The following is a 72,089-nucleotide window of genomic DNA, read 5'->3' on the forward strand; positions in this document are numbered from 1 at the left end:
CAGCAACAAAAATGACCCCATTTATGGCACTTTATGGGTATCAACCACCATCCATCACATCATATTTAAGAGAAAATTCTAAGGTTCAGGCAGTGGAACATCACATCGAACATCAACAACAAGTCCTCCAACTCTTAAAGGATAACCTCGTGTTGGCACAGAATAGAATGAAACAACAGGCAGATCAACATCGCAGTGAAAGAAGTTTTGATGTAGGTGATTGGGTATTCCTACGGCTACAACCATATAAGCAAATGTCCCTCAAGCAAGCTAAGAAGGATAATAAATTATCACCAAAGTATTATGGTCCGTACAAGGTGTTGCAAAAGATTGGTACTATGGCATACAAATTGGAGCTTCCTGCAGCTTCTCGATTGCACCCAGTTTTCCATGTTTCATGTTTAAAGAAGGTTATAGGCGACAAGCTCCCAGTTCAAACAATATTGCCAGAACTTGACGAGGAAGGAAAAATTATATTGGAACCGGAAGCAGTTATAGAAACAAGAACTCGACAGCTACGAAATCGATCAATTTCAGAGTATCTTATCAAGTGGAAGAACTTATCCGCTGAAGATTCCACATGGGAGGATGAGAATTTTATGCAGAAGTATCCTGAACTACTCAAGCGTTGAGGACAACACTTTTTTGAAGGAGAGGGGCATGTTGGGTCCCTATAATACTAGTGATTACCCCATTACTATTGTAGTTATACCCCTTATTTATATTGATGTACCCATGTAGTGCCCATATTGTTACTATTGTGCCACATAGAAGCCCACTATTGTTATTGTTGTGCCCTACAATATTATTGTTATGTAGGCTTTGATTGTATTGGGACCACTTAGACTCCTATATATAGAAATGAGGTATTTTCATTTGTATAATCCAAGAATTGTTCATTTATGTAATGTAAAGGAGGTTGCCCCCTCGAAGAGGCTGAATTCTAAGGCGTGGATCTCTCTTTTCTATCTTTTTGTGAGCTGGTTTCATAACAAATTCAAAGATCAGGGCCCTAATTTTTAGATTCCAGGGCTTGAGAGCAAGGTATTTTAGAGAGCCTCTCACATTCTCCCAATCAATGATGGAGTCTCCAAATACATTGAGCTCCCGGAGTCCAAGCCAGGTAGCATAATGAAGGATCACCCAGAGAGCCAGTAACTCAGCACGGGTGTAGAGCCAAAGCCACAGTGCCAATGATATTTGTAGGAGTGCTTTGGCCCTAAGTGAATGGCCACACCACATCCATAGATACCAAAAGACAAGGCACCATCAAAAAAACCGACGAGAAAACTAACCAAATGTCATGAAAAGGAGGGGGGCATTTCGGATTAGAAGATAAGGATGAGAAAAATTCCAGATAATACGAAATTATTTTGTAGCTCGTCTGCCAAATGTTCAGTCTCACTTTTTCAAAAATAATGGCATTCCTTGACCTCCAAATTCCCCAAATGATGAGGAATACCAAATACCAGTGGGGTGTATGATCCGTTGTACATCTACCAATGCAAGAGACAATGCCAGAACCATCTAAATTTGTTGAAGAGACAAGCTGATGAAGCACCGAAGTCCAAACCAATGTGGCAAAAGGACAATGGATAAAAAGATGGTTGGCGTCCTCTGTAAAGCACAACCAAAGCAATGTGGCAAGAGGGCAATGGATGAAAAGATGGTTGACGTCCGCTCTGAAGCACAAATAATGACCACATATACCTGTTGTGGTCACCAACAACCCCCCTCTTTGTTGGATATTAGCAATAACACCAAGCAAAGGGGGACCCTTAACAAAAAAATCCAAAAATATTTTTATCAAAATTTTTGTATTTCTACTCCATAAAGCTAGATCGCATTGCGAAGAGAGAGTGAAGCGTTTCCTATGCGCATAAATGAGCTGAGAAGAAGCGACGCGAAATTCATCGCATCGCATATATTGAAAGCGCCCTTAAAAGAAAAACTTAAGGAATCGTCGACGGCCGATATGCGACGTCGCATATCGCAGCATCGCATAAATAGCACACAGTAAATGAAAACGCGATCTGCGGCCTTACAATCTGCGATCTGCGATCTTGCGATCTTGCGATCTGCGATGAATGAGACTATCAATTCCTGCGACGACTTTTCTTGACACCGCAATCCTCGATACTGCGATGCGAATCGCAGGAACCACTCATCGCAAGATTTCCTCGACATGGTCTATAAACCCAAAATTGAGCGCGCACCTTAATGGAAATTAATGATTGTACGCCAAAAAATCCAAGAATGATTGTGTTGCGTTTTTCGAAGAGTCAAGTCATTATGAGCGTCATGATTATGCATTCATTAGAACTTAAAGCTTTCATGTCAATCTTTTCGTCATTTCTCTTTTCCCTTACGTAAATTGTAAGGCAGCAACTAATATAAATCAATATGCAGGAAACATCTAAGGAAAAGGGGAAAGCGCCAATACTAGGAGAACAGAGAGGATATGCCTTCACAAATGGATGCCGCATGTAGCAGGACCGCGGATTCCAGAGTATCACTCAACAGACACTGATGAAAATAGACTATCCAAGACTCAGAGTCAAAGGCGCACAAAAGCAGCATGTTTGCAAAAGATCCTGAAGCTCAGACTGGGTAAAGCAAAAAGAAAAACGCTAAAGAGGGAGGACACTCCAGAAAAGCCTGGAACAAAGGACGGAAGCAATTTTCAGTACGGAAGATTGTTCAGGCAACGAAATCCCTAACTCATTGAGTCATTCGCACGGCCGGAAACCGAAATAGCAACAGCACAATCAGTTTGAAAGAAATCTGGGTTATACTAAGTATACACACAGCGAATACACCCAGCCAGAGGAAGATTTTCGAAAATATCTTCTAGTTTGTCAGAAAGAGGTGCCAGCTTTTTTTATTTCTACTTTTATTGCTCGAACGAAAGGAAAAGACAACCAGCCGACTCTTTCCAGCGAACGTTGCATCGCTTACAGCACTAAGGAGCAGATACAGAAACGGTTAGAAATTAGATTCAATTTTTAGAAATAAATTTGTTTTAGTAAAAGGGCGGTCATTTGAAGCCGTTTCCTAAATTTGTGTAATTAAGATTAATTAGTTAGTAGTATTTAACCCTTCTCATGGCATTTGGAGAAGGGTCCGGAAATTTTTCAAAAAACTTGTCCTCAGAACGTGCACTTTTGCACCCTCGGAGGGGGTTTTTGATGAATGGATGGATCGAAATTTATTTATGTTTGCATTTTAATGTCTTCTACTGATGTTGCACTTCTGTACTCTTAGTAGATATTAGAACAAGTAGAGATAAATCGTTATTGCTTGAAGTTTATGAGTGAAATTAGTCATAAATGGTACTTTTATCTCTTGACCAATTTCTGCTTATATTCTTAGAGTGATATGCAGCTGAGTTGTTTATATGTTAATGTATGAATGTGTGGGTTACCATTTGGCACTTCTGTACGATGGAGTCATTTATTTATGCTTGACATATGAATAACTTATTATGCGATATGTTGTTCACAACTGTTTTGCCTAACTTTTTATGCAGAATGGTTTATCTTAATTGATTTCTATTCTTATGATAGCTGAATGATCTTTATTACCAGTTATTGTTTGAAATCTTTTTAGATCGCATAATAGAAGAAATCTACCCCGGGTTAGCGTAGATTAGATGTGTTATTTTTGTTAGATTATAGTAGCATAGAGTCAGTTTAGAAGTTAGAATTAAATTAGCTTAAATTACTTCTAGATCAGCATCATCAAACTCTACACACACACACACCCTCTTACATTGGGAAATTGGTCCCATTATCCCCAGTCGGACCCACTATACCAAACGGACAAGGAGCTGCCAACCAAGTTTCGGACCGGGTGGGTATCCCCCTTGTTGTTGACCCGATTTCCGGGCCCTCAACATATTTGGCGCTAGAAGGAGGGCACGAACTATGAATGGCACCTAAATCAAAATCTAAATACCATTCTAAGAGTAAATCACCCTCATCAACTCCCCCGACTTCTCCAGTACGGTTAAACCCGGAGTTAGAAGTCGCTCGAGTATCCACCGCTGCTACCTACCCTAATATATCAGACCAACTTATCATTGAACCCCCTGAAATTCAAACTTTGATTCGTAAACTCCAGGGATTCTCTATTTTTACTCAGAGGTCTGATAAATCTCACAGCAGCGTGACTTCGCAGTACAATCCTGCTCATCCCCTGACCAGATTGAAGAGTGAAAAATTTGGCATTCAACCAAGTGAACTCCCTCTCCCTACTAGGAAAAGAGCAAGGAAAACACCACCAGAGTCTAACAGTGAGACTCTTTCATCTACTTCGTCCATTTCAACCCCCTCACCGCGAAGTCAACCACCCACATCCTCATCCCAAATCACTCATCCATCTTCCACAACCCTTCCTCTTCAATCATCAAAGATCATAATATCTTCATCTTCTCAGCATCAGGGACCATCCTCTGCACTTTCATTAACTAGCAGCTCAACGATGGCCCAGTCTCCATGGAACAATCCTGGGGCGGTTTTAATGCCTCCACCCCTGAGCCGAATACCGGCCCATCCTGAGAAATGGCTACCTAAATTCAATCCAGAAACAGGCATGCTCGCTGAAGAACATATCAATAATTTCATACTTTCTGTTAATCTCAATGGAGTTACCAACGAGGACGCTGTTGTCCGGCTTTTTCCCTATACAATGCAAGGAACAGCTGGGTCATGGTACTTTTCGTTACCTTCCGGGTCCATCACAAGTTGGGACATTTTTCAAAGTCAATTCCTTACCAAGTTCGGTGATGACAGATCAACAGCGACATTGATCAATGACCTATCCAATCTTAAAGCTGAGGCTAGAGAACCCATTAAAGATTTCAATTTACGGTTCAATAAGATCCTCAACAAAATTCCCACTGCTTCTCAACCCAGCGAGGAAGTAAGATGTGAATGGTATATCACGGCCTTACCATCAAACTTGGCTATCTTCGTAGACAGGGCAAACAAGACGACCTTAGTTGAAAACTTGACAGAGGCGTTAGCAGTAGAAAAACGCATAGTAGCCCTAGAAAAGAGATCTGCAATAGAGGAACGCAAATCTAAGAAAATCTCTTTCAAAGAAGACACCAAGAAGAAACAAACAAAAGATCCTTTCGATGTGGAAGGATTACAAAAAGTGTTAAAGGCCATGTCCAATGAGATGATTGACATAAGAAAACAAGTAGCATAAACTTCTTCAAAAAAGCCCTACAGAGCTTTTAAAATAAATCCTCCCATGGAGGTGAAACCACCCAATGCTGTCTCAAACGTCGAATCTGAAGAAGAAGAAGAAGAAGGGAATAACACTGAAGGGCAGACCGATGATGAAGAAGTTGTGGAACTACAAGGAATGTGAGATTTCATCCTCCCAAAAGAAGAAGATCAAGAAGCATTTCCGGTTAGCACACGAAGAAAAAATCAACTTGATCCTCCCCAAACTACCCCTAAACAGAAGGGCGCAAGCCCTGCAACAAAAGATAAGGTCGCAACAAAGAAAACAACCGCTAGAGCGACCCAATTTAGCCCAGTCCAATAAGATCAAGCACCTCCATCAAGAACACTGATAGTGTCGGATGAAATGGAGTATAACATTATCGATGACATGAAAAAGACTAGGGCTAATATCACTCTTTACGAATTGAGAAAATTGAAACATCAACAGAAAATAATGATGAAAGAATTACATGCCGTGCCTACTACATCTTTACCTACAGCTGTAGCTTCCCACAACATGGGAAGACCTCCAACAAACATGATCAACAAGATTGATCCAAATGACATTGCCTTGATTGGAGGAAGATCAAGATCTCATACTCCTCCTTTTCTTCTCACTTATGAAATTTTCAATAAAAACGTGCACAATTGTTTGGTTGATTCTGGTGCTTCAATGAATATTTTACCCAGATCAATATGTGCCAAATTGAATGTTCAACCACAAAAATCCACAGTGCGCATAGTTCAACTTGATCGATCTCAAGTCGAAGTGATTGGTGAACTTAATCAGGTGACCATAAGATTGTCGTCTAACCCGAAAGTATGCCAGGTTATCGACATTCTAGTAGCTGATATCCCTGAATTCTATGGTTTAATTCTTAGTAGGGATTGGTCCGAAAAACTCCACGGATATTTCTCAACCCACTGGTCGCACATGTGGTTACCCTACAACGGTAAACCGAATCAAATAAAGGTTGAACGAGAGTTGCACCAAAAGTACATAGTGACTGAATTGGAAGGAGAGAATGAAGCAATAGCATACAACAGCAGTATCATAGGCAATTACTAGGTAGATTCTTTCCTCGGAAATTTCAATGCTCATATTTCACCTTAGAAAATTCAGTTTTGTCCCAAGTTGAAATTTTTTCTCAAACTGATAATTCAAAATGTGTTAATTTTTTAGATAACCCTATAAATAGATCTTTGTTTTGGAAATTATATTTTGATGGCTCTAAATCTAACGAGGGAGTAGGAGCAGGATGCATTCTGATTAGCCCAGACGGAAATAAGACCATGCTTACGTGCAGACTTGAGTTCGATTGCACAAACAATACAGCGGAATACGAGGCCTTGGTGCAAGGCCTATACAAAGCAATCGGACTGAACGTTAAGTATCTTCAAGTTTTTGGAGATTCTGAGATTGTCGTCAAACAGGTACGTAACACCATACATTGCCTGTCAAGCCATTTGAATCACTATCAATCTTTAGTACAAGATCTGATTGCACATTTCATAGCATTCGATATTTTTTCAATCCCAAGACTCCAAAATGCGAGCGCAGACCTGTTAGCTAACGTAGCCTCTAGACTTATTCCCTCCGAAGATTTTAGTCCAGATAGATTCTCAATAGAATTAATCTTTAGACCATCCATCCCTGACAACATCACCAACTGGAGAGTATTCAACGACGATCCTGACATTGTAAATTTCCTCACTTCTGAAGGATCCTACTCAAATCAAATAATTGACGAAGACCATCATGATCACCAAATACAGCAAAATAGCATTGATAATGTTATACCTAAATCGGTGGTTAAGTTAGAAGATTCATATGATTTAAAAAGTCGGTTTAAAAGGTCTGCCAATTCTAAACTCTACAGTTCAACTCTGAATTATGAATTAGTGAACCTAGGAACCGATGAGAAGCCACAAAACGTTAATCTAGGCCACGGCCTAGCCCCTGAAGAAAAATCAGCATATATCTGTCTTCTGAGACAATACAAAAACGTTTTTGCATGGAATTACGATGAGCTGAAAACATATAACACTTCTATCATTCAACACACTATCCCTATGATTGACAATGAAAAACCTGTCCAGCAGAAGCTCAGAAAAATCCACCCTAACTTATAAAATCAGATAAAGGCTGAGCTAAATAAGTTGTTGAGAGCCAGAATAATTTTCCCCGTCAGACATTCCAAATGGGTATCCAATATGGTGCCCGTTAGAAAGAAAAACAGAGATATCAGGATCTGTATCGACTTCCGGAATCTCAAAAACCCTGTCAAAAAGACAATTTTCCCCTCCCACCTATGGAGCAAATATTACAGGCAGTAGCAGGCTCAGAATTAATGTCTTTTCTGGATGGATTTTCAGGATACAATCAAGTGCTCATACATCCCGATGATCAGTTAAAAACCACATTCCGAACTAAATGGGGCACATACGCATATCGGAAGATGCCATTTGGTCTAATCAATGCTGGCGCTACCTTTCAGAGAGCCATGGACATCGCGTTTAAAGGTTTAGTCAATAAATCGGTGGTGATTTACCTGGATGATATAACAGTGTACTCCAAGAAGCGAAGCGACCATCTCAAAGACTTGAAACAAATCTTTCAAAGATGTTTAAGGTATGGGATTTCACTTAACCCAAAGAAATCTTTTTTCGCATTAAGTAAAGGGAAATTGCTAGGATTCATAGTGTCAAAGTCTGGTATTCACATTGAACCTAACAGAATCAAAGAAATTTCCGAAATATCCATGCCCCATAACAAAAAGGCCATGCAATCTTTCTTTGGTCAAATCAATTTTGTAAAGAGGTTTGTCCCGGATTTTTCACGTATTATTTCTCCTCTACAAAATATGATAAAAAAGAATTCAAATTTTAAATGGGGTCAAGATGAGCATGAAGCATTCAACTTAATCAAGCAAGCTATCATCAACTCTCCATCTTTAGCAACCCCAAATTTTTCAGAATCTTTTATCTTATACACATTTGCCTCAGAGAAATCTTATGCCGCGATTTTAACTCAAGCAAATCAAGAGAAGGCGGAAGCTCCAATCGCATTTTTTAGCTCGAACTTACAAGGTGCTGAACTCAAGTATTCAGACGTGGAGAAACAGGCATATGCCATTTTCAAAGCAATCAAATATTTCAGACCTTTCTTACTTAAAGCCCATACCAAAGTCGTAGTACCGTTTCCAGCGATAAGAAACCTTCTGATACAGAAGGATGTGGGCGAAAAGAGAGCAAATTGGATTATCGCCTTACAAAAATACGATCTTGAGATCAAGCTAGCAAACATCGTAAGAGGTCAAGGCTTCTGCAAGATGTTAGCTGGAGCATCGCAAATTCCTGAGAACTCATCTGAAGAGGTACATACATATGAGGTAAGCCTAAACGACGCAGAATCATTATATGCGGACACCATTTATTATCTTAAGAACGGGTATGCTTCATCACACCTGGACCACACCAAGAAAAGAGCTCTGAGATTGAAAGCTAAACAATACCAGCTCATAAATGATGTTCTGTTTAAAAGGAATTACGATTCTGTACTTCTTAGGTGTCTTGACAAAACTGAAGCCAAAAAGGTTTTGCAGGAACTCCACGATGGACCAGCAGGTGGACACTATGCTGGAGAAGCTACTGCACATAAAATCTTACGTGCAGGATATTATTGGCCCACGCTGTTCAAAGACTCATACAATTACGTAAGGAAATGCCAAATCTTCCAGACTACTGCAGGGAAACAAAAGAAATCGTCCATGCCACTACAGCCAGTTAACATCGAGCAACCGTTTAGCGAATGGGGCTTGGACATAACAGGTGAGATCGTTCCTCACTCTTCTAAGCAGCATAGGTATATCCTCACGGAAACAAATTATTTTACTAAATGGGTAGAAGCAGTTCCTCTCAAGACAGCTAATTCTGAAAACATTATTGAATTCATAGATCAATTTATCATCACCAGGTTTGGATTGCCAATGGCCTTAATGTTTGATAATGCATCATACTTTTCTGGAAATACAATGACTGAGTTTTCACTTAAAAGAGGGTTCAAACTGAAGTATTCTGCCAACTACTATCCGCAAGGTAATGGGTTGGCTGAATCAACAAACAAAAACCTAATCAGGATTATTAAAAGAACAGTCGACCAAAACCAAAAGAATTGGCACAAAGCGCTGGTAAATGCTCTATGGGCAGATAGAATTACGAAGAAAGCTTCAATCGGCACTTCTCCATTTAATTTAGTTTATGGGAAAGAAGTGGTTCTTCCAACTCACTTAGTCATTCCCTCTTTGTCTTTAGTACAATACATCGATGAAGTATCTACTTCCTCCTTACAATTGAGACAATGGAAATAATCAAACTAGAAGAACGACGAGAACAAGCTAAGAAAACCCATGCTCACCACCAAGCGCTAATAAAATCCTCTTTTGACTCAAGCATAATGACCAGAAAAAGCTTTCAGATGGGAGATTTAGTTTTAAAATGGGATAAGGCTCATGAAGAAAAGGGCAAACATACGAAATTTCAGAAGCTGTGGCTTGGTCCTTTTCAGATTGTAGAAGTCATAGGCCCATCGACGTTTGTGTTGCAGGATTTGGCAGGTAGAAGAAATTCTTTGCCTGTGAATGGAGAGATTCTTAAAATGTATTTTCCATAGAAGATCATTCTTCTATTTTTGTAGGATAATTTTAGTTTTTATTTTTATTTGTTTATTTCTTTCTTATAAATAAAATCAGTTGTAAATGATCATCAAAAAGGACTCATGAAAGAGCACACCAATTCTCTATCAGATTTTGATTTCGCTTGTACAAGTAGCAAAACGTTTCGAAAAATCTGATTTTTATTATTGACAAATAGAGTTAACTTTAGCCTAAATATGATGTTAGTTTCAACCTCAAAAAACTTTGATGAAAGCAACCTTTGGTAAAAAATTGTTTTATGTCAGCACAATGAAAGGTATCATCAATAATAAAATAAATATTCTCTGTAAAGCTGCTATTTTCAAACTCTATTATTGTCGTCCAGAGCTTTCTTAAGGAAAAACAATGACTTCCTCCCTGCTAAAGGAAACCGCAGCACTCAGAGAAACAATCCGAGAAAACACTATATCTCAAAGAATAAGAGGTCTCATCACGAGCCGGCTTATCATGATCACAGATATTATAACTTGCTGACTTTGCCAATACTGTCTATCAAAACAGGGCAACGACTCAAGATTGTTGCAATCAAAAGACAAGGGGTCTCATCACGAGCGAGCTTGTTCAGCAAAAGTGTAAATCAAGTGAATGACTGTGTCATAATTTGGCCACCAAACCAAGACATTGTTCTTTAGAGAATAAAAAAGGAAAAAGTGTCAAAAAGGATTTTTCTCTGAAATGTTGTAAATAACCTCAAGCAGGATAAAGGATCATTGTTGGATAACAGGTAACCCTGTCGAGGCTATGGACGCTTGCGGGTAGAAGAGGCTCTACCTACGACAAATGAGCATATTTTAAAATCCAGTACGCAGAGAAGACCTTATTTTATCTTTAAAAAGACCGAGTAATGTCTGGTATGAATGCAAGAATTAAGCCTGAGGAAGCAGACAATTGGAATATGAAAGGGTTGTGATAAAGTATCATTGACGGGATAAGGAGTAATGTACTCTATCTGTCCATAACAAAATTTAGGCATATGAAAATTTTTCTATTTCGGAAGTGAAAATTCAATAGAAAAGCAGAGATAACTGGTTCTTCACAGTGAATCGCCATTGTTTTGGTCACCAACAACCCCCCTCTTTGTTGGATATTAGCAATAACATTAAGCAAAGGGGGACCCTTAACAAAAAAATCCAAAAATATTTTTATCAAAATTTTTGTATTTCTACTCCATAAAGGTAGATCGCATTGCGAAGAGAGAGTGAAGCGTTTCCTATGCGCATAAATGAGCTGAGAAGAAGCGACGTGAAATTCATCGCATCGCATATATTGAAAACGCCCTTAAAAGAAAAACTTAAGGAATCGCCGACGGCCGATATGCGACGTCGCATATCGCAGCATCGCATAAACAGCACATCGTAAATGAAAACGTGATCTGCGATCTTACAATATGCGATCTGCGATCTGCGATGAATGAGACTATCAATTCCTGCGACGACACTTCTTGACATCGCAATCCTCGATACTGCGATGCGAATCGCAGGAACCACTCATCGCAAGATTTCCTCGACATGGTCTGTAAACCCAAAATTGAGCGCGCACCTTAAGGGAAATTAATGATTGTACGCCAAAAAATCCAAGAATGATTGTGTTGCATTTTTCGAAGATTCAAGTCATTATGAGCGTCATGATTATGCATTCATTAGAACTTAAAGCTTTCATGTCAATCTTTTCGTCATTTCTCTTTTCCCTTGCGTAAACTGTAAGGCAGCAACTAATATAAATCAATATGCAGGAAACATCTAAGGAAAAGGGGAAAGCGCCAATACTAGGAGAACATAGAGGAGATGCCTTCGCAAATGGATGCCGCATGCAGCAGGACCGCGGATTCTAGAGTATCACTCAACAGACACTGATGAAAATAGACTATCCAAGACTCAGAGTCAAAGGCGCACAAAAACAACATGTTTGCAAAAGATCCTGAAGCTCAGACTGGGTAAAGCAAAAGGAAAAACGCTAAAGAGGGAGGACGCTCCAGAAAAGCTTGGAACAAAGAACGAAAGTAATTTTCAATACGGAAGATTGTTCAGGCAACGAAATCCCTAACTCATTGAGTCATTCGCATGGCCGGAAACCGAAATAGCAACAGCACAATCAGTTTGAAAGAAATATGGGTTATACTAAGTATACACACAACGAATACACCTAGCCAGAGGAAGATTTTCGAAAATATCTTCTAGTTTGTCAGAAAGAGGTGCCAGATTTTGTTATTTCTACTTTTATCGCTCGAATGAAAGGAAAAGACAACCAGCCGACTCTTTCCAAGCGAACGTTGCATCGCTTACAGCACTAAGGAGCAGATACAGAAACGGTTAGAAATTAGATTCAATTTTTAGAAATAAATTTGTTTTAGTAAAAGGGCGGTCATTTGAAGCCGTTTCCTAAATTTGTGTAATTAAGATTAATTAGTTAGTAGTATTTAACCCTTCTCATGGCATTTGGAGAAGGGTCCGGAAATTTGTCAAAAAACTTGTCCTCAGAACATGCACTTTTGCACCCTTGGAGGGGGTTTTTGATGAATGGATGGATCGAGATTTATTTATGTTTGCATTTTAATGTCTGCTACTGATGTTGCACTTCTGTACTCTTAGTAGATATTAGAACAAGTAGAGATAAAACGTTATTGCTTGAAGTTTGTGAGTGAAATTAGTCATAAATGGTACTTTTATCTCTTGACCAATTTCTGCTTATATTCTTAGAGTGATATGCAGCTGAGTTGTTTATATGTTAATGTATGAATGTGTGGGTTACCATTTGGCACTTCTGTACGGTGGAGTCATTTATTTATGCTTGACATATGAATAACTTATTATGCGATATGTTGTTCACAACTGTTTTGCCTAACTTTTTATGCATAATGATTTATCTTAATTGATTTCTATTCTTATGATAGCTGAATGATCTTTATTACCAGTTATTGTTCGAAATCTTTTTAGATCGCATAATCGAAGAAATCTACCCCGGGTTAGCATAGATTAGATGTGTTGTTTTTGTTAGATTACAGTAGCATAGAGTCAGTTTAGAAGTTAGAATTAAATTAGCTTAAATTACTTCTAGATCAGCATCATCAAACTCTACACACACACACACCCTCTTACATTGGGAAACTGGTCCCATTATCCCCAGTCGGACCCGCTATACCAAACGGACAAGGAGCTGCCAACCAAGTTTCGGACCGGGTGGGTATCCCCCTTGTTGTTGACCCGATTTCCGGGCCCTCAACAATACCCAAGCCCTGAGACTCCCTTTTTCACGGGATTTCCCAAGTGAGAATCCAATTATGTACCACCAACCAGGAAAAGCATTTAAGTTTAACAGGGAAATTCTATTTTCATGCGCGAGCCAGCCAAGAGAAAACTTGAACCTATCTAGAGGGATGCAAGATTAGCTGATATGCCTCCTTGACAATAACCTTTCCTTGCTGAGTGCCTCCAAACCATGTCATTTTGTCTTCTTTAGGAGAGAGGATTATCCCATAGTGTTTTAGGATAGATATATAAAATTTCCATTCTGAAATCAATAGATCAGGCATCTCAAGCTCATTTGTGTCTTTCCAATGACTATAGAAAGGAGAAGAGAGAGAAACATTTACAATATCTTTGATCACAAAAATGCCCTGATTATGTAGAAAGTCAATGAGAGCAGGAGATAGTAAATGAGGGCCATTCATACCTGAGAGCAATTACAAGCCAATACGAGGAATAGAGCCAGAGCCAACATCCCCTCTGAGGTTCCCAAAAAACCAATGCTTGGTCTTGAGAAGACTACATCAAGATTGTGAGATGTTTGGAGGATCCAAAGCACCATCATGCAACCAACAACCAACTAATAAGGTACCATTACTGCAAACAACCCTCCAAATTTTTTTAGGAGAAATTCCATATTGAAGGAAGCCAAATATTTTAGGCCCCAACCGCCAAGAGTGACCAGCAGATTGAGCATCTCTAGACTAGCAAGATGGATTTTGTGTTCCTTTTATGTACCTTCCCACAAAAAATGGGAAACCATGGAATTGATTTTGCAAACACCCATTGGAATTTTGTAAATATGCATCCAAAAAATTGGAATGTTGTGGAGAACTGATTTTATGAGGATTAAGAGACCATCCATCGTTATCCATTTGTGAGTCCATTGATTAAGTCACTTGTCAATTTTATTAAGTATTCATGCCCAATCCTTATTATTGTAGCCATTTGACTTTTAGAAAAACCCTAGATAGTTAAATCCCCCATCCAAATGTTTGATCTCTACATCAAAGATGTTCACTATCTCTAGAATCAGTGGCACCTCAAGCTCATTTTGAGATCAATATGGTCTTATTCTCATTTATGAAGAGGCCCAAAGGAAGTCCTAAGTCATGTAAGATATCAAATATTGCTTGCCATTATGAGGGTCTGGATGTTCCGATTACCAACTGTTACACAGTAATTTATCACTGCCTTCCTGTCAGTCACCCTACTGTGTCCAGAAGTCACAATCACTAAGTGTTTGATCCCTGAACTGGCTTAAAACCCATTTTTCCAAAGTTTTGTGCATCAGCGCGTCTGTTCCTAAAATAACCGCGATGACCAGCGCCCCACAGTCTATTTCGTGCGCTGCCATCGCGGAAGAACATCACTTTTCCGCGATGACGCACAGCGCGGCTTTCGCGTGTCCTTCCGCGCTGACATGACTTGTTCAGTTATTGTTATGTGCTGACAGCGCGGCAGTCTCCATATAATCCGCGCTGATCCAGTTTGGGCGAATTTGTTCAAACAACCAGCCTTCCAGATCTCTCCAGGCTTGGTTGTTAGCTTTGTGAATGTCGACTCCCTTCTATGGCATGTCTGTTCGACCCTTTGCAACTACTCCCCTTGAAGATAAGCTCATCCTTCCACCTTTTTAGGAGACTCCTTCTCCTATATAAACTTCCACCATTACCATGAGCAGCTAGTTAGAAACTAGCTAGACTTAGCTTGGATTGTACAGAGCTTGTAGTGCTCAGATTGCTGCTATAGGTGTGGTGTGTTAGGAGTGGAAGTGATTGATTGCTTTGGGAAGTTTGTTTGTGACATTTGTGTGAGAGAGAGAGAGTTGTTTGTCTTGGGAGAACCATCCTCAAAGGTGAATGCTTGAGATACATGCTGACTGATCCCTCCTGAGAAGTTTATCGACGTCAGAACATTTGGTTGTACTCTTCTCTATTCTGATTAATAATAGATGACTGCTATTATTGTTCCATTCTCGTTTGTTTATGCAATGGATAAATGTGAATTATGTCTTTTCTGACTGGCATATAGTTACTTTTACTAGATTTTACGCTTGCGTTTGCCTTCTCTTCGTGTGTGCAGGTGTCCGTTCGCGGGGATCGCGGAGGACTGTGACCAGCCGAAGCGAAGGGGCGAAGGAGACATCTCTTCGTCCAACGACAGCGCAGGAATCCAAGTAGGTGCTCTGTGTTTCTTGTTTAATTGTAACTAGGAACATGCGTGGCAGCATTGTGTGATTGTTGCTAGACCCCTATTGGGCTAGTAGGGATCGCCTCTATCCGTAGAGGGGATTTACCTTCTCAACAATTTGGCGACTCCGCTGGGGAATCAGCCTTTTTGTCTCGTGAGTCCATCTTTGTGTTTGTTTGATTACTCTCTTTTTGAAATTTTGGGGATTAATTATCAGTCTTTTGCGTTTCCTGGGTTGATCTGGGAAATGCCCCTGTTTGATTGAAAGATTGGCTGTTTTGATTTGGGAGTTTTGATTTGCCTGTCACTATTTTTGAGCTCCATCGCGGATTTAATTTTAACAGTCGCGTTGAAAATCGGATCAGCGCGGGAAAGACGTGTATATCCGCGATGACAGCGCCACTTTCTAGCTTAATTCCGCGATGACTGTGTTTTTCTGAGATCAGCTCGGTTTTTTGGGCAAAAGTCGCGCTGACAGCTCGGGTGGCCTGTGTAAAAGTTGCGCTGACCCTTGATCATCTCGGGTGCTCAGTGTAAAACTTGCGCTGACTCCTGAAAAGTTGTTTTTATAACTTTATCTCCTGAATTCATCAATCTTTCTTATCCCCTGTTGTTCTTGCCCCTCATTAGCTTGTTTTGATTGCTTTTGGTTAAGGGACGCTCTCTCTTTTATTTCATTCGAGTGAGTCTTGTGACCATGTGACCTAGCCCTTTAGAAGTTTCATCGAGAAACCATTTGCTTGGGTTACTTGTCTATTCAAGGTTCATCCACAACCCTCTTATTGATTTGCTTGAGGCTTTTCCACTGCTTGTTGCTGGTTGATTTTTAGTGTCGATTATTGAACCACTTTTTATGTTGATTCGATTTCTTCACTACCAAGCATAGATTACGATTGTTTGGATCGATCAGTTCACATTCGCTTCCTCCTTGCTTGCAATCCTTGCTTGTCTTGCCGAGCTTAGATCACATAGCTCGTGCGGAACTTAGTTTTCCTTTTGATTTGGAAGCCTTCATTGGATGTTTTGGGAACTTTGTGTGCTTTCATTAAGTGATTTGCTTGGTGTTCCGGTTCCTCCAAATTCATTTAGACGCTTTGTGCCATTGGAAGAAAATCAAACTACTAGCTTTGCTTTGAGAATTGAAAAGGAAAAGAACATTTCGTTGATTTGCATTTTCAAAAGAAAAAGTTTCCTTTCCTTGCTTTTAGCTGCATTAGGTTGCTTGTTTGCTTGTATTTGTTTTGTTTGATCAAAATTCTTTACCCTCTCATAGCTAGAATTCATCGAACAAAATGAAATTCTTTGGCATGTAGTTGGCATCTAGGTAATTGTGAGAGAACATACGATAGAGCCTGAAATCGAAACTTAATCTCAAGATCAACTATAAAATGAACCGAATGAATCTAAAAACGCATTGGAACTAAACGCAAATATCTAGAGGTCTAGGTTAGAGACGTGTTCCGGCGTCTTTAAACATAGTCACTGTTGTTTCACATTAGGTTGGGTGATTCCTCCTTCTGTGACTCGATAGTGGTCTAACACGGACTGCGCTCCCACGTACCGTCGCGTATATAGGGAGACCCCACTAGGCTTTTATCCTTTATCCATAGGAAGCCGAGTCTGCCGCCTTACGATTCGCAATGCAGTGAACACAGCATTCACGAAGATTGACCACCCGTACCCTAAAAAGTATTCTGTGGTTTTGCGAAAAGTTTGGCACACCCTTTACCTAGAGTTCCAGAGCAGTCGCTTTTGATCCTTTTCGGACTCCCTAAACGAAAAGGTGCCTGTGAGCGTCTTGTCACTTCGTGCTCATTAAACATTCGAAGGAGACTAGAGTCATCTTTTCGTCCTTTTCTCGACTCTTGAAACATGAAAAGGTCAAGTTTGGTTCCAGTGTCTTAACAATTTATTTGGCCACGATAACATCACCTGTTTTAGATCTTGTGTGCGTTAGCTTGAGTAGGTTTCGTTTTCGTTTGCTATGGCAACTTTTCCAGGATTCACTAACCCAGGTTCCCCCTCTGATGGGAACCCAGGACAATTCCCTCCTCTTGGGAATGTTGGTGCTCCGTATATGGCGACGTTGTCCCTACCAGGGTTAACTGTCGGGTTGCCTGTGTGGTTGTTTTCAACCTCTTTGGTCCCTACCGTATCGGCTGTTAGTCCGTCAGTCCCTCCACCTGAACAACGTCATGTTGATCCTAAGGTGGATCTCTCCCCTTCGACGCCTACTTCTATGTCTTCCTCTTGTACTTCGCCTGGTGAAACTCTCGATGTGGGTAACCAGGTGGCTAAGAAGAAGAAGAAGAAGACCAAGAGGAAGAAGTCTCATAAGGGAGAGCTTACACACACAGTCCCCCTCTCAAGTCCAGCTATCCACTCCAGTATACCTGAAGTCGGGTCACCTTCTGCTCCTCCGCGGAAGGTCAAGTTTCCTTGTCGATTATGCAAGGAGGACCATCTCCTTCGTGATTGCCCTGGCATTCCCAGGGTATTAGAAGTTTGGTCTCACGATTTGGCCCGCCCTCCATCGTCCACTGATGATCATGGCGATGCTACCTCATCAGCTAGGAATGGTAAGGAGAAAGGGAAGTTTCGAATCCCCTGTCGACTTTGTGAAGGCAAACATCCCCTTCACCTTTGTCCACTCATGGATAAAGCCTCTGCTGTGTTGGAAAGTCTTGCTGCTCCTCCGAATCCACTTCCCGCTGGTTATCAGCGTCTTTCTACAGCTGTAGATCGCGCCCTTGTTGACAAAGAGATTGTTTCAGATTCCTCTTTTGTCCAAGCCCCTCTTCCCGAACCTGGCTGTTCCCAGTCTGTTCCAGACCCGCCGTTGGTTGGAAAGAGTGTTGATTCGAGTTCACCTCCTCTCAAGCACTCTGTTTCGGAAGAGCAAAATTCTCATGTTCTTCTCGTCTCCTCGGATCCTCCTGAGCTTGATGAAGGTTCTCCTGAAACCTCTCCGGAGAATTTAGATTCGGTTCTTTCCGAGCAGGGGGGCAACCATATGGTTCCCCCACCACGTAGTTCGGTCATCTCCTTTGATTGGAGTCGTTTGACTGCCCCTCCCCTTCCGTCCCATGTGCCTTTCTGGGTCACCGCCTATGCTTGCAATAAGGCGCTGCCTGGCACTGTGTTAGACGAAGGAGCATCGGTTAGTCTTATGCCCGTTACTACTTGGCGAGCTTTGGGTTCCCCATCGCTTGTACCTGTCGCACCGCATCTCACCGCGTTTGATGGAGGAACGAGTCAGCCATTAGGGATCCTCCCGAAGTTTCCTATTACTTTGGGAGGCAAGACTGTCTATATAGACATCTCAGTTACCCAAGGTTCTTTAGACTTCAGTCTTCTCCTTGGTCGTGATTATGTGTATGCCATGGGAGCCCTTGTTTCTTCACTTTTCCGTGTGGTTTGTTTTCCACATGATGGAAGAATCGTGATGTTCGATCAATTATCGTTCGTTCGTCCTCAAGCCCCTCCGGCGCACTCGTCCTTCCCTCCTGGCTTTCATCCACAAGTTGCATTTTCCTCGCCGCAAATCAACTACGTGGCCACCCACCCCGTGCCCGTACCTAGTGATGACACCATCGTGCATAGTGTCTTGGGGGCATTAGGTCCTGATTTCCAAGATGTCGGCCTTCCCTCCGGAGCCACTTTCTTGGGGGCCTCCACTTCCCGTTCATTATGATGAAGTCTAGTCGGAGCATAGTTCCTTTCCGGTGTCAAGCTCCTTAAAAAATGAAATTGGGTCTGGTCGGAGCATAGTTCGCTTTCCTGTGTCAAGCTCCTTAAAAAATGCAACTAGGTGTTCGAGCATAGTTCCTGATCTTGTGTCAAGCTCGTTAAAACATGAAACAAGGGTTATGAGGATAGTTCTTTTACTGTGTCAACCTCATTAAAAAAATGAAACAACTCCCTTTTCAGATCGAGTCTTTGATTAAGATCTCGTAAAATCCCAGTCGAGTCTTTCCAAGATCTCGAAAGTGAACCTTCATTCCATCCACTTTGTTGAATGCAATGAAGCTTGGGGGGCATGTACCTCGATTTGTGTCATTATGCTGGGGGCATGTGAACTCATAACAAGCATAGTTTTTCGTTTCAAGCTTGTGTAAACATGAAACCGAATCCAAGCAAAGTTCTCCATGGTTCAAGCTTGTGTAAAAATGAACCCATACCCATTTTACATCTTGTGATTGCTATCTTTATCTGCTAAATTCTGCTAGATGAGCCTTGGTTGTTTCATTCCATTGCTACCATCTCTTTGGCCGATCATATGCTCTCACTTGGTTGTTTATCCTTTCCTGAGGAACCGCAGCGATGAGTGGTTTTATTAGCTTGCCTCTTGACCATTACATGTTTTGAGTAGTTCCACCATTGCCGGAACCAGTTGCTACCTTTTATACCACTCGTTCCTCTAGGACGAGTCACCTTTAAGCTCTTTTCTGACTCGTAAAATGTGAAAAGATTGCCGAGTATTTTTCCCTTTTGACTCGTTAAAGAGAATAAAAATGGAGGTCTGCTTTCAGCTCTTTTCTGACCGTTTAAAGATGAAAAGATTGCCGAGTCCCCCTCTCGACTCGTTAAAAAAAAAAAACTGAGAGGCGGTCGCTTTTAAATCTCTTTTTTCGACCGTATAACTTAAAAAGATTGCCGGGTGTTTGTCGTTTCGCACTCGTTATTGGCTCTAAAACGACGTGTTTTCGACCGCTTTTTTACTTTTTCGGGTCAAGAACACTATTTACGAAAAGTACTCCTCGATCGTAATGGTCGGGCGGTTCTTTCGAGCATTGTTTTATACTTTTTCGGGCTCGAGAGACACAACTGTACGAAAAAGGACCCCCCTGGAGTCTCCTTTTCCGCTGTCTTTTCAGACTCTCTAAACAAGAAAAGACGCCGAGTTTTTCCTTTGTCAGGCTCGTTAAACATTTGATGACATCGGATATTGTCGAAATGACGCTCCTCAAGCATATGCTATCCCCGTCAAGCTTGTCATCCAAAAATAATCGGGGTACCTGCCAGAAATGGTGGGGAAAATGGAACTGTAATCGTAGTCGTGTCGGCAGTATGTCGCTCTTGAACATGGCACTCTTTTGCTTCGTGTCTGGGTGGGATCATCTCATCTCGTTTTCACTAGCCTCCATGGGTTTGGGACATCCTATTTGACCTCTCATCTGTTCATTGCCATCATCATCTTATCCGCTGCCCATTTGATGTCAAGTACTGCCAAATCCGTTACAGTGCCGTTATATGTTCAAGAGAAGTTGTCCTCTGCCACAATGCAACCTCGTTCGCTATCTCATCACAAATTATTATACCTCTGTCTCGTGTCGATGATGTGGGAATCATCATGGCCCACCTTCGATCAAGGCCACTTCTCGTCGACTGCAACTCATTATCCGAGAAAGTGACTTAGAGACTCTTTCCAGGTGCCTTGGAGCCTGCATGCCTCAATGGCAGGTTCCTCGTGTTCGACGCAAGGTTTACATCATTGACCTACGATCGAATGATTCCGTGGGTGTTCGACACCAGCTCATTGATTCACACGCTACGGATTGTACCTATAGTACCTTGAGGGCCATTGTCATTATTGGTGGTACCTCTCGCGTCTGTTAACGGTTCTCATCATTGGCCGGTAATCAGACGATGTTCATGCATGTTCGACTCCAACCCCTGTATTCACATGTGTGGACTTGTACTCTGTTCGGGTCGAGATGGAGCGCAAGACCCTGGATCCTTGCTCATTGTGGTCCAGGTTGCGATTTTGTGGATAATCATTACATGACTTATTGATGGATGGCTGCGCCCATACCTGAGTCTTCATGGATGGCTGCGACCATACCTTGTCATTATTATGGTCTCTTTAGCTGGGTGGCTGCGTCCATACCATAGACCAGTCTCGCATGTCTTTTGGATGGCTGCGCCCATGCCTAGACTGCATGTATATGATTGTCAGAGATTTTTCGGTACTTCCTGGTGGTGTTCCAGTTCGGCGTGTGTTGTAAAGCATTTCACCCCTCCCACTCTCTCGGTCTTCATGCTTTAGGGGGCATCTGTTACACAGTAATTTATCACTGCCTTCCTGTCAGTCACCCTGCTGTGTCCAGAAGTCACAATCACTAAGTGTTTGATCCCTGAACTGGCTTAAAACCCATTTTTCCAAAGTTTTGTGCATCAGCGCGTCTGTTCCTAAAATAACCGCGATGACCAGCGCCCCACAGTCTATTTCGTGCGCTGCCATCGCGGAAGAACATCACTTTTCCGCGATGACGCACAGCGCGGCTTTCGCGTGTCCTTCTGCGCTGACATGACTTGTTCAGTTATTGTTATGTGCTGACAGCGCGGCAGTCTCCATATAATCCGCGCTGATCCAGTTTGGGCGAATTTGTTCAAACAACCAGCCTTCCAGATCTCTCCAGGCTTGGTTGTTAGCTTTGTGAATGTCGACTCCCTTCTATGGCATGTCTGTTCGACCCTTTGCAACTACTCCCCTTGAAGATAAGCTCATCCTTCCACCTTTTTAGGAGACTCCTTCTCCTATATAAACTTCCACCATTACCATGAGCAGCTGGTTAGAAACTAGCTAGACTTAGCTTGGATTGTACAGAGCTTGTAGTGCTCAGATTGCTGCTATAGGTGTGGTGTGTTAGGAGTGGAAGTGATTGATTGCTTTGGGAAGTTTGTTTGTGACATTTGTGTGAGAGAGAGAGAGTTGTTTGTCTTGGGAGAACCATCCTCAAAGGTGAATGCTTGAGATACATGCTGACTGATCCCTCCTGAGAAGTTTATCGACGTCAGAACATTTGGTTGTACTCTTCTCTATTCTGATTAATAATAGATGACTGCTATTATTGTTCCATTCTCGTTTGTTTATGCAATGGATAAATGTGAATTATGTCTTTTCTGACTGGCATATAGTTACTTTTACTAGATTTTACGCTTGCGTTTGCCTTCTCTTCGTGTGTGCAGGTGTCCGTTCGCGGGGATCGCGGAGGACTGTGACCAGCCGAAGCGAAGGGGCGAAGGAGACATCTCTTCGTCCAACGACAGCGCAGGAATCCAAGTAGGTGCTCTTTGTTTCTTGTTTAATTGTAACTAGGAACATGCGTGGCAGCATTGTGTGATTGTTGCTAGACCCCTATTGGGCTAGTAGGGATCGCCTCTATCCGTAGAGGGGATTTACCTTCTCAACACCAACAGATCATTGACAAAAATTAGGTGGGATACATTAGGGGAATTTTGAAGTCTAAAATGGGCCTCCTAAGAAAAATGTACAACCAAAATAAACATTATAAGAACCAATAAGATTCAAAATGATGATGTCAACTATGGGGGATGGTCCACCATTTTTGAAATAAAAAAGTAAAATATTAAAAAATAATAAAATAATAAAACTACTTTTTCACCTCGTATCTTCAACTTATCTCCCTAAGGTTTTACTCTAATTTCGACCATGGGGGATGGTTCACCATTTTTGAAATAAAAAAGTAAAATATTAAAAAATAATAAAATAATAAAACTACTTTTTCACCTCGTATCTTCAACTTATCTCCCTAAGGTTTTAATCTAATTTTGGACAGGAGTACTTGTTGGATGCAAAATTTAATTCCTCATTCAAAGAGTACTCATGTTTCATACTTTCGATGGACCCCGCTACATGGAAAATGAGAAAAACATGAAAAAAACGTGATTGCAATCACAATTTCCATGTATTCCTCATTTTTCGTGTAATAGGGTCCATCGAAAGTATATAACATGGGTACTCCTTGGATGAGGAATAAAATTATGCATCCAACGAGTGTTTACGCTCAAAATTTGAGTAAATCCATAGGGAGATAAGTTGAAATTACGAGTTGAAAAAATAGTTCTCTTTTTTCCCTCTAAAATTTGATGATGTCATCTAATCTTATTTTATTATTTCCACTATTATTTTATAATTTCCTTAGGAGGCCCATTTTAGACCTCAAAAATCCCCTAATGGGGGAACCTGATCTGCAATCCAACAACCTGATAAGATCCCATGAGATTGAGCATCTAAGAATTCTTTGTTGATATCGTCAATGATGATAAGAAACAAAAGCGGTGACATGATGCAACCCTGTCGAAGTCCTTAGGAGACCAAAAAGAAATATGTGGGGATGTTGTTGACCAGGATGGAAAAAGAGGCAGACTTATACAAGATTTGATCCATTTAATCATTAGGTTTCCAAGACCAATTTTCTGCATAATCATCCATAATAAATCTACGCAATCAAGAGCTTTAGTTAGATCAATATTCATGAGACAGGCATCCAAATGGCAAGTATTGATGGAGTGCAAACATTCTTAAGCGAAAGCTACTGCATCATGAATCTGTCGATGTTCTAAGAATTGAAATTTCTCAACAAATATATGTTTAGATAAGAAGGGTTTGAGGTGATTTTCTATGGTTTTCGATATCAATTTGTAAATGGTATTATACAAATATATTGGTCGGAAATCTAGAAAAGAAGTAGGTTTAGAAAACTTTAGAATGAGGGAGATAAAAGTAGCATTTGTTGCATCAGAGACCCATCCAAGGCATGTGGACTCTTCAACCATCTAGATGAGCTCATCAATCATTATGTCCCAGAAATGAACAAAAATTTCCATGGTCCATCCATCTAGGCCAAGACTTTTTCCTTTGGCCAATACTTTTAATACGAGGAGAACTTCGTCCTTGGTGACAAGGCGTTCCATTTGGAGGTTGTCCTCCACTCCAAATAAAGTGGGAAAGAGATCACATGTCCATTTGTTTGTTGAAAAGGATCTGTTCCCTGGAACAATAAAAATTGCTGAAGTATTGCATTGCCTCCCCTACGATGTCCTTTTGTGAAAATAGATTTTCCCCAAAAATTCGGATTTAATACTCCAAATAGAGTTTTTTACTGCCACGTATTAACTTGGTTGTGGAAAAATCTTCTATTTTTATTGTTGGGAAATCCAAGGAGTTGGCAGTTAAAACAATTTCCCTTATTATGACATTAACTTATGATGTTTTCATTATCAGTATTAGATTTCTTAATTATCTTTTCTTACCATCAAGATTAATACCAAACAACAAAATAAAAGAACACAAGATATAGGCACACTGCCAGGGAAAACCCCCCCTTGAGGGGAAAACCCAGTCACAAATTCTTTCTTCAGTTGATTCAAGATGAGATGACCAATACCATTACAATTTTGACTCGAGACTACCTCCACCCTCCATCAAGTCATCCTCCTTTTACTGAGTTTGCATATCAAGATTTACGTCAAACTGTAATATGACACTGAAACTTCATTTCTATGGTGGCACCTTAAAACTGCAAACCTTCTACCAGTTGAGATAGCAAATTCTTATCACAGAGGTTACACCGAGATAGAGTTTTCACTTGAGACTGTGCTATGTAGCAATACCGAGCACCTTACTATGATAGAATCTTTTTCATTATCTTACTATAACAGCCCAGAGAATTTCCTTAAACCCTGTCCGAGTTTCTCACTGTTTTAACAACAAGATCTATCCTAATTCTATGCGTGTACCAAGAGTATCCTGTGGCATCCAAACATCATTACTGAAAATTCTCTGAAATGTGAGTTCTTCTATGATAACCAAACCTTTTACAAATATAAAGTGCGAGCTTGTTATCTGAACTAAGGAGTGGTGCATCCTCCAATTTATACTTGTTTGTCCATAAATGAGCCGACATGATATTTGAGGAGCAGTGTCATTGTTTTGAGCCGACATGAGTTCCTTTGAGGGTAGCAAACTTGATGACGATTCTTTTGAAGCCAACAGCAAGGACACCTTGATGGAGGAGTCTTTAAACAAAAATTTGACTTTGACAATTTACCTAAGGCCTTCAATGGAGGCTTGACCTAAGACATTTGACACAAGCATGAAACCCATGCTTTAATAAGTCAATTTCAATAATAATAAAATTATTTTAAAAATATATTACATTTTTACTTCAAGTAAAATTATGAAAACTGGACCTAGTTACATTTTCCAACACTCCCTCTTAACTAGGGAGGTATTCATATTTACATATAAACAAAGAGGTACAAGGAAGATCTCAAACCACATCATCTATGAATAATTTTAGGCACCGCAATGTCATGGACTAGATTCTTGACCAGGGAAATCTATCCATTGGTCTCTCAACAATTTAGGCACCACAATGCCACAGGCTAGATTCCTGACCAAGGCAATCTATCTGGGTGGGAATAACATGGAATCAAGCTTTCAGCCTCTCTATTTATCATCAAGCTTACTTTCTAACCATCAACCCAGAAAACCAGGTGCATGTCAGAGATCAATGACCAACGCCACCCTTCCAACTTCAGCCCTTCCAACTTCGAGACCTAGACATCAACACAAAGTGCCTGCCAAATGTCAAAAATTCTTTTGACAAATATATTACATTTTGACTTCAAGTACAATTATGAAGACCAAACCTAGTTACATTTTCCAACACTCCCTCTTAACTAGGTAGGTATTCATATTCACATATAACCAAAGAGGTGCAAGGAAGATCTCAAACCACATCATCTATGAATAAGTTAAGGCACCACAATGCCATGGAATAGATTCCTGACCAGGGCAATTTATGGTCTCTCAACAATTTAGGCACTGCAATGCCACGGACTAGATTCTTGACCAAGGAAATCTATCTGGTAGGAATAAGATGGACTCAAGCTTCCAACCTCTCTAGGTATCATCAGGCTTACTTGCTAAGTATCAACCCAGAAATCCATGTGTGTGTCAGATCTCAATGACTAATGCCACCCTTCCAACTTCGAGACCTAGACATCAACACAAAGTGTCATCCATATGTCCTCCCAAACAATGCTTCACTCACAAAGCCTCAACACCCTTTGATCCAACAAATCAAGGATAACCAATCTCTCTCAATCACAGTGATTGGTAACCACCATGTTATAAAAAAATTCGAGAGAACCACTTGTACAAACAAAACCCCAATCAATAATACTTTCATATACATAATTAAGTACAAACCTCTGAGGTCTTCCAAATAACTTGATGTTCCTTCTCAACTTTCCATGGTAGGACTATCAACTAAATCTTTGATAGAATATTCCTCAATCATACATTTTTCTTTCCAACCTCATATGAAGCAACATATTCTTCAATCAATTCCTTTCCTTGTTTCAGTAGCACCTCAAAATACATTTTCCAATTTCCTTCTCTCACTCATGGCCTTCACTAAAACTTAACGACTATTGGTCCTGGTCTAATGCATCACACATGAAGTAGAAAATCATATGTCACTCCCTCTTAAACAAAGAAGATCTAATAATTCCTATTCAAGGAATATTCTCAATAATCCTCTTATCCTAGAGAGATTTCATCCAGGCTCCCTCTTAACCTAGGGAGTTCTACTTCTTTACGACATTGGAGAATCTTTCATGGCTTACATCCTTTTTATTAGAGTCATTCATATATCATACTTATCATCTTTACTTTACAATCATCTTCTCCAAGTTGAAGATGATGTACCTACAGAACTTAGATAGAAAGTACAACCAAAATAGAAGGATGAAGTTAGCCATATCAAAAACTTATAACAACGAAAGCATTTACAAACATAATCAGCAAGAGACTATACTTCAATACTTCAATTTCTTGCCCAAACCCTAACTCACATCCATAGCTCATCAAGATATTAATGCTCATTATATCTAGGGTTTCAATACTCTTTCAATGACAAGTTCCTTCATATATAAAACCCTAGAAGCAAATCAAATCAATGAATATAACAACTTTCAGAATTCATATGTTAGACTCTTCACTAAGACTTCATACATATCTTAGATTTCATACATGAGCTTCAACAATCAAAACTAATCACAGCTTAATCGACATAATGACTGGAGTTTGATGTAAACCCTAGATTTCTATTTACAAATTCTCAACAATCACTATATAAATTTATAGATTCTAGATTGTCATACATACCAGATAATTTAACTACTAATAGGGTTTAGCTGCAAAATCCTAGATTTACCAAATATGATCATCCTAGAACATCAAACCTTGACTAGGGCTTGTTTCCAAGCCATAGGACTCATGACCATTAGCACTTAAGTCAACACATATCTAGGAATTCATCAGCACATCATATGTCAGGAAATGTTAGACATATATCATCCTAGACCAAGCTAGGGTTTTAACAATGGATTCATTCTTAGGACTCTAAATACATAACAAAGGTTTTTCGTATAGACCTAAGCAAACCATAACGATAACGGGTTTCATAACAAAGCAAACCCTACTATTCCAAAATTTCGGGATCTCAGACAAACATCATTCAACCCTAACAAGTTAAGATTTTATGATCATACTGAAATCCCAAACATGACACCATCAACAAAAACTTCAAATAGCATTTCACAATAACCCTAAGAAGGCTAGGGTTTCACACATTGTCAGCATACCCTTAGGTTAGGGTTTTCCAAAGAACTAATCCAGGGTTCTTTAAAGTCAATTAATAATATGAGCGGGGGTAGATTTATCGAGAGATGAATCACCCTAAACAAGAATCTCTATGATTCAAGATAGCTAGAAATAACAAGAATCTCTATGATTCAAGATAGCTAGAAATAACAAGAATCTCTATGATTCAAGATAGCTAGAAATAACAATGTTAGTAATGTAATGCAAACTTCAAAAATAAGATTATCATACTTTTAAGAGAATCTAGTGAGGTGTATAGTTTGAGACATACCTAGAGATTCTTGCCAAACCCGATAAGGATTTCTTGAAGTGTTCTCTTTGTATTAAGCCATTATCTCTTATACCTATAGTACATACTTACAAGAATAACATGTGATACCAAGGACATGATCCAACTTCTCAAGTTAGATCTTCTACATAATCATGGAGGATGGAATCCTATGATAAGTTGTTCATATTTTCAATCATTAGTAGGATCTTTTACTTGACATCCTAGTTTATTTGTAAACTCTAGAGAACAAGTATTAAGGTTCTAATATGAGGTTTTTCATATGATATCTAGGGAGTACTATCCTTATTCAACCATTTAAGATAATAGAAATTTAACCACATATGCACCTTGAGAATTACATACCTCTGACTTTAAGTGTATCTTAGTACGTACTTGATTTTTTCTTGAGTTGGTACATTGCGCTTCAAACTTATCCAATCAAATCTTCAAGATTGTAGTTTCATCCCTATCTTCGTCATCATAGAGATGGTAACCCAATCCTTGTTGTAGATATAACCCAAGCAATGACTATCCATATTTAGTCTTGTGTTTTCTTCACTGTGATAACACCGATCTCTTAACTATGGTGAATCCTTCACACTATGGTAGCATTGAATACTTCATAAAAGTCCTCACTATAATTCCGAGTTTGAATTTCACTATAGTGACATTGAAACATCATTTCTAAGCTCTTGTACAAACAATGAGACCTTTTCTCTATATACCGAACTCCTCACTATGGTGCCATCGAAATTGTCCAAAGAAACAAGCCTTCACTGTTCTTGGGTGTGGAGCCTAATTATCTTCTTTATCCAAAGGTATCACCGCATTGGACCCCAGTTCGTAATGTGGTGGCAACGCCGCCCATAATATTTGCGTTGCAAGGGGGGTCCAGGGGGGGTGACAACAATCTTTAGGAGCCCCCCTGGCGAGGGATCAAGGGCAACGCCCCTGAAGCTAAAAATAGATGTAAAATTGTTTGTAAAATGTTGTAATTTCATAGTCAATTTGGGTCGTTCATTAGGCGAAATCTGACGATAGAAGTTATGTTTAATTTAGGGTTTTTTTCCCTAGAAAGCAACCTCTCGCTATATATGAGGGAATTGTATTGCGTCTATGTAGAACTGTATTCTAAGCGAGAGAGAGGATATTGTGTGAGAGCGAAGAGGGAATTACAGCGCGTTTGTTGTAGGTTGTATCTCTTCAGTTTGCTAGATAATATAAAAGCAAAGACTAGTTGTTTCTTTGTGGACGTAGCCCAAATTGGGTGAACCACGTATATCTGTGTCTCTCTTGTTTTATGTGTTTTCTGTGTTTATATTTCTGCGATATATTTTATGTGTTTCATTGCTCTGTAATCTATAATTTTCTAACAACTGTTGTGACAACGAATCCTTCTCATCTTGTAATATCCGAACTTTTGTTATATTGGTTACACAAATTTATCACTGGAGTTTATCCAAAACAGAGATTGCATCTAGACCTGTGATAGGTACCGAGACCTTCTTATACCCTGTCGAGCTCTTGTAATATCTTTTTCTGGTTTTTTTTTTCCGAACCTCGTTACAACAATAACATCAAAACTTCCTTTTGGAGTTGGCATCAAACCCTCATCACTGTAATTACACCAAGATAGTGGTTGCACCGTGATTGTGGTATGGTAACATTGAAAATGTGGTAGACTAACCCCAATCCACATTCCCTAGCTGTGAGAGTATGTCTTTTTGTTATATAAAGCAAAGTTGTATCTTCACCAAAAATATCAAGACTATGCCATTACCGAAAATGTCAAAAAGATCCAAACTTGTTATATCACCAAAATGTTTACAAGCTCATTCTTTGGAATGATCCAACTTCTTTCTCCTTCATTCTAGGTGTCTTTAATATGCTCACTGTAATCTTCAAACTTCCTTTGACCATAGCCATAGCTCTATTACCATGTTGGGAAATCCAAGGAGTTGGCAATTAAAACGATTTCCCATATTATGACATTAACTTGTGATGTTTTCATTACTAGTATTAGATTTCTTAATTATATTTTCTTATCATCAATATTAATGCCAAACAACAAAAGAAGAGAACACAAGATATAAGCATGATGCCAGAGAAAAACCCCCCTCGAGAGGAAAACCCAGTCACAAATTCTTCCTTCAATAGATTCAACATGAGACGACCAATACCATTACAATTTTGACTCAAAACTACCTCCATCCTCCATCAAGTCATCCTCCTTTTTCCAGAGTTTGCATATCAAGATTTATGTCACACTGTAATATGACACCGAAACTTCATTTCTATGGTGGGACCTTCTAACTGCAAACCTTCTCACTATTGAGATATTGAATTCTTATCACAGAGGTTACACTGAGATAGAGTTTGCACTTGACACTGTGTTATGTAGCAGCACCAAGCACCTTATTGTGATAACATCATTTTCATTATCTTATTGTAACAACCCCAAGAATTTTCTTGAACCCTATCCTAGTTTCTCACTGTAATAACAACGAGATCTATCCAACTTCTTTGTTTGTACCAAGAGTATCCTATGGCATCCGAACATCATTACCAAAACTTCTCTGAAATGTGAGTTCTTCTTCTGTGATAACTGAATCTTTTTCAAATATAAAGTGTGAGATTGTTAACCAAATTGAGGAGTGGTGCACCCTCCTATTTATATATGTTTGTCCATAAATGAGTCGACATGATATTTGAGGAGAAATGTCATTGTTTTGAGCCGACATTAATTTCTTCAAGGGTAACAGACTTGATGAGGATTCTTTTGAAGCCGACAACAAGTAGACCTTGATGGAGGAGGAGTCTTTAAACAAAAATTTGACTTTGACAATTTACCTAAGGCCTTCAATGGAGGCTTGACCTAAGGCATTTGACCCAAGCATGAAACCCATGCTTTAATAAGTCAATTTCAATAATAATAAAATTCTTTTGACAAATATATTACATTTTGACTTCAAGTACAATTATGAAGACTGAACCTAGTTACATTTTCCAACATTTATCCCCTACTACAACCCACATATTTCAACTCTTTTGTTGCATTTCTTCAACCTATCGAAGTAAGATTTTGAATCCGCGAAGTTCTAGGTTAAGGATATCAGACTTGGATGATTTAAAGAAATATTCTGGGTCACTAGGATCCTCCAATTTTTGGACCCTTTTTTCAATCATGATTAATTCTTTAATCAAATCCTACTTTTCCATAGCCCAACTTCTTACCTTTTTCTTGAGTGCTCTCAATTTACAGTTAATTTTATCCATCATCCGAGTAGCAGAGTCACCAAAAGGTATCTTCCAAAATGAGTGAACAAGCTCAATGAAATCTGGCTCCTTTAGCCAGAAGTGGTTGAATTTGATGGGTGAAGCCTTATGAAGTTGTACCCCAGTCAATTTCATCAAGATAGGAAAGTGATCTGAGATTTTATTTGGGAGGATCCACGAGTGCAGGTCCTTTACATTATTTGTTGTGGATTCTTTTACATATGAACGATCTAGTCGTTTTTCTATGCCTTACAAGCCCAGTCGACCATTTCTCCATGTAGGACCCATGGGATCAAGGTTAATATCTTGGAAGCTTTTTTGCTTGGAAAGATCCTTAAAGAAATTACCCAACTGATCTAGGCAACAAAGGGAGCCCCAATTGTCTGAGGAGTCAATAGAGAAGTTGAAATCTCCACCCAATATCAAGTTATGAAGGTCTAGAAAACCACTATGATCAACTTTTTCCCAGAAATTCCTCTTGTTTATGTAGCGGTCATAAACATTGATGATAAAGAGGCATGATTTGGTATCCCCCCCGGACCACCAGAGATTATTACTCCAACCAATGTATTATATGCTTTGAATTTGTATATTTATGGGTTCCACATCATAGCCAGCCCCCTAGATAATCCATTTGCACTGATTGCACATACATGTCATTTCAAACAAATCTGAAGCATATATCCCCACTCCTTTTCCTTGCTTGTCATTGTTTATTGTAGTAGTACTATCCCTTGATTTTAGATCCCAATGATGCTTTTCAAGGATAGTCTTTTGAGGGTCAATCCTAGACCCTGAACGTTAAGGGAATTATGGTCATTAGGGAAGGTCAAATTTGGTAGGCTCTACTCTCCAGGAGGCCAACCCCATGGGTGGTAGGTACAATAATCGAGATGTCTGGAGTTTCTTAGAATGTTCCTGCAGATTTGATGCAACCAGGGAGCAATTTGAGATTTTTTTATATTTGGTCCCTTTCTTCTTTTTGGTGGTGAAATTCTTGCGAGAGACATGACTGGGGTCCAGGGAAAATATCATTATCATCAGAAAATGATTTTTTGATTGTCAGTGGCTCCATAGTGTTTTGAGTTTCCCTGGCGAGTACCTCCATCTCCACATCTTCTGAAAATGGGGAAAAGGCTAGATCAGATGGAACCCCATATTTAATAGGGAAGGTGAAATATGGATCAACAAGAGGTTGGGTTGCAAGGGGGGCGAAAGACATAGAGTCTTGTTCTGTGTGAGACTATAGAGGCTTGGGAGGAATAGGGGACTTTGTATTTTGATTTAGTATGGTCGACAATGCTTTGGTAATTTTAAGGGTGGATGATTTAATTATCGAATTAAGTCGTCAAGTTGATATGGGTGGGCAAGGTGCCAAATAGATTGTGGCCAGGCCCTGAGAGGGGGGAAATTTTGCTGAGGGGAATTGGAATGGTTAGGGGTCGAGGTGGATTGTGAGACAAAGGTTTTATTATGAGATGGAGAAAGGGAGGATAGAATACCTAGCCTGGCGTGGAGTTTAGTTAAGTGGGCCCACAAAGACTATATTTTTCAAGCTGCATAGGAGGTATATGAGCATCGAGTGGATCTGTTGTGTCTCTCAAGACAACCGCTCATAAGGTGTCTCGCCTCATGGCAACAAAGACATCTAAAAGGAACTACCCAATAGTCTACTATTTGTTTACGCAAGTAAGGTCCCCAACAAAGATCAATAATTGCTAGGAGACCCCCTGAAAGCATTCTTTCAACTAGAACTCAGGCGATGTGTTTGGCCATCCTTTGGAGTTTGACCCAAAGGATGTTTCTCTGTGGTAAGTCAATGGTTGGATCGAGGCCAAAACTGACGTTGCAGGGATAAGAATCCATGCCCTTTGACCCAAGGACTAACTGCAATGAGTTCTGCATCCTCGATTGAAAGGAAATGGAAGGCATACCAACCATTTTGAGAAGCACTGATGCAAGGTTGATATTTGAGAAGTGGAAGCCACCCGTTTCCATCCATTTTTTCATTTGAGCTGCATCTAATCTGCAGAAAACCCAACGCCCAACTAGAGCTTGTTTTTTTAGTTTTATGGATTCGTCCTAGGATCCCTCAACTTTGATTACCAAACCATGCGTCTGTTGAGCCAATTCCATTTCCTTTTCCCTACAATGCTTTTGAGCAGGGTGAGCCACATTGTCGAGAGGATCAAGCAGGAAAATCTTCTTGCGCACCAAAACAACATCCTTTGTTTCTTCTCGGGTGTATTGGTCCTCTTCATGTACAGTTACTTCGATCATCTGCTCAACCTCTAGGGAAGGAGGCGAAGTTAGAAAGTCATCCCTCGGCCCTGAGGTCATTGTCAAACTAACCAATCAAGGTTTTGCTTGTGAATTGTTGGATCAATCAAAAGTGGTAAATTTTCCCCGTTGTGACTTTGACTCTATTTAAAGTGTGGTTCATGCAAGAGTCAAGTCGAACGACAACTTTGTTGGCAAAGACATTCCATCCAATTAAGCTTTGCTCGGATTCTTAGGTGGACCTACCTGACCTGTAGAGATCCCCGTTGTCACTAGGAATTGGGTTAATACATATCATTCAAGAGTAGGGGTCCGTTGTGTAACACCTCAGTGCCAGGTGTGGACCCATTGGCCACTATAGTTGGGGCCACAGATCAAAACTAATCTGGCAATCCAGTCAAGAAACCCTGGAGGAAAGACTGACATATAGTCGTTTTCAAATCTTAATGACAAGATCCATAAGAAGATCCGATTGGGGAATATAATGTCGGCAGAGCGTTGATAGGAAGATTTTCCGGATTTAATCTATCAGGTTGTCAAACACTATGATCCAAAAACATTCTTCAGAGGAGTCTGTGGAGGAAAATGTTTGAACACATCTGTTGGGACCAATCCCAAGACACTCCACTTTTGAACTGAATCTGGGATAATTGAGGTTGGTTCATAAATGTTGAGGCAACAATGTGAGAGAAGAAAATGTTTGGCAATATCAAACAAATCCCAAGATTATTCGTTGGTTGTTATTCAATCCTTTTAGGTTTCTGCTGCATTATACCCTAAGTACAGGTAGGTAGTTGAAATTCTTCTCCAAATCTACTCACCTCCAACAATCCAATTAATGCATGATAATTTGAATTTTGAAGGCGTGTCCCAACCACTACATAGTCAACACAGACGACAGTTCCAACCAATACTTTCTTTTAAAATTTCTTCATGGTTGTTGGGCAACTCCTCCCCCCATGTGCAAAACATTTTGACATTGCATTCACTTTGATGTGTAAATAATACTATCTAGTTATCCTACGAGCTTGCATTTTGTGTGCTTTGGAGATTTCCATAATGAGATTTAATAGAATTGAGAATACAACAATGATAATCCCCACAGCCAACATATAATCTATATTAAAAAATAAATCCATATTGTAATTCCTCTGTTACTAATGTTACTAATCCTCTAAAGGAAGTTCAGTAAAGACCCAAAACCAATACTTATCATGTTTACACTACCGCTATGAATGACAGATTTGAAAGTCAGCTTAATCATCTGATGTGTAGATGAATAGTTGGAGATGGAAATCACACACATCACTCTACAGAGAACTCTTGTTTTGCCCTCACGCGGGCTACCAAGGCTACCACCCACTATACGAGGACTTCCTCCTCGCAACTCTAAATTGAGCAAATGACTGCAGTCAACAATCTCACCACTTGAAGATTTTAAACAGTCAATGCGTAAACGCCATTCCCAGCACTTTCCATGAGCACTCTTCAATCGACACTACCCTGTTGATCTTGGTGGTTACAGTGAGATGCAAAAATATTCAATTAAATACTTTAGTCTGAATTTCAATTAAATACTTTAAATTAATAATTTTAAAGTATATAAGTTTTAAATATATATTAAATTAACTACTTAATAATTTTAGTATTATATTGTAATTTGTAATTATATTATTAAGTATTATATTGTAATTTATAATTATATAAAGATTATTTCTGGTGGTTGGGAATAGCTATTATCTTTCTCATTTAAATTCACCGCTAGAAAATGATTATTATTGTAATGATTTTTTACTTATAAATATTATTGTATTAACTTCACTCTGATCATTAATTTAAAAAAAAAAAAAAAACTGATTTTTTGAGAAATAAAAAATAAAAATAAAAATTAAATAATATTAATTAATTTAATCAATTTCTTTAATATTAATTAATTTTATTTAATTCAAAATATATAAAATTAATGTTAAAAATATAAAATCTAAAAACTATTCCATAACCGCCGTCTCATGACCATACGACTATTCCGGAGTCAATATTAATAAGCTAATTACACTAGATACTCTGCTATACCGCATTTAGATAACGGTATCTGATTGCTCACGCATGACGTCATTGGCTTGACGGAGTTATTTGTGCATTAAATCATTTTTTTTAAACGATGATGGGAAGTAATTTAACCATGTAGAATTATTGTCGTAATCTTCTTCCTCTATGTTTTGGCTGTGGTTTTTTGCCAAGTGAATTTTATTGGGAATTCTACATAAATTTGTTAAAAGTCATAAGTAGTGTAATTTACATAATTATATGGTTTTTCAAAGCACAAATTTATTTATGTATTCAACTTTAAATAACAAAAAATTACAATTATATTTTTATTTAAAATTGTATTATTAAATTTCTACAACAAAATTAAAAAGTAGAAGAGAAAATATTTTATGAACAATTGGAAAATAATGTAGTCATGGTAAACTTCTCACCCATCACTCTTATATTAGAAGTAATGCTTCCATGTGTTGTTATGAGTTGTCATTGAGAGTTCCCAAGTGCCAATCTAGAAGTTGTCTCCTATGTATGAGTTGTAGTCATTATCTAGAAGCATGGAAATCATAGATTTATGTCCTATATATGTATAACTATTGCGATCAATAAAGATAACGAAGTGTGATTTGTGTGTGTGCTCTCTACTCTCAATTTTTCTAACATGGTATCAGACCCTGTTTTGTCTTGATTCCCTTATGGGAAGGCCAAGAAGATGCGAGAGTTGTGAGAATAATTGATTAGATCAATGTAGTTTAATATGTGATATTTTTGGTGTGTGATTTCTATTGTGTGCAACCATTGTCTCTGGCTCTCTTCAAATTTCTATCATGTTATCGGAGCAGGTTCATCCCCGACTCTCTCAAGAGAGGAGTTGTGATCATGGATTTTTAGAAACATGGGTATCATCGTCATTTAATGCAGGGCTATGGAGCATCATATCATTGAACATTAGATAGTCGCGGCTGGAATATGACATGTTTGAATAGCCATAGCCACATGAATTGGCCATATTTCTTAGTTTGAAATCTGAAAACGTTATTAATTTTGAACCTTATACTGTTATTTTAATATTGGTTTGTGTGTGGGAGGAGTTCTATAAATAAAAAAAGGAGGAAAAAAATTTGTGATTAGAAATTTTAATGTTAAAAGAGAGTTGTGTGTTAAAAAAAAACAGAAAAAAAAGGTGTGAGAGATTGTGTTGGTGATTGTGTTTTTTTATTGGTTATAAAAAGGGTTGGTGATTCTTAAAATGGAAGCCCCAATGACCGAAACATCAATTCTTGTGTGTTAGTAAGGTCTTGTTGTTTGATCAACTTTTGAACACATTCACTATCCAAACCTCCATCCTAGTAACTCACAGATAGCCGAAAGAGAAACATCTGACAAATGGTGGTTAGTCTATAAGATGGTTCATTACTTGACGACTCTTATCACGGAAGCCCCGATGAGCCGAGGTGTCTATATTGTTGATCTTGCAATGCTCATCAACGATGGTCAAAGGAAATAACATTTTAAATGGAGGTCAAGTGACAACTCGAAGATGTAGTGGTGAAAGGGTGGTGTTTGCAAGATTCCAGAGTGGATGTGAGTGTTGATGAAGACTAGTCAGACATAGATCATCCTTGTTGTAATATGTGTTTTCAATTTTTTCCATGTAAGAATTAAGGGAGGGTATTGGAAATAATGCTTCCATGTGTTGTCATGAGTTGTCATTAAGAGTTCCCAAGCGTCAATCTAGAATTTTTTGTTTCCTATGTATGAGTTGTAGTCATGATCTGGAAGTGTGGAAATCAGAGATTTATGTCCTATATATGTGTAACTATTGTGATCAATAAAGATAACGAAGTGTGATTTGTGTGTGGAGTCTCTTTTTTCTCTCTCAATTTTTCTAACATCCCATAATTTAAAGACATTTAGTGGCCAAACAAGGGAATTGAATCTACAAGGCTTAGGAAAGGTGGTGGAAGATGGTCAATTATGTTCCATAATGCTCAACCTGGGAGCAAAACCGACCTCTAGGACCTCTTACCTTCAAGGTGGTTGCAGACTTGATCACTATTATGGCTCATTAGACCATTGCTAATAAGGATTATGCACAATTTTGTTATGATGGAGCATCACTTCAAAATGTGCATGGACGATTGATGAACCCAGTCTCTAGGTTAGATAGGAGGGTATATTATGACCTATTGGTTTGTTGAATATCATGGATCTTAGTCCTTTCATCTTGGTTTAAGCTTCTCCTTTGTAGTGATTTGTGATTGTAGTAACCTTGTTAGATTTTTTTATTTTTTTGTTGTTCCAACCCCAATGTTATACTCGGCCTTGTCCATTCCTCCTCCTTTCCTCTTTCTTCAATTCTAGTCCATTTTGTCCCTACTAGCTTCAATCTCATCTCTCAGGGTGACTCTTCCTAGCCCTCTCCACCTTAAGACTCTTTGGTATCTCTTGTAAGTTAGTTCCTCTAAACTAGCCTTTTAATTCCATTCTTGCTAAGTGTTACTAGTTTAGTCAACACTACTCTTTGAAGTCTATATCTAGTGCTTTCTAGAGGAAAGTCTATCTCTATAAGGCTTTAACTAAACATGCCAATAGGTCAATGAAGCCAAAGAGGGAGGGCACAAAGGGAGAAAAATCCCTTATCTACTTTTTAGTGAGGCAACCAATAGTTATTCGAAGCAAGTCCCCCTTAGATCAGAGAAAAATTTTCCATTGCCAAAGGGGAAATAGGACTCCCTGCACTTCCATGCATGATTGGGAGGTCAATTTTGAGATAGATATATGGGTATGGAATATAGGCCATCCCAAGGTTGCTGACACTAAGCACTAGAACATAGTTCAACTTTATTGGTAAATTATTTAGGACAAGAATGAAGCCCATGAATAAGTCCTTCTACAATTGGACAAGGTTATGCTTCATGTTAAGCAGAGTTGTATTGGTATATTCTTTAGGACAAGAATGAAGCCCATGAAGAAGACCTTTTACAATTGGACGAGATTATGATTCATGCTAAGCAAATTAAGTAGGCTGCATTCTCACTCTCCTTAAGATCCAGTACCCTTAATTGCAAATGGTTGATATACACAAGAAAATCATGGCCTTTTAGGTTTCAAACTAATCTAAGACCAATAGATATTTTCTTTTTAGGTTTCAAACTATTCTAGGACCAATAAATATATTTTTTTGTTTTTTTTTTTTTTTATTCATTAAAGTCTATAAGCTTTACAAAGATAAATCAACATAAGAACAAATGTTTATTAGATATTGTTAAGATGTATATCTAAAACTTAGATCACACGACTTGGATTGGGAAAAAATTTAGCTAACATTACTTGTATTATCAACTAATCTTTTTACCATTAATTAAATTTTTTTTTATTATCCAACCAATTGACAACTTATAATAAATCTTTTACATTTCCATAATACAATAGAGTAAACAAAAGAATAAAAAACAAATAATAAAAAACAAATAATAAAAAATAAAAGAACAATTTCAAAGAAGAAAAAAAAACAATAAACAAAAAAAATGATTAGGCAACCAATTGACAACTTTTAATAAATAATTTAAATTTCCATAATATAATAATATAATAGAAAATAATCCATAATACAATAGTTTTTTTTATTAGCCAACCAATTAACAACTTTTAATAAATATTTTAAATTTCCATAATACAATAGAAAATAAATCTAGACTTGAAAAAAGAAATTGATATATATTTAAAAATATTAAATATAATTTAAATTTATTTTTAAAAATTTATATATTGTAAATTTATAAAAATAAGTGATTGTTAAAAATTTAAGAGTGATTTATATAAATGATAGCTTATTTTTAATTTTTTAAATCGCATATAAATTATGTTAAATATTTAAGTTTTGTTCATTTTCAATGATATTATTATAACATAGAAAATTAAACCAATATGATAAACAATTTTTACTTCAACGAACCGAAGCGTAAATTATTAATAATAAAAACTACGTAACTGGATTAATATAGTTTTTCCTTTAATTTTAAGCAAAACAAGTTTTAATTTTAATGTTGGATGAAAAAATTATTTATTTTTTGAATTTGAAATTGGATAGGAATATCATAATTAAAAATATGAATAATTATTATTTAAATTTATATTGATGTGATATATATATATATATATATATATATATATATATATATATATATATATATATAAAATTTTAAATGTTTGTTTGAAATTTTATTAAATATGATTAATAGAATAAAATTAATTTATTATTTTATTGGTTTAAATTAAATTTATATTATGCTTTATCTTTATCACTTTTTTTTTAATAGAACTTTCTATTTAATGTTTGATTACAATATTTTTTTCAGACTAAATTGTAAATCACCTCTTGGTATAATAATTAAAAAAATATTAATAAAAGAACCTCATAAAATTGATTTTGTATTTCTTATTTCTAATATCTTATATATGATGATGATCATTATCATTAATGTCCACTAAGACCAATATGGTCTACATGACCTTAAAAAGGTAAGAGATTAATAGAAATTCTTCAACATGTTATTTCTATGTTAGAAGAGAGATATGAGAGAAGCCTTTTCATACCATCATAGTTTTGTTGCCTTAACATGTCAAGAAGCTTGGTAGTGTGAGAAAGATTTAAAAAATTGAATGGATTTGAATATAACTTGAGCAATATAAGAGAGTGTTTTTCATCTTCAACCCTCTTAGTATAGCATTAGTGAAACTCTTTCTTCCCATGGCATTTTAGTAAGAAACCAAAGGCAGTTTTACTATGAAGCTCATGAGAATTAATTCTTAACACTCGTGAATATAGACAAGTAATTTTGATTTTTGAAATTGAGCCTCTTTATAATATCTTAGTTTCTTTATGGCCCCACAACTTCTCTTTAAATTTTGGAAGTAACAATATTTTTAATATATTTAATAAATTAATTAAAAAATATTAAATAGTAAAAAGACTTCCATATATATATATATATATATATATATATATATATATATATATATATATATATATATATATAATTTTTAATGCATGCATCTTCGATCAAGGTGTTGGAATTCTAGATGTTGGAGGAGGGGGAGCCCACCACCCCATCGCCTCTTATTGCATTTAAAAGGTGATGGCATGGCCAACCCACCCCATGCAACACATGCAAATAATTATCACCACATTTCAATCTCATGAAAGATTCTCTCTACTCTAGTGCTATGGGATGAGAGACCTTGCTCTCCATTTTTTTCTAGTATCCCTAGGTTATACCTTTGTGCAAGTGGGACAATTCCTTTGAGTGACATGCAATGAGGGGCTCACATTTGCTAGTAAAGACACAAGGTTGTGGCAAAATTTGTGGGTTTCCTCTCTGGTACAGGAGATGACTTTTTCCTATGGTCATGGCTCAACATGCACCGATACTCTGAGAGACTTAGATTATGGGTTCGTGGTTCCCAACTCATGTATTGGATGCTAATAAACAACAAAGGGATAAGCCTAAGACTAGCAGTGGAGGTATCACCTGGGGTGCAAACTTAGTCACCAGATTCGGCGAATTTCAACCATTAAATTCGAAATTCGGCGAATTTTAATGAGAAACGAATATATTCGTTCGAGTTCGTCAAATTTTATGGCGAAACTCAAATTTCAAGCCGAATTCAAATTTTTCTCGAACAAAATCGTTTGACATTCGATGAAATTCGCCTGACGTTCGATTAAATTTGCCTGGCATTCGATTAAATTCACCTAACGTTCGATTAAATTCGTTGCGCGTTTTAGGCTTTAGGCTGCGGGTTTTATTGCTCGCCGGTTTCATTGTTGCATTGTTTGGTTGTGCGAAGGGCGAAGGGTTTCATTTCGTTGCGCGATCCAGACTCCATACTCACTAGTTGGCAATCACAGAAAACGACTCTACACTCTACAGCTGCAGCCTGCTCCGGTTTCATAACTTCATTTCAGTGACCAGTCCACTACCAGTCTGCCCGACGCGTCTCGACTCTCAGCTGCCGACGCATATCACTGTGCAGTGTGAAGTTCACAAGGCCTCAGCGTTCACGGTTCAGCCTTCAGGTAGGAGTTCAAACTTTATGGCGAACTGTACACTGAAGTCTGATTGTGTATATATATTAATATAAATAAACCGAGACAATAAACGCATGTCCAAATGTGATGAATGTGATGAATGTCAATCATTGTTGAAAATGGGACAGGCTAGAAATCAAACTCAGAACTTGCCTCTGGCCAGTACGCTGATCTACCAGTTATCTGATACATACCACTGGTGCACTGGTTTTAATAATAACAAAGGTTTGAGATAGGAAATACCAGTGAGAAATGAAGGAAACAATGGCTGAAGATGAACACTATAAAATCAAAGTACCACCAGCAATACATATAATCCTCCACAGTAGCAATACATATATATTCAGCCTCATAAAGCAGAAATAGCAAGTGATATCATCATTTGAACCAATGAACATTCAGCCAGCTGGCTTGAGGAGAAGCGTGGCCCCTTTTAGCAAGGGTATAACATTGAATTTTCATTTCAGATTGCCCAGGCACACCCAAAAATAAAAACACAGGTACACCAGCTTGTTGTCCCACTGAGAATAGCTCAACGTTAATGAATTCGTGTTCCCTTGAGTTAGAGAACCTCTATGCAGTTGGTCCCTTACACAGATAAACTCTTACAGACTATCTACATGCTCCCTTCAGTCTTCAGATAGGAAACCCTTATGGATTTGATGTCAATCTGTGGATTGCTATTTCCAATCACAAGTTTGAAGTAGACATGCCACTGTAGGGCAAATGGAAGAAGCCTGCTATGCCGTTTTCAAAAGCCAAGAAAAGTATATAGAATTTCCTTTTATCCTTTACTGAAAGTCTGAATCTGATAAATGGATTTTGTGGAATTGGCAACTCTGAGAAGATTCATCCTTTTTCTTCCGAGCTTAAGAACAGTAATCATTGGAATTTTTCCTATTGAGAAACCCTCCTCCAAATCAATTAGGGCATGCAATCTTGAGGTTTGGATTAGCATGCAGCTAAGAAACTGTAGATGATATGGAAGTAAGGGGTCTATCTCCTAACTATTACCCTTGAAGTCTTGTTCCTTGAATAAAATAAAATAGAAGAGGCATTGCAAACAGAAGTTGGTGGAAAATTGTTACTAACTTACTGCATGATGCATCCAAATTCCATTTGCCAGACTGCCAGTAAAACTGTAAATTAAAAGAATATTTATGTATAAATGTAATAAAATTATAAAAAGCGCTGATAAGAACATTTAGCAGTATCACTATGCCATCAAAACAGTAGCCAATATAACACCTATTCAGGAATCAAGGTTTTGTGTGTACGCCAGCCTGTAACAAATGCTGGACGTGGAATTTGCCCAGAAAAAAATTCACTGCATTATATTTACATAGATCTATATATTTGTGTCATAGCTACAGCCTACAGGCCTGCGAGCCTAAATCTTGAAACACACTGATACAAAAGCATAAATATGTGTGCAAACTGCAAACTGTTTTTAATCACTTTTCCTTTTTCTAAATTCTAACTAACGAAAATGTAATTTCAAAAAAAATTGCAGACATTGCAATGCCATACATTTCAGACTTCTAAATTCCAATGGCACCCCCAAAATCAACTGTTGTAGCTTGGAATTTTGTCCAAAAAGATGGTTTTAATCTTTCATGTCAGCTGTGTGGACATAATTTCACTGGCACTTTGACTAGAGCAGTGGATCACCTTCTCAGTATTAGCAATGGAAGTGGAGGTGGTGTTGAAGCCTGCACTAAGATCACCGATGAACAAAAAGCCACAGTGGAGAAAGACCATTCCAATTCACAGATGTAAAAGCAGAAAAGGGTAAATAAGAGGCAGCGAATTGAGAGGGAGATTGCCATGTCTTCCTCCAACACCATTAATTCAATTTCAAACATTGGTGGATCAAGTTCTACAGCTCCTCAAGCAAAAACAGGTGGACCGAAAACATTAAATCAATTCTGGAAACCTGTTGAGAAACAGGAAGTTGATGATGCTGTTGCTGAGTATTTTTATGCATGTGCAATTCCCTTTAATGTGGCGAGGAGTCCATATTTTAAAAATGTAATTAAAAAGGCCATTGATTTTGGGAAGGGTTATGTTCCTCCTGGATCTGAAGCTTTAAGGACAACTTTTCTAAAGAGAGCGAAAGACAAAGTGACAGGAAAGTTGGCTGATATCAAAGAGTCCTGGAAGCTTACAGGATGCACAATTTTGAGTTATGGTTGGTTAGATTTGTGTCATCGCCCATTGATCAATGTGCTTGTTTATTGTCCTCAAGGGGTACTTTTCTTGAAGGCAGTAAATGCAATGGATCGAGTGAAGACATCAGAATTTATTTTTGGAATTTTGGATGAAGCGATTCAAGAGGTTGGGGTGGAAAATGTTGTCCATGTTGTTACAGATAATGCATCAAATTGTGTTGGTGCAGGGAAGCTGATTATGGAAAAATATAATCAGATTTATTGGACCCCTTGTGCAGCTCATTGCTTGGATTTAATGTTGCATGACTTAGCAAAATTTCCTTGGGTCAATGAAACAATCCGAAGAGCCAAAACAATTTCAAACTTCATCATCAACCATCGTCTCACTTTGAACATATACAAGAAGAATGCATCAAAAGAGTTGTTGAGGCCTTGTGATACAAGGTTTGCCACTTTTTATATTACTCTGAAAAGAGTTGTTGAGGAAAAAGCAAGCCTAAGAGCTGTTTTTTGCAACACTGAGTGGGAGAGATCTACCCTCTCAAAAGAAACTAAGGAGAAAAATGTTGAACAAATAGTGCTCAATAATGGCTTTTGGGAAAATGCAAACAAGGTTTTAAAAATTTGTGGCCCAATTGTTAATGTGCTCCTCATGGTTGATGGTGACAAACCTTGTATGGGTTTTGTTTATGAAAGCCTTGATCATTGCAAAGAGGCCATTGCAACTGCTTTTGATAATGTGGAAGTTGATTACAAGGAGATATGGGATTTAATTGATCATAGATGGAAGATGATGCATAGTCCATTACACGCAGCAGCATGCTATTTGGACCCCAGATTGTTTGGGTTACCAAGACATAGGGATGAAGAAATCATGAATGGACTTATCCAGTCTATTGAGAAGCTAAATCCAGATCCAGAGATTGCAAGTTTGATCAGAAGTCAGTTGAGAGCATACAGGTTAGAAGAAGGATTATTTGGAACAAAATCAGCAAAGTATGATAGGAGCAGAAGTGATCCAGCACTATGGCAGGAATTTTATGGTTCAGGGGCACTAGAATTGCAAAATTTTGCAATTCGTATCTTAAGCCAGGGAACAAGTGCATCAGCATGTGAAAGGAATTGGAGTTCCTTTGACCACATTCATTCCAAAAAAAAGAAATAGATTGTCATCTGGAAGATTAGAAGATCTTGTTTATGTCCGTAGTAACTTGCAGTTGGCATTGAAGAATGTGGCTAAAGAGTCATCCAATTCTTCTACTCCGTGGATCGATCCTGTTCCAAATGCAACAATGGATGACGCTGATTTGTACATTGATAGTGACATAAACACTGACAGGGAATTCACTGATGAATCTGGTGCTGAAGCATCTAGCGGATTCACATCTCATACTGCTCTTGATGACATAGAACTTTTTGATATAACAAGTGGGCAACAGGAACATCAAGAATAAAACTTGTGTTCCTGTTTTAGATTTCTGGTTTAGTTTTTGCATGAACAATTTTCTAAAACTGCCAAGCTACTTTAAAGTTTAAACTTTAAACCGTCTTTTGCATGTGAAATAGAGTTACCTTTATGCAGTTCTGTTTGGTTTTTTCTGCTTCTGATTTTGCTGCTATCAAGCTATTTCACTGCTTTATTTTTCATGTCAGCACAAAAGCTTTTTCTTGGGAAATGTCAGACGGTTTTGTATCTTATAAATTATAATGCAGAGTTTTTCATTGAACTGCCAAAAGAATATCTATTTGTATGTGTTAGTGGATGTATCATGTGTCATATTTAAACCAATATAAGTGAATTTTTTTGGCCTTTGCTGTCTTGTACTTGTTCCAGCATAAGAACAATAACTCCATCTTTAGTCAACAGGGGTTTGAAAGGACAATGAAAATGCTTTAAAACTGTTTTTGTATATTTTTTATGCCAATCTATCTTTAAAAGATTGAAGTATTTTAAGATTCAGATGTAATTTATTTTTTGAACAGTTATGAATGGTTGCTCACAGGATTTGCTGCCATATCATTTCTCATATGCATATCTATCTTTAATATACATTTTTTTTTGGAATTTCTATATGTCGAATTTTATCGACAAAGTTTTAGTTGCCGAACTTTATTCGAATTTCATGGTCGTCGAACTCGAACTCGAACCTGGTGACTTAGCGGTGCAAATGAAGACCAAGAGGACAGACATTTCAAGATCAGGAGACATCAACCCTCATCTAACTTTCACAACTACATAGGTTCAGGTATGATGGGTCGGTCAACATTGGGTAATTATCTATTTGTCCAATTCCTTGGGTTTTGACAACATCTTCACTAGTTTTGTTTCTATTTTGTGGGTTCTAGCATGTAATTCTCTGAGCTTAGCAAGGGTGAGCAATGGTTTTGTTGTTGTTGCCTCTCAGTGGTTATTGGACCTTGTCTGGAATACTTTATCTATCCCCCTTCAAAAGCCAAATTTCTTTATAAGTCATCAGAGACTTCCCTAGCAATCCATGCCACCCTAGATTTTACTTTTATTTGGTCTTCTCATCTTAAATTCCTTTAGTTTTTTGGGTGTTTTGGGGAAGAACTCTATCCTAGCCCTTAATTATTTGGTAAAATATGCCCCTAAAACAAATGCACTACCTCCATGGATCTTGGGACAAGGGTCCTCAAGGTCGACCACCAACCCAAGCCCAAGCCCAAGATGCCAATTTCATTTTCCACACGACTGCTCCATAAATTCCAGAGGAAATCCATAAACTTGAAGCCTTGACCATTAGTGATAGCCAAGACTACTTTGACTCAGAAATTCAAGCTGAGGTAGCGAATTGGGTTCCAAATCCTAGACACACCAAGGGAAGACAAATGTTAGACACACATGGAATCTGAAGAGACATGAATGATAGACCAATTAATTTCCTTTACTATAAACATAGATGTATATTTATAATACATTCTTGTGACAGTTGGATTCATCTTCCAACGTCTCTTGGACTCCTTTGACCGTTCATCTCCCACACCTTAACCCTTGGCGAGTGAGGTGTCCAACTTCATAGCTAATACTTGAGCTCCATCCCCCTTCATTAGCAAATGAAAACACTCTTGCACAATGTCTTGAAGGAGAAGCTTAAAGATCACAATGATATAATCTCTTCCTTGAATAAAATAAAGCATGTGCAACATTACAAACACTCATGTCTTGTTAGTTTGGATGCTCGATTTTCTCACCTAGAAAGCCATCTAGAATGTGATATGAAACCTCCTACCCCAGGTGGAACCAACACTCTAAATCTGCTCTAAATTACTTCATGTGACTCTTGATATTATATTTAGTCACTTGGAATTTGCCTTTTACTTTTTGTATCTCTATCTTTGTTGATTGTCATAGTTATAGTTGTTATCATTTTGCATTATCTATAAGCTTATCCATGATCACTATATCTAAGTCCTCTTCAAAAAAAATGTAATAGAACATAACATGAACAATGATATCATTTATTGTTATATAATTTTTTTTTTGAAACAATACAAAAAATATATATATGTTAATGTTAATATTTTAATATAGTTTTTAAATTTTTTTATAATTTTAATTAACAATATATTTATGAAAATAAATTTTGTATTTTTTAAAATAAATTTTATTAATCATATATATTTATGAAAATAAATTCTGTATTTTTTAAAATAAATTTTATTAATCATATATATATATATATCATTTTGATGATTATAAACATGCTTGTCATTGTGCTTGGACTTGAACTTAAGTTTGATTTTGCCACAAATATTTTGATTCTTCAAAATGCGTTTATATCTATTCTATGTGATTAATTTTTGTTAGAAGGAAAGAAAATTCTTTCTTTTATTATATCAAATTTATGTTTGATTAAGTTGCTCTTTCAATTTTTATCAAACAAATTTCATTATTTTAAAATTATTCATATCTATTCTATGTGATTAATTTTTGTTAGAAGGAAAGAAAATTCTTTCTTTTATTATATCAAATTTATGTTTGATTAAGTTGCTCTTTCAATTTTTATCAAACAAATTTCATTATTTTAAAATTATTCAATACTATTGATTAATTTAATTATAATATAAATAATAATAAAATAATTTAAAATTAAAATATTAGATTATATAATTAAATTTGTATAAATTAAAAAAATATAATATAATAGATTAAAAAATAATTTTCTATTTTATGAAATATAATTGTAATTAAATAAAGTATTCAAATAATACAAAATTTTAATTTTATTATTAATGACCAAAATATATTTAATTTCTACTTTCTATTTTAAAATATTTATTCTTAATGAAAAAATTCTATCTTTTTCTTCTAACTTTACAACTTCTACAAGTATAAGAGAGTTTATAGTCAATTTCAATTCTAGATATAGAGATATGATGTGCAAGGACTAAGATCACTTTATTATCAGAAATCAAATACAACGAGGTAAATTTTATATGAAGATTATATAGATTTTTTTAATTAAAAAATAAAAATAATATGATAAATGAAATAATTGAATTAAATAAATTAAATAATATTATATTTTTATATTTAGTTATATTTAATACACATTTTTATATTTAGTTATATTTAATAAATTAGATAAATTAAAACTAATTTATTTTAAATTTACTATCAATTAATATTTTAAGCGAAAATTTTTAAGATTAATTTTGTAGATGATTTTATTTTATTATTTTTATTTTTTTGGTTGAAAATGAAAAATAATTTGATTCCTCTCAATTTTAATTAAACTAATTATAATAAATTTATACTAATATTTCTCTTTTAAATAAATTATTTTCCACATAAATACCAATTATAAATACCATAAATCCATAAATTATTTCTATTTTAAAATATAACTATTTGTATTCTTTTATTATTTTTATTTACATAACGTGACTGTACGAGCCTCTCCCAGCAATTTGATGATATTTCTAATTGATAAGAGGCTATTTAAATTTAGTAAATTAAATGTTAGGGCTTAGCTGTCCATACCACTCGCCTACCCTCTCCTTCCAAGTTACCGTCAAAGCTCCTTCAGTGCACCTCCAAACTATTTTCCATACGCAACTTTGGCATATATTAATTTAATCATTAGAAATATTATTACAGATATGGAAAGGATTTCGGTCCATGGCAGAACAAAAATTCGAAACAAGCGGTCAGCGAGGGTTCGAATCCAGCAACCCGACGAGCACTATATCTTCGATGGACAGGGTTTTCCATGGAACTGGGACGGGGGAGTGGAGTTTCTACAGTCTCTGAATACGCTAGCCATCTGCGACCAGAAATACAACGGATGCCTGCTCGGTAATGGAATATTTCATCCGTTATGTTTTATATTTAAGCCAAGTCAATTTAATTCAGTTTGAATTTTGAGTGACATTAATTACGAAAAATACGCTTTTCCGTCGCGGGCTTTCATTATAAAATCCAAATAATTTTGAATTTTGAGTGAATTAAATTATTAAAAATATACGTTTCAGTCACAGGCTTGAGTTCTAAGTTCTAAAATACAAGGTAAATACACATAAAATTAGTACGTAAACCAAAATCTAGAATTCATGCCTAGGGTTACAGAGATGCATAGGGTTACAGTCATATTAGAGTATCGGTAAAAATTCATACCTTTTTCTCCGATATAAACTCCTTCCCTTCTCTTCTTTGTGGAGCGTCCAACGCTGCATATAGAATCGATATTATGTTTCTGAAATCCAATCTCATTGTTGAACAACAACAGTGTAAAAGTTGCACCCACTTCACAGATATCTTTGCTCGTAATTACAAATTCCAACGAAGGTTTAACACCAGATGCATAGTTGTTATCCTCTGCATTCTGCAGTCAAACCACCATTTTTTTAAGTATTGCACACCAAAAAAGATAAAACCTATTTGATAATTTGAAGCAGGTTAATTGACTGGGAAATACCTGGATGAGCTCCATAAGAAAATGAACATCCTTGCTATATAACTCAGCAGAGAGATGTCTAACCGCTTGGTGCAAATCTTCTGCGAGCGGGTTATCGGCAGAAAGCTTGGTCTTCCGAATGTGTTCAATGTGATCCCTAGGCGTCGCCATACCCGCTTGTGCAGTGATGCAAAGCAACCCACTAACAACTGGCAGCTATTGAACTGTGGGTGAATGAATAGAGTGGATAATCTCAGTGGCGGATTCGCGTTACTATGCTTCTGAAACCATATAATCTCACAGGCGAATTGGCGTTAGTATGCTTCTGAAAGTGGATATATGCTTACCAACCCTGTATTTATTTGAAAGCATATTTTATTCGGAAGCGTCGAGCGGAAGATTTATAACAATAATAAAAAGAAAAAAAACATCGAGTCAGATCTGTACTGAAAAGTGATAAATTAAATGAAGCATATTAATAATAATAAAAGTAAGCATAAATATTTCTTAATGGGGTTTTGGACGTGTTTAATTACTATACAAAGCATCAAATACTTTTCAATGGAAAATTAAGTTTAGGCGACCAGGCTAACCAGCGTGCTATCGGGCATTTAATGCACCCGATATCGGCTTCACCATAGGCGATTCCTATTTCCACCCCAGAATTTTAATCAATGCACCCTGACATGTGCTGGGGATAAGAAAATATAACACTCGCCGTTTTTTTTTTCTCCTCCAGACATAACTGGGCGCGTTATATTTCCTTATCCCGGCACATGTCAGAGTGCATTGATTAAAATTCTGAGGTGGAAATAGGAATTTCCTTCACCATACATACATGCCAGGTAATAACGTGACAGCGCTCCGGCCGGGAAAGGTCTCGTGGCCAGGCCGGTTTACATCAATCCATCGTTCCCAAGGTCTGACAACGAACCTAACCAACCATTGACAGATACCGAAACTCTTGATCGACTCAACCTTTCCTATTTAACAATACTTTATTTATTTATTTTAAGTCAGTGACGGCTGGTTAGGTTCGTTGTCAGACCTTGGGAACGATGGATTGGTTTAATTAAGTCAGTGACGGCTGCTTAGGTTCGTTGTCAGACCTTGGGAACGATGGATGTAAACCGGCGTGGCCACGAGTTTAATGGAGTTAGACTTCTGCACTTTTAATAAATGTATTTAAGAGATTTTCTAAAAAGTTTCAGACAAGGTGAAGCGACAGTGATCCATATTTGTAAATTTCGAAGAAAGAGCCATCTCAAGCGCATAAAGTTAAAGTAAAGAGTATACCTCGTAAAGCAGATTTGCCTGCGACAGAGACTACCACCCTTGCATCCGTCGATGGCACAGATCAATATAATGCAGTGAAGGGCTTAAGTTTGCCCCAGAGATTTGAGTGAGATAGGCACATTGCTACTGGATTTGGTTTGCATTATCACAGTGGTGTTGTTGGAGTTCCCTGCATATGCAGTTATGGCGACACAGAGAATGCACGTTCAACACATTCGGAAGACCAAGTTTTCTCCTGATAATCCCCTTGCAGAAGATTTGCACCAAGCGGTGAAACATCTCTCTGCTGAATTATACAGCAAGGATGTGCATTTTCTTATGGAACTCATCCAGGTAATTCCTAGGCAACCTACTTCAAATTATCTAATAGGTTTAACTGTACTTTTACATTTTTGTTTTCAGTACCTTAAAAACGGTGTTTTACTGCAGAATGCAGAGGATAACAAGTATGCATCTGAGGTCGAACCTTCTTTGGAATTTGTAATTACCAGTAAGGATATATGTGAAGTGGGTGCTACAGATACACTCTTGGTGTTTAACAATGAGATTGGATTTCAAAAACATAACATTGATTCTATATGTAGCGTTGGAAGATCTACCAAGAAGAAAAGGGAAGGAGGTTACATTGGAGAAAAAGGTATGGGTCGGTGCTCTGTTTTTGGTTAGAGTTTATAAAAGTCTCTATATTCTAGTTTTTTTTGTTATTTTTTTTTGGTTAACCTATGATTTTTTAGGGAGGAAAAACATATTATTAATTATTAGTTTTACACAAATCATATAATTCACCATATACACTCTGGTAACTAAATTTCATTACACCCATCTTTAAGGAAGGAAAATCATATATTTCACCATATACACTCTACACTCTGGTAACTAAATTTCACCATACCCATCTCTAAAGAAGGCAAGGAAAGGAGGTTACTTTCGAGAAAAAGTTATGGGTTAGTTTTCTGCCTCATGTATGAGTCTATAGAAGTGTATATACTCTTATGGGTTAGTTTTCTGCCTCATGTCTGAGTCTAGACATGTATATACTCCAGTCTCCTATGGATTTTAACCTGTAATTTTTTAGGAGGAAATACATATTCTTAACTACTAGGCTTACATAAACTATATACCTCACTACATACACTTCTAGTAACTGTATTTCACCACACCCATCTCTAAAAAATGTAAGGGAATGAGGTTACATTGGAGAAAAAAGTATGGGTTACTGTTCTGCCTCTTTTTAGAGTCTATAAAAGTGTATATATTCTAGTTTCCTATGGATTTTAACCTGCAACTTCTTAGGAAGAAATACATATTCTTAATTGTTAGGCTTACACAAACTATATACCTTACCACATACACTTTTGAACTGTATTTCACCACAACCATTTCTAAAGAAGGTAAGGGAAGGAGGTTGCATTGGAGAAAAATGTATAGGTTAGTGTTCTGTCTCTAGAGTCTGTAAAACTGTACACACCCATCTCTAAAAAATGTAAGGGAATGAGGTTACATCGGAGAAAAAAGTATGGGTTAGTGTTCTGCCTCTTTTTAGAGTCTATAAAAGTGTATATATTCTAGTTTCCTATGGATTTTAACCTGCAACTTCTTAGGAAGAAATATATATTCTTAATTGTTAGGCTTACACAAACTATATACCTTACCACATACACTTTTGAACTGTATTTCACCACAACCATTTCTAAAGAAGGTAAGGGTCTAAAGAAGGTAAGGGAAGGAGGTTGCATTGGAGAAACATGTATAGGTTTGTGTTCTGTCTCTAGAGTCTGTAAAAGTGTACATACTCTAGTTCCCTTTGGATTTTAACCTTTGACTTCTTAGGAGGAAATACATATTCTTAACCACCAGCATAGATCCATCTTAAGCATGGATCTAACATGAGTTAAGCATGGATCTAACATGAGCCGAGATATCAAATTTCTTTAAGCATGCATCTAACATGAGCCGAGATATCAAATTTCTTTAAGGGCAAACATATTTTAGAATGCAAAAAAAATGCCTAATTTTTTATCCTTTAAATTGTATTTTTGAATGTTATATAGAGATTACATAACATGTGTATTGAGCCATTTTATAGAATATTTTTGAAAAACATAAGGTCTAAACATTTTACTCGTATTTTTTTTAATTACTAATGACTTTACATGAAATTACAAACAATAGTTCATATGGACAACTAATTAAATTAAATATGCATACAATATATTTTTTTCTTTTTTATTACAGTTGCATTACTTTTCTATTTAGAGAATATTTTATTTTATTTTAAGAAAGACAGATATACTTACACATTGCTTTACACATTGCTTTCTGCACTGATTTGTATACTTTTGGTCACCATATATCACCACACCCATCTTTAAAAAAAGTAGCCATCTTTTATCACCACACCCATCTCTAAAGAAAGTATCCATTTTTTGGAAAATGCTGATAATAACCCATCTCTAAAAAAAAGTACCCATCTTTTGAAAAAATTGCTGATAATAGAGTAATATGGAATAACATGGGTATAACTTTTAAATATATTTAATTTTTTTATCAATTTGATACTAATTTTTTTCCTTTTCAATTCGTCCATCATTTAAACTTGGAAACTTTGAATCTGAATTTGAATTTCTATATAATACTTAATAACATTACACATTACTGTGCCGATTAAAGTGCTCTTGGCACTGGACTAAATATCTGATTGAATTATGTTATTTTTAACTTATCTAATTATATTTTTTTGGTTGAAGGTATTGGATTTAAGAGCGTATTTTTAGTCACAAACCAGCCCTGTATTTTCAGCAATGGCTATAAGATAAGATTCAACGATATCCCTCCTCGTGATGCCAACATTGGATATATCGTCCCAGAATGGATTGAAAGAAAACCCAGCCTTGCTGAGATTGAAGAAATTTATGGGTGCCGGCTTCCTAATACTGTTATAGTTCTACCTTTGCGTCCTGAGAAGGTTGAAGCTGTGAAGCAAGAGCTCTCCAATATTCATCCTGAAGTTATTTTGTTCATGTCTAAGATAAAAAAGCTTTCAGTTCGTGAATTTCATGTGGATCCCAGCCTGAACAAAATTAATTCAATCTCCGTTTCACGGGAGACGGAATTTCAGAGTTCTAAGAGTGATGACAGTGAATCTTTCACTCTGCATTTGTCAGGTGAAGAGAATAAACATTCCATGGGGAAATCCAGCTATTACATGTGGAGGCAACGTTTCCCTGTAAAAGAAAAGTACAAGGTTGAGCAGAGGAAAGACCTGGAAACATTGGCGATTACTCTGGCTTTCCCCTTTGATAAACGCCTTACAAGAGAAAACATGACAGCTCCCAGCATTTATGCTTTTCTTCCAACAGAAATGGTCACCTGTTTTCCGTTTCTAATACAAGCAGATTTCTTACTGGTTTCTTCCAGAGAGAGTATTATTTTTGACAACAAATGGAACCAGGGAATACTAGACTGTATTCCGGTAGCTTTTCGTTCAGCATTTCATATTCTCGTCCACTCTGATTCGCCCCCTTCATCAAAATCTCAATTTTATAAATACATCCCTGTTGAAGCCCCTCATTACCCGCAGCTGGAACAAGTAAGAACTGGCATTCAGGCCCAGTTAAGGATGGACAAAATAATTTTATGCGATTCCAGCTTTGTTGACAAAGATTTCGGTAGGCCAACAGAAACTCGGACAGTACTGTCAGCATTTAGAAGCATTCTGGAGAAAGCAAGAAAACAAGGTCGGCAGAGCAGCCTGGACGCTTTCGTGGCTGGAGAAGACAAAATAGTCCATTCCTGCCTTGCTAAGCCTGAGTTTTCTAATATCTTGAAGTTCTTGAATGTGGAGAATGTTTCATATCATTGGTATGCTGGTTGCATTAAGTCATCTGGTTGGGTGAATGGTCTGTCGGAAAACTTATATGTGGAACTTCTTTGTTTCATTGCTGAACATTGGAAGTCCGAATTTTCAAGTCACCTACAAAATACTCCCTTCCTGAAGTATGTAAAGTCTGCCAACAACACAGCTTTGGCAAAGGTATCAAATAATCAACCGGGCACAAGAATATATTTTTCTTCACAGCGGTCGCACATAGCGTGGCTGGCACAATGGTCTGGAGAGCTTCAAAGTGCTGCCCGACACTATTTTATGCCTGAACCTATTCAGAAGGCCATAGTAGAGTTGCCTGGTACCAAAGGTGAGAAACTGCGTAAGTGGCTTGAAGAGTATCCTAAAATTACAGAGCTTTCAATCTCAAGTTTCGCCAAGCAGCTCCAGGACGTTGTAAAATCTTCAACAGATAGTAAGCTTGTTATCAATGTTGCACATTTTTTCCATTTTTCATCTGTAAATAGGTACATCGAAGATCGAGATTTGTTCGATCTTTGCTCGACTATTCCTATCGTGGATGGGTGGGGTACTGTCAGACAACATGGTTCTGTAAATATCCTCCTTCCTGCATCAATAGGTAAGTGGGCCAAGTTAATGAGAAGTCAACAATGGACTGGGCAAAACTTTGTTGAACTCTCAGAATATTATCTTACATTACCTCGTTGCGCACGGGGTTTTACAGAAGCAGGTAAAGATTTAGTTTCATTCGTTAAGCAACAGCTTGGTGCATTAGATATTCCACAGCTAATCCCTCCAAATGCCCATTTTCCCTTCAATCATTTGGATAAGGAGAGTGCATTTGTTCTGCTGGATTGGATAAGTTCCCAGAAGCTACGTCCCTCTTTTAAACAGAGTGTATCAGATTGCAAATGGCTGAAAACGGGCAGGGGTTTCGAATCTCCTGCTAAGTCCTTTTTGTTTGATTCGAAAATGAGGCTTGCTCAGCATTTGGAAGAGGATGATCTTCCTTGTATTGACGAGGCATTCTATGGGTATGCTATTCATAATTTCAAAGATGCTCTTGAAAAGATAGGAGTGGTCACTGAGGAAGGAGGAGGATGCGATGTTATTGTTGATCATCATATTCAGATGCATACAGATTTCAAAACCATAAAAAGGCTATATAGTTATCTCCAGGTTTCAGAGTGGGAGCCTTCTGTATTTAGCGTTTTACCAATTTGGATTCCAAATGAGCAAAAATGGACGCCGACAGAATCCTGTGTGATTCATGACGTAAATGGGCTTTTCAAATCGAGGTTGAAGATCCTGGAAAACTGGTACGATGAAGAATTGCTCAATTTCTTTTCAAAGTCTCTTCGCGTACCCAACTATCCACAAATTGAAGACTACTGCTTGCTGTGGCGGGATTGGGGAGAAAATGGTAACCATGGAATAACTGAATCAGTGTGTTGTCTGGTATGGAAACGTATTGTGCACAAGTGGTCGAGTTCCTCCTCTCTCACAAAACAATATCTTGGAAGCGGCTGTAAAGTCCCTGTCTGCACAAATAATGGAGATATCCGTGTTAGTAGTGCAACCCAAGCATATATCCCAGACGACTTGCAGCTTAAAGAATTATTCAAAGGACGTTCGCCAATGGTAAATTTTACTTGGCACCCGAACCCTTCTGATCCTCAAATACCTCTGGACTCTTTGTTCTCCATTTATAACCATCTGGGCGTTCGTAATATATCTCAAGCTGTAACCAAAACTGAGATTTCTATGCAACAGAGGATCTCTTGGCAGAAGCTTAAGTTTGGGGAGGGGATATTGGGGATGGGGTTATGCAGAGTATGTGTTGCATATCTAGCGAAGCCTTCTTTCAATTTGCACTCTCAAAAGAGACATCAACTTGTCAAGCCTCTCATGGAGTGTCCTGTGTTTGGAGTGGTAGAACCACTCAGTGTAGAATATTCTCTATTATCAGGACAGAATATTAAAGTAAACACAACAGCTATGGTAAGATGGGAGAAAAGCCCCAAGAGGCTTTTGATGCAGATTCCTGATAGAAACAACCAAAAGGCAAAGATGATGTTTGTCACTAATTTTGCTGAGGTAATCTCACAAGGTCTGTTAGCAGAATTTCCAGATTTGGTTGGAGGACTATGTGAGTTAATTAAATTGGGATGTGCTTTTGACTTTAACTCAGAAGCAGTGGATTTCATGCTTCAGAGCAAAAATCTTCAGTTGTTCGTAGAGGATGAGGGCTTTCTGTCTTCCTATTCTACCTAAAACATGTAAAATAAGACAGGTTCCTGAAGGAGTGTAGGCTCATGTTGTATTTACTGGGTATTATAGATATCGTTAAAATTTGTGAAGGGTTTAGGGCTTAGATATAGATTGGAACACTAGCAAGCATCTTCAGATATGCTTTCAAATTAGGTTTCTCTTCGATTAGGTAGAAGGTAGACTTGTAGATCTTAAATGAACTTAAATATTTGTATTTCAATATATATGCTCTTACAGAGTGATTAAACTTTTTTAAATTAAAGGGTTAATGTGTTGAGTTTTACTTTAATTCTATTTCTCACACATGTTCTAAGGGGATGGAATTAGCTTTTTTTTCTGTGGAATTAGCTTTTTTGCTGTTCTTTTTGGTGCAAGTTTTTAAGTTCTGGTCAATAGATTTGTAATTTAATAGTAAGTTATTTTTAAAATTAAGTTTAGCTAAATAATTTTTTTTGAATATAAAATATAGTATAGAATATTTAAAAAATTATTATAATTTTTAAAATTTTAATTAAAATAATTAACAATAACTTCAAAATTTAAAATGGAGAAATTTGTGTTTGTATAAATAACTTAATTTTGGATCCATTAAGTATCAAATTTCTTTTTAGAATCTCAATTCTTAATACATTCTATACTAACTGGAAACAAGATACACATTTTTAAATGTTGAATTTTTTATATACAATGGGAAAGTGTTTTTATATACAATGGGGAAGCCGTTTAACTTCTTATTAGCAATGAGGAAGCGGTTTAACTTCTTATTGGCAATGAGGAAGCTGAGATTCATATTGATTGCACTTTATGAATTATCATCAATTCTTCTTGAAAAGCTGTTGATTAAAGTGCTATTCTTTATTTACACATCCATATTGATTGCAGCAAACCATGCCATCAATTCTGTTTTTGTTGTTTCCCATTTTTTTATTATAAAAAATTGATTCAAGTTATTAAGGATGTGACAAAAGCCTAGGTTTAACAATAATGGTAATCTCAAACCATTTAAGTATTTTATTTACTATTCATAAAATCCATTACTTCTATTTTGTCTTGTGAAATTGTACAAGGAAAAAAATTCAAAAGGGTGTTTTGAGATATTCAATGCATATTTGTATTATACATTAAATTTGAATGAGTTTTTTTGGCATAAAATTTGTTTGTATCATACATTAAATTTGAATGAGTTTTTTTGGGCTTAAAATTTGTTTACACATGGAGATGGAGATTCTCGTTGACTGCATTAATTAAAGAATTATCATCAATTTTTTCTTTTGGAAAATCTAGTAATTAAAGTGTTATTCGTAGTTTACACAAAAATATTGATTGCAACAGAGTATATCATCAATTTGATTTTTGTTGTTTTTCATTTTTCTATAGAAAATTGGCTCAAATTATTGAGGATTTGACAAAAACCTAAATTTAATAATAATTGTAATTTCAAACAATTTAAATATTTTGTTCATTATTCATAAAATTGTTTTCTTCTGTTTTCTCTTATTAATTTGCAAAATAAATAAATTCAAAAAGATGTTTTGAAATATTCCAAGCATATTTTATAATACTTTAAATTTAAATGAATAAATTCATTTATTTATTTTAAATTCATTTACAAATTTAAAATTATTTTTAAGTTATACTAAATATTGTAACTATAAAATTATTTTGCTACTTATAAACAATTTTTAAAACAACTTATTAAAGATTTTTATAAAACAATTTTATTTAAATAACCAAGTAATATGGAACAATTTCTATATACAAAACAACATAATATTGTTCCCTAGAATTTATTAATTACTAAATTGTGAATTTAGTAATTATAAATATATTAATATATAAAATCAAAATTAAAATCTTTTAATAAGAAATTAAATTTTTGAATTTTACCACTTACATTTAACTTGTGATTGAGAAAAATGTTTTTTATCCTCGCACATGTTCATGTCATAAATTTCATAAAAATCATTATTTTAACATATAAAAATAAATCTAAAATCTTTAATTAAGATAATAATATTGTAAATTTTATTAATAGGATTTAATTTGTGATTGAGAGGAATGTTTTTAATCCTTTTTATATTATATTATAATAAATATTTTATTTTATTTTTTTAATACTATTATTAATATTTTAAACATTCTTTATCATATAATTATTGTTGATTTTTATTAAAAAAAAGCTAATATTAATGATAACATCGATTGAAGGAAAAATTGACACTAAAATGTGTTTATTTGTGGTAGCATCGAATGTGCTCTAGTTATGAAAATTGGTGGAGATGCTAAAACACATGAGATTTCCAAAATCCAAAAAATATTTGGGGAAATTCCAATAATTAATATTTTTAATGGGGTTCTTAAGTCTAAACTTAGAAAAAATAAAATATTAACGAGTATTAATATGAAACTAGATGAGAATGTTTTAAATGACATGGATTAAGCCAAATCTAATTTTAGTCGTTGATTAGATATTTAATCTCAGCCGTTGAAGACTCAACAGGGAAAATATAAGAGGAGGGTTGAGGGTCATTTGGAGATACACCAAGATTAATCAGTGAGTTCGATTTTCTGGAGCGGGTTTTGCTGAGAAAATTCGAACAAGTGATTTGTTGCAACGAGGGGCAGTGAGTACATAGTAGAGAGGCATAGATAATGTTTGAAGGTCAGAGCAGTGACTGAAGAAGCTGACACAAAGGCAGCGAGAGCTACGCAATGGCAGAGATAGTAACTGAGGGTCAACGTAGTGACTGAAGAGGTTAACGCAAAGGCAGTGAGTGCTATGCAGAGGCAGCAGGAGCCAAGCAAAGGCAGCTAGAGATTGTGCAGACGCTGAGGGGCATGCGTGGGTGACGTAGAAGGCCAGAGAGTTTACGTAGAGAGGCAAAAGGCTGACACAGAGGGTTTAGGAGCTACGCAGACACTAGCAGGGCTGACCCAGGGCCTTGGAGAAACGCCAAAAGGATTTTCGTGGGGTAGACTAGTGCTGAGAAGCTAGCTTAAGGTAATGGAAACATGAGAAACTAACAGAGTGAGTTGGGGAACTAGTTGGAGATTAAGAATGAGGGGCAGTGAGTACATAGCGGAAAGGCAAAGATAATGCTTGAGGGTCAGCGCAGTGACTGAAGGGGCTAACACAAAGACAGCCAGAGCTACGCATATGTTAGCCTCACTCTCATGTGATGAAAACAATTACAAGTCCAAAACAATTAAATTAATTAAAATCAAGAAAGTTGGATTTAATCCTACCTTTCTAGATTGAGTTTGTTCCTCATGGTTAGGAGTCAGTTTAGGGATTAATTGGTTGAGAGATTCTCTCCAACTAGTTAGGGTCCTAGATTAGTGTGTTGTTGAGAGATTCTCTCAACCATAGTGTCCAATATAAACATACTATTTTGAGACAAATTTCCTCATGTATTTATTTGTACTATTATCATTTTTGTATATTTGATTGCATCGAGAGGAATACAGTAAGGCTAAAGCCTTTTCCGCCATTTCTATGTCTCTAGTATTTTTTATGTGTGTTAATTGTGTTTAATATTCTACATGTGGTATCAGAGTGGTATGGGCTGCGGTTTGTAGAGAAGTGACAGATATATCTTTATTAGAGATGTGAGCGTCATGAGCTTGAGTCGCTGAGTAAGTCTTAACTAGTGCGGTTTCCTATGTGTGGAGCCACAGAACCAATTGAGAGAGCCAAGCATTAATGTGGCATTTGATCGTGGTGTTGCTGCTTTTTCTAAGCATGACGATTCCTACCTGGGTGAGTTGTTATGCATCAGTTGTTGTCTGTTTGGAGTACGAGTTTGTCCATCATCCATGAAGAAGAGTAAATTGACGAAGAAGTGCATGCATGTTTCATATCCTCTACGCGAGATGGTTCTATGGGCGAAGCCATGAAGGTAAAGCTCTGTAGATCTAGTTGGATTATCATGGTTACAAATGATTATGCGGTTCTATTCTACTCTAAGCTTGATTGGATAGTATTTGGACTAAACACTGCAACATATTTCAACAAGAGAAGCATTGGTTTCTTCGATGATGGTAGCAATGCACTATAAGAAATAGCATTCACAAGAATTTTTTCCAAATTGTTGCTCACATTTCCTATTCTTTCGAGTCAAATTCCAAATTAAAATTATGTGGCAAGCATACAATGTTATTCTCTTGGCCCATAAAGACTCATGTTTGGAAGAAATCACTCCAAATCCATAAGTCAATTGTTCTACAATGATACCACTTGTACTATTGCTCCTTCCAAATCACGCTGCCTCAACAAGATTTTTGTGCAATCATGTGAACGTTGCTTTACTAAGCTTGCGTGGATCCTGTTTCTGTAGTGTTGACTGCATAGTGTAGCCTTGTGAATCAAAGTGGGAATGGGAATCTGAAAGCCTTATGTCGTCGTTTTTTTTACTCGAAGCCTTGCATAAGATTTGAATGGCACTCTCCAAAATGCAATAACCGGGCTACGCTACATCTTGTGTAACCCCTTAGTTTGAATTCTTTAGCATGTGTGATCGAATAACATGAATTTCTGTCTTCCATAGTTTACGAGGATTATCGATTCCTCCAGCCATGTTCAAAATATTCACTGAAGTCTTAACTATCTTTGTTGTCGACGGGGAGTTGTATTGTGCAATTCAATGCAAAGATCTGTCACAGATCATGAGAAATAGGAATTTCATTGAGCATAGAATCCCTCTACGGGTAGAGCCTCAATCGGGGTAGGTAATTCCAACACTTGCACTTCAGTAGGCATTCTTTGGTGAGACCATGCAAGGAGTCCCATTAATCTACCACAAAATGGTATTTTTGCATGGCAGAAGGGCTAAAAGTGGGTTTGCAAGTGCACTCTTAGGGGTTTGTCTACCTTTGAAGCCTGTCATCGTCTTTCAACACTGACTTCAATGAGTGGCAACACCTCGTGCAACCAAGACACCATTGGATCATGGTGTCCATGGTATGAGTGTCGATGTCAAAGATTGACGCTGCCACTCATTTTCAATTTGGTAAGTGGTTGTTCCTCATGTTCAATACGAGGACTATATATTTAGCAAGGTACTTGCATTGTGTCAGGGAGATATGGCAACGAGGGGCAGTTTGAAATCACTGGTTTTTTTTTAAAGTATAAGTTGTTTTTTGATGTGGAATATGAATTGATTTGTGAGTGAAATTGTGAACTATGTCCTCTTCTCCATTTTTCTTATTGAAAAAAATAAATTTGAAATGTTATTATTGTAATCCAAAGTAATATTTTACTTTGAGATAGCTTAAGTTCATTTCAAAGTCAATTCAAAGTTAAAATTGTAACTGAGAAGTCATAATTTCAAGTGAGCAAAGTGAGGGTTGATGTGAAAGTTAAGTGGAGCCTTGTGTTGTTGTTTTTTTGCTCGAAGCCTTGCCTAAGATTTGAATGACGCTCTCCAAAATGCGCTAACCGGGCTACGCTACATCTTGTGTAACCCCTTAGTTTGAATCCTTTAGCATGTGTGATCGAATAACATGAATCTCTGTCTTCCCTAGTTTACGAGGATTGTCGATTCCTCCAGCAATGTTCAAAATATTGACTAGAGTCTTAACTATCTTTGTCGTCGACAGGGAGTTGTATTGTGCAGTTCAACACAAATATCTGTCGCAGATCATGAGAAATAGGAATTTCATTGAGCATAGAATCCCTCTACGTGTAGAGCCTCGATCGGGGTAGGTAATTCCAACGCTTGCACTTTAGTGGGCATTATTTGGTGAGGCCACGCAAGGAGTCCCATTAATCTACCACGAAATGGTATTTTTGCATGGCAGAAGGGCTAAAAGTGGGTTTGCAACTGCGCTCTTAGGGGTTTGTCTACCTTTGGACCATGTCATCATCTTTCAAAGTTGACTTCAATGAGAGGCGACCCCTGGTGCAACCAAGACACCATTGGATCATGGTGTCCATGGTATGAGTGTCGATGTCAAAGATTGAAGCTGCCACTCATTTGCAATTTGGTAAGTGGTTGTTCCTCATGTTCAATACGAGGACTATATATTTAGCAAGGTACTTGCATTGTGTCAGGGAGATATGGCAGCGAGGGGCGGTTTGAAATTATTGGTTTTTTTTAGAGTATAAGTTGTTTTTGATGTGGAATATGAATTGATTTGTGAGTGAAATTGTGAATTATGTCCGCTTCTCCATTTTTCTTGTTGAAAAAAAATAAATTTGAAATGTTATTATTGTAATCCAAAGTAATATTTTACTTTGAGATAGCTTAAGTTCATTTCAAAGTCAAGTCAAAGTTAAAATTGTAACTGAGAAGTCATAATTTCAAGTGAGCAAAGTGAGGGATGATGTGAAATTTAAGTGGAGTGGAAATTGAAGTTAACTTTGAAGATAGAGCTTTGTGCTTAAACAATGTCAACAAAAGGAGTTATAAGGGACAACTGATTGTTTATGTATTTAATACTTAATAAAGACATAATTTTTTTGTGGAGTTGAAGTGTCCTAGATCCAACCGAAATGGAATAAGGGGATCTTAGGTACACCGTGTGTAATGAATGCGTGTGCATGACTTGTGTTCATATTATCAAAACACTCTCTTTGTATTATGCTTAAACAACTACATGCACATAAGCAAGCTTAAGTATAAGAACGCTTAATCAAGCTCCTGTAATCAAGCTTAAGTACACAAGCACAAAGCATCACATCATCAACTTGATAAGATGATCTTCCAAGCAAGCACATTTTACATCATGTAATCAAATCAATCAAGTTAAGGATGCTACAAAATCAAGCATTTCAAGCCAAGACGACATCAACATCATCAACACTCTTTGTATCACTTGCAGATAAACATTTTTAACTGAATTGTACGGGTGCATTCTCGGTTGTAACCAACACTTTAATTTGAATTGTTAAGGTGAATACATTAAGTCAAGTAAGTCTTCAATTGAGTCATCAAGATTGAACTTGTCATTTGTCTCTTGGGTGCATTTTCGACAGTGTTTGACACCTTTCCTTTTTTAAAATCAGCACATTCAGTGAGTAAATTCAAGAAAGCACAGTGTCAACAATCAATCAAGCAAGTTCAAGCAAGCCATCTAGCAAGAAATTATCGTCAAATGAGTGTGAATTCTAGTATTCTATTCTTCAAGTGAGCATCAAATCAAGCCAATGTTTAATGCAAGTACAATAAGCAATAAATTAAGGGAGCGTGTCATTCAAACAACAAAGAAAGTGAGTGTGTCATTCAAAAAACCAAGCAAGCGAGTGTGTCAAAATCAAGTGTGAAAGTTCAAAGAACGACATCTACAACAAACGAGCCAGTGTGAAGTTGATTGAAACATTCACAAAGTGTTAGTGAAGCACTCAAGCAAAGCGATCGTGAATCAAGAGTTCAAGCAACCAAGTTATAAAACTCTAGCAAGTGTTTAAAGCATCAGCGATAAGCAACAGTACAAGTGATCCTGAATTCAAAGTAAGCAAGCTAACATGGCGACACACATTCAACTGTCCCAAATTCTTAACAATTTGATTTTATCATTAGCTGGCGACATGGTGAACATCAACAAAACAACTCTTGTTGATATTCAAGTGCATCTTCAACATGCACATGAAATGATTGAGTTCCTTCAACTGGAGTCGCAACTACAAAGAACTGAGTTGCTAGAGAAGAGTGATGCTTCCAAGTCTTTGAACAATACAAATACAGCTGATGATTCCAAGTCATTGATCCAACCAACTTCAAGTGTCGAAGTGGTACCTGATTCAGTTCAACTTTCTTCCAAACCAATCATCAAGCCATGGGAAGAAATTCAAAGTAATAGAAATCAACGAGGCTTAGGATATGTCAACGATGACGCCAACTTGCATATCCCAGATTATTCAAGGCCCATTAAGTTTTTTAGTGCAGGGTTTCTTGCACAAATCACATCGGCTAGTTCTAAGAAAGTTAAAGACAAACATAAATACACACAAACTGAAGTTGCAGAGAAACAAACATACACACAAACTGAAGTTACAGTCAAACCAAAATACTTTCATTGTCAAAGACCCGGTCATTTGCAAGATCAATGTTTTAATCTCCATCCTTGTCACCATTGTGGCAAGTCAAATCATTCATCAGCACAATGCAGCAAACAACAACAGTCAATTAGATTGAAGATCAATTATTCATGGATTGATCCCTAGGAATGGTTATCCATGGTCAGAAGATTGCATAAGTTTTACAATCGAATTCATTCACACATATTGCAGCCAACAGTAAAAATGAAGATGGTACACTTGTGCAGTTGAATGGGGGAGTACACCAGTGAAACACTCCAACCACTGAAGAGGGGGAGTTCAGAAACAATTTGAAGAAGATTGTCTCTCCTTTCAGCTGACAAAGGGGGGGAAATGTCAATGAAAGTCACAATGGTTATCAGACTAAAAGTCTCGACAACATCAACAAATCAGCGAGTGGGCATCATCAAAATAGCGAGTGGGCGTTCATCAACAAAAAATTAGCCAGTGGGCAGTTTCAACATCAAGCAAATTCACCAGTGGGCATCATCAACATTTTGTCAGTGGACAAACGATGTTGATTGCAAGCAAAGGATAGATGGATCGTTTTGTAGCTTGGCACGTGATGGAGTTGTCAAGCAAAATTCAGAGATGAATTAGACTTGCAGCTGATTCATGTTCTCTTCAGATTAGAGTTTTTTTCAGCATCCATCTTTGATGGTTTTTCAGGCAGTGTTTTTTGAGGATCAACAGCTTCAGCATGAGAACTTGGAAGATGGTTCCTAGTTCTTATTTTACACTTATCATTGAGGGGGGGAATGTTAGCCTCACTCTCATGTGATGAAAACAATTATAAGTCCAAAACAATTAAATTAACTAAAATCAAGAAAGTTGGATTTAATCCTACCTTTCTAAATTGAGTTTGTTCCTCATGGTTAGGAGCCAATTTAGGCTTAATTGGTTGAGAGATTCTTTCCAACTAGTTAGGCTCCTAGGTTAGTGTTTTGTTGAGATATTTTCTCAACCATAGTGCCCAAGATAGATGTACTATCTTGAGACAAACTTCCTCATGTATTTATTTGTACTATTATCATTCTTTGTACATTAGATTGCATCATGAGAGGAACACAGTAAGGCTGAAGCTTTTTCTGCCATTTCTATGTATCTAGTATTTTTTATGCGTTAATTGTGTTTAATATTCTACAACAAAGGCAAAGATAGTGTCTGAGGGTCAACGCAGTGACTGAAGAGGCTGACGCAAAGGCAGCCAGAGCTACGCAGAGGCAGCAAGAGCCACGCAGAGGCAGCTAGAGACAACGCAGAGGCTGAGGGGCCTGCGTGGGTGACGCAGAAGGCCAGAGAGCTGACGCAGAGAGGCAAAAGGATAACACAGAGGTTTTAAGAGCTACGCAGATGCTAGCAGGCCTAACCCAGGGCCTTGGAGAAACGCCAGAAGGATTTTCGTGGGGCAGAATAGTGCTGAGAAGTTGAATATCTGTCTTCGAGAAGAGGTATCACTGCCATGTATAAATCTCTGTTGGGTGAACCAGTTCAACACCCTAGTTGTACTTAAGAAATCTGCGTAATAATAAAACCCTCAGAACTGCTACACCAGTTTTCCCGCATTGGGTTTTTTTTGGGACGTGTTGTTCAAAGTTAATGGTGTCCCTTGTGTGTTTGTCCAGTGTTTCAGTTGATGATATGTATATGAGTTAAGGCTGCATTTGTGTTTATTTTCAGTATTTATATGTATAGATAACTTGTTAATGGAATAAACAAGTAGGTGAAATAAACCAGATAATGTAGTAGGGATTTCTCACGTGTCAAATTTAGAAATTTCAACATGGTATCAGAGGATTGCAGGTCATAGGAAAAATGAAGGCACCAATAGATATCATAAATTTGTAGTAGTAGCAACTGTCTCGAGAGACGAAGCTGCTTCTAAGCAGAAGGCGACAGAGAAGGAGTGATGCAGAGGGCCTGCGTCATCATTTCAAGCCTGAGAGAGGGCTAATGCAGAGGCATAGAGAGGCAGAAGAGACTCACGAAGAGCCACGTCATCCTACTCAGCTAGGTAGGCTTGACGTAGTTGGCCAAATGAGTGATTCAACCTTTGTCAGGATTGCGCAGAGCTGGAAGGCTTAGTTTCTTCAGTTGTCGGGGCCTAGAGAGTTGTGGGCAGATTGTGATTGGTAGGCTAGTGGGGTGATGTTTCTGTCGGATCAGAGTAGTACCTAACGGGACAGAACCAAGGTAGAGGGATTCATTGTCTTGACGAATTTCTAGCCAAGAAATCTAGATCCGAGTTGCAGTTGCAAATAATATCTGAAAGGAGTGGATTGACAGTTGGCAGGGATATTTCCAGTAGGGAAATCAGGACTTAGAGGGAGATTTCCAAGAGGGAAGTTGAAACTCAAAGGGAGTCCAGAAGAAGTGCTGAGTTGGCAGTGACCAGATTGAGGGATCAGGACAGGTTGGATAGGGTTTCCAACTTTGTCATCCGAAAGAACAGGATCTTGTAAGCGCTGGATAGACATAGCATCAAGGGCTCTGCCATGAGAACCATGGTTATCCCAGTCAACCCAGTTGATAATGAAAAGTATGAGGATGAAATGGCAAGCACAAAGTGCATAATCCTTGACAGGGCCAAGGATCATGTCGTACCACATATTGTCGAAAAAAACATGCAAAGGAGATGTGGGATACTTTGACGACATTGTATTAGGGAACTTTTGTGTAGTGGAATATGCTATTAGAGAATCAATTGCAGTTGTATCAGATGCATAATGGGGAGTAGATAGATCTATACCTCCTCAGATTGCAGGAGATTCAAGACCAACTTACTTCCATAGGGGCCACGCCGGATCAAGAGTTCATGGTGAGGAGCGCCTTGAATGTAGTCTTCGAGGAGTGGGAGACATTTGTCCAAGGCATCTTGGGCAGAGCTACTCTTCCAAGATGGGAAGAGATGTGGGAAACTCTTCGCTAAGAAGAGATCAGACGGTTGACCAAGGCATGGAGTAACAACAAAGGAGTTCGAATCCAGAAAGAGGAGGAGGAGGAGGAGGAGGAGGATGCGACTTTGGCATCTGTGGGACAATAGGGGAAGATGAAGAAGAAGGACATCTCCAAGGTGAAGTGCTTCCATTGTGGGGATTTGGGTCATTATGCAACCCGGTGTAATAGGAAGAAGAATAAGGGAGAAGATTCTGATTCCAAGGCAACTCCATCTAAGGTGGAGAAAGAAGTTGAGGCTGATGACAACTGTGCCATGAGTGCTCATGCACCTCTAGAGAAGAGGTGGGGTGACATTGAGTTGTAGTCAGGAGGATTACAGAAGATGAGGGGTAGGATCTTTGAGGTACCCAAACTCTTGGATCATATCCAGCTATAGGAGCCTCGAGTGACAGTCGCAGGATGATAGATGTCGGTAGAAGAAAGATGTGATGAAGCGACAAGGAAGTGCTAGAGTGTAGGGGTCTGTAGCAGCGCAATGGGGGTTAGAGCAATGCGAGAGGCATAAATATGTTTGCAATAGTGAGAAAGGCACAAAGGAGGTTACAACAGTGGGAGAGGCACAAAGGTGTTTGCAATATCACAGAGGCAGCAGAGGGAGCACATGATAGAAACAGAGGTAGCTTCAGCATCAGGAGGCTTCCGGACTGACAAGGATGTCAGAATTTGGGTAGATTAGTTACTTACTTCTCGGTAACTAAGTTTCAGTGCAACAGTTAACAGTGGCAATGCTATGGGTAGCATGGGCAGCATGTTGAGAGGGAGTTGCAGTACAGATGTAGCAGTGGCAGTGGCAGGGTCATGGGCAGCAATACAAGAATTAGTAGTGTAGTGGATGTTGGGCAGTAGGCCAAGCATCAGCGCATGTACGAGTGCGGAAGGATTAGTGTGATGTTCAATGGTGGAGCATTACTAAAGCACATTCCTCGCTAAGAGGGCGTGTTGATTTGTGGTAGCTTTGGATGTGCTCTAGCCATGAAAATTAGTGGAAAGACGAAAGCACATGAGATATCCAAGACCCAGAAATGGTTTGGTGAAATTCCACTCAGTTGAGAGATATTAAAATAATTAATATTTTTAATGGAGTTCCTAAGTCTAAACTTACGAAAATTAAAATATTAATGGGTATTAAGTTAAAACTGGGTGAGAATGTTCTAAATGACATGGATCTAGCCAAACCTAATTTTAGTCGTTGATTAGAGACTTAATCTTGGCCATTGAAGGCTCAACTGGAAAAGTATAAGAGGAGGGTTGAGGGTTAGTTGGAGATACACCAAGATTGATTAGTCAGTTCGACTTTCTAGAGTGGGGTTTGTTGAGAAAATTTGAACAAGTGATCTGTTGCAGCGAGGGGTAGTGATTACATAGCATAGAGGCAAAAATAATGTCAGAGGGTCAGCGCAGTGACTGAAGAGGCTAACACAGAGAGGCAAAAGTTTGACACAGAGGGTTCAGGAGCTATGCAGAGGCTAGCAGAGCTGACACAGAGCCTTGGAGAAGTGCCAGAAGGATTTTCGTTGGGTAGACTAGTGCTGAGAAGTCGAATATCTATCTCCGAGAATAGGTATTACTGTCGTGTAAAAATATCTATTGGGTGAGCCAGTTCGACACCCTAGTTGTACTCAAGAAATCTACATAATACTAAAACCCTCAGAACTGCTGCACCGATTTTCCCACATTGGGTTTTTCCGGGGACGTGTTGTCCAAAAATAACGGTTTTCCTTGTGTGTTTGTCTAGTATTTCAGTTGATGATATGTATATGAGTTAAGGATACACTTGTGTTTATTTTTAGTATTTATATGTATAAATAACTTGTTAATGGAACAAACAAGTAGGTGAAATAAACCAGATAATGTAGTAGCGATTTTTAACATGTCAGACTTAGAAATTTCAACATGGTATCAGAGGATTGTAGATCACAGGATAACTGAAGGCACTAACAAATATCAGAAATTTGCAGCAGTAGTCGCTATCTTGAGAGACAAAGATGCTCCTAAGTAGAAGGTAATAGAGAAGGAGTGATACAGAGGGCCTGTGTCATCATTTCGAGCCAGAGAGAGGACCAACGCAGAGGTAGAGAGAGGCAGAAGAGGCTCACGAAGAGCCACATAATCCTACTTAGCCAGGTAGGCTTGACGCAGCTGGCTAGAGGAGCGATTTAGTCTTTGCCAGGATTGCACAGATCTGGAAGGCAGTTTCTTCAGTTGTCGGGGCCTAGAGAGTTGTGGGCAAATTGGGATTGGGAAGCTGGTGGGGTGTTGTTTCTGTCGGAGCAGAGTAGTACTTAATGGGACAGAACCGAGGTAGAGGGAGTCGCTACCTTGATGAATATCTAGCCAAGTATTCAAATCTGAGTTGTAGTTGCAAAGAGGATTGGAGAGGAGCGGATTGACAGTTGGCGAGAAGATTTCCGATAGGGAAATCAAGACTTAGAGGGAGATTTCCATAAGGGAAGTCGAAACTCAAAGGGAGTCCAGAAGAAGAGCGGAGATGGCAGTGAATGGATTGAGGGATCATGACAGGTTGGATGGGCTTCCAACTTTATCATCTGGAAGGCTTGGATCCTATCAGAGCTGGATAGACATCGCACCAAGGGCTTCACCTTCAGAACTATGGTTATCCTAGTTGACCCAACTAATAATGAGAAGTATGAGGATGCAATGGCGAGGGAAAAGTGCATACTCCATGACGGAGTCAAGGATCATGTTGTACCACATATTTCCGAAAATAACACGACAAAGGAGATGTGGGATACTTTGACGACATTGTATCAAGGCACTTCCGTGCAGCGTAAGATGCTATTAGATAATCAGTTTCGATCATATCAGATGCAGAAGGGGGAGTAGATAGATCTATACCTCCTCAGATTGCAGGAGATTCGGGACCAACTTACTTCCATGGGGGCCACGCTGGATCAGGAGTTCATGGTGAGGACCGCCCTAAATGCAGTTTCCGAGGAGTGGGAGACATTTGTCCAAGGCATTTTGGGCAGAGCTACTCTTTTAGGAGGGGAAGAGATGTGGGCAGCTCTTTGCCAAGAAGAGGTCAGACGGTTAACGAAGGCGGGGAGTACCAATAAATGAGGTCGAATTTAGAAAGAGGAGGAGGATGCGGCTCTGGGATCTACGAGACAATAGGGGAAGAGGAAGAATAAGGACATCTCCAAGGTGAAGTGCTTCCATTGCGGGGAGCTGGGTCATTATGCAACCCAGTGTAATAGGAAGAAGAACAAGGGATAGGCTTCTAACTCCAAGGCAGCTCCGCCTAAGGCGTAGAAAAAAGTCAAGGCTGATAATGACTATGCTATGAGTGCTCATGCACCTCTAGATAAGAGGTGGGGTGACATCACGCTGTAGTGAGGAGGACTACAGAAGATGAGGGGCAGGATCCTTGAGGTACCCAAACTCTTGGATCATATCTGGCTACGAGAGCCCCGAGTGACAGTATCAGGATGACGAATGTCGGTAGAAGCAAGATGCGATGAAGCGACAAGGAAATGCTAGAGTGTAGGGTTCTGTAGCAACACAGTGGGGGTTGCAGTAGTGCGAGAGGCACAAAGGTGTTTGCAGTAGTGAGAAGGGCACAAAGGAAGTTTCAACAATGTGAGAGGCACAGAGGTGTTTGCAGTAGTGCAAAGGCATCAAAGGGAGCACAGGATAGCAGCAGGGGTAGCTTCAACATCAAGAGGCTTTCAGACTGATAAGGATATCAGAATTTGGGTAGATCAGTGACTTACTTCTCGGTAACTGAGTTGCAGTGCAAC

At 37.8% G+C, this 72,089-nt stretch overlaps 2 protein-coding genes across 2 annotated transcripts; one reads left to right on the forward strand and one right to left on the reverse strand.

The window, feature by feature from the left end:
- Window positions 1-49,495: 49,495 nt before the first annotated feature.
- LOC149200988 (protein NO VEIN-like) lies at window positions 49,496-50,215 on the reverse strand. Its single transcript, XM_089401153.1, has 3 exons — window positions 49,943-50,215; window positions 49,642-49,849; window positions 49,496-49,521 (listed from the first exon to the last, which is right to left on the reverse strand). Exons 1-3 carry the CDS (start codon window positions 50,090-50,092, stop codon window positions 49,496-49,498), a joined length of 384 nt encoding a protein of 127 aa, XP_089257279.1. The 5' UTR covers window positions 50,093-50,215.
- A 1,034-nt stretch (window positions 50,216-51,249) lies between these two features.
- LOC149200989 (uncharacterized) lies at window positions 51,250-57,525 on the forward strand. The gene is made up of 3 exons (XM_089399654.1): window positions 51,250-51,550; window positions 51,647-51,854; window positions 53,965-57,525. Exons 1-3 carry the CDS (start codon window positions 51,401-51,403, stop codon window positions 57,333-57,335), a joined length of 3,729 nt encoding a protein of 1,242 aa, XP_089255780.1. The 5' UTR covers window positions 51,250-51,400; the 3' UTR covers window positions 57,336-57,525.
- The last annotated feature ends 14,564 nt before the right edge of the window (window positions 57,526-72,089 follow it).

Source organism: Pinus tabuliformis, chromosome 2_1, assembly GCF_031772625.1.
Source record: "Pinus tabuliformis cultivar Carrire ecotype Pingquan chromosome 2_1, CPIR1, whole genome shotgun sequence".
NCBI lineage: Eukaryota > Viridiplantae > Streptophyta > Pinopsida > Pinales > Pinaceae > Pinus > Pinus tabuliformis.

Excerpts from the sequence above, each read along its gene's own strand:
- LOC149200988 (XM_089401153.1), bottom strand. The coding sequence starts at position 50,092 with ATGGCGACGCCTAGGGATCACATTGAACACATTCGGAAGACCAAGCTT. Across the intron at positions 49,850-49,942 it reads TTCTTATGGAGCTCATCCAG|AATGCAGAGGATAACAACTA; the intron begins GTATTTCCCAGT and ends GTTTGACTGCAG. Across the intron at positions 49,522-49,641 it reads AGTTTATATCGGAGAAAAAG|AACTTAGAACTCAAGCCTGT; the intron begins GTATGAATTTTT and ends CTTGTATTTTAG.
- LOC149200989 (XM_089399654.1), top strand. The coding sequence starts at position 51,401 with ATGGCGACACAGAGAATGCACGTTCAACACATTCGGAAGACCAAGTTT. Across the intron at positions 51,551-51,646 it reads TTCTTATGGAACTCATCCAG|AATGCAGAGGATAACAAGTA; the intron begins GTAATTCCTAGG and ends GTTTTACTGCAG. Across the intron at positions 51,855-53,964 it reads AGGTTACATTGGAGAAAAAG|GTATTGGATTTAAGAGCGTA; the intron begins GTATGGGTCGGT and ends TTTTGGTTGAAG.